The 72,089-nt window shown below is 36.5% G+C and overlaps 2 protein-coding genes and 1 long non-coding RNA gene across 3 annotated transcripts; 2 read left to right on the top strand and 1 right to left on the bottom strand.

Annotated features, from left to right (window-relative positions):
• Nucleotides 1-31,963: 31,963 nt before the first annotated feature.
• On the bottom strand, nucleotides 31,964-32,994 carry LOC126724431 (uncharacterized). The gene is made up of 3 exons (XR_007654982.1): nucleotides 32,842-32,994; nucleotides 32,448-32,511; nucleotides 31,964-32,184 (listed from the first exon to the last, which is right to left on the bottom strand). It is a non-coding gene; the product is annotated as an uncharacterized LOC126724431 (long non-coding RNA).
• Nucleotides 32,995-39,090: 6,096 nt separating this feature from the next.
• Nucleotides 39,091-45,372, top strand: LOC126721769 (uncharacterized). Its single transcript, XM_050424829.1, has 6 exons — nucleotides 39,091-39,165; nucleotides 42,073-42,133; nucleotides 42,744-43,242; nucleotides 43,354-43,937; nucleotides 43,986-44,500; nucleotides 44,587-45,372. The coding sequence occupies exons 1-6, from the start codon at nucleotides 39,091-39,093 to the stop codon at nucleotides 45,370-45,372; spliced, it is 2,520 nt and encodes an 839-aa protein (XP_050280786.1).
• A 110-nt stretch (nucleotides 45,373-45,482) lies between these two features.
• LOC126721770 (ATP-dependent DNA helicase RRM3-like) lies at nucleotides 45,483-46,568 on the top strand. The gene has a single exon (XM_050424830.1). The coding sequence runs from the start codon at nucleotides 45,483-45,485 to the stop codon at nucleotides 46,566-46,568; it is 1,086 nt and encodes a 361-aa protein (XP_050280787.1).
• Nucleotides 46,569-72,089: the final 25,521 nt, after the last annotated feature.

The following is a 72,089-nucleotide window of genomic DNA, read 5'->3' on the forward strand; positions in this document are numbered from 1 at the left end:
TTCGTCAGGGAAATTCCTTGATTTCATGGTCTCTCAGCGAGGGATTGAAACAAACCCAGAGAAGGTAAAAGCTATGCTTGATATGGCTTCACCAAGGATGGTGAAGGAGGTGCAAAGGCTAACAAGACGAATCGCAGCTTTGAATAAGTTCATCTCCAAGGCTACTAATAAGTGTCTCCCCTTTTTCAAAACTCTTAAGCAAGTCTTCCAATGGACAGACGAGTGTGAAGCAGCCTTCTAGATCATTAAGGAGTATTTGGCTAAACCACCACTCTTAAGTTCGTCTATAGAAGGGGAAGATTTGTTTTTGTATCTGGCTGTATCACAAATAGCCATTAGCTTAGCCTTGATTCGTGAAGAGTTCAAGGTTTTGCGACCTGTTTACTACATTATCCAAGCTTTTCATGGTGCCGAAATGAAATACCCACGAATAGAGAAGATGGCCTTCTCCTTGATTGTCGCTTCAAGAAAGCTCTGTCCATACTTCCAAGCTCATACTATCATGGTGATGACAGACCAGCCAATCTGGAAGGCCATGAGTAAACCCGATGTAGCAGGACACATGGTCCAATGGGCGATTGAGCTAAGTTAGTTTGATATTGAGTATAGACCAAGGACAACAATCAAAGCTCAGGCACTAGCAAACTTTATCACTGAATTCACTCTTCCAAATCTTGATCCAGAAGCAGAAAACTGGACAATGTGTGTAGACGGCTCATCTGTCACAGGTCTCGAAGGTCTCAGAGTGATTGTAACATCACTTGAGAGGGATGTCCTTAAAAATGGAGTTCAACTCCAATTTCCAATGATGAAAAATGAAGTAGAGTACGAAGCAATCCTCACCAGCCTGAGGATAGTAAAAGCTCTTGGAGTCAAGAATTTAAAGCTGATAACTGATTCCAAGCTGAATGTTAGGCAAATAACCAATGAGTATGAAGCAAAGGAGGAAAGAATGAAGAGGTATTTGAAGCTGACAAACCAATTGGTTGATTACTTTGATGATGTCAGGTTCGAGCAAATCTTGCAGGAGAACAATTCAGCTACTAAGGAGATAGCCAGGTTGGCATCATCTAAAGATGCCATAGAGAAGCCTGGGCTATATATGGAAGAACGGACGGTCTTGAGCATAGAGGGATTACAAGCCTTCCCAGTCTAGCAGTCATGCACCTATATGAATCCAATCCTTTCTTACATCAAAGACGGACAGCTTCTATCGGACCCATCTAAAGCAAAGAAGGTTAAAGTTAGAACCGCGAGATTCACAGTCATGAATGATGAACTCTATAAGAAGGCGTTTTCATTTCCCCACTTAAACTATCTGAATCCCAAGAAGCAATATATATGTTACGGGAAATCCATGAAGGTATATGTCGGAATCACTCAAGACCTTAATATCTGGTCAGGAAGGCAATCAAAGTAGGCTAATTTTGGCCGATCATGCAAAAAGACACAATTGAGCTCGTAAAAAAATGCGATAAGTGTCAGCGATTCGGAAATGTGCAGCATATTCTCGAAGAACTAATGATGAGCATTTCTTTCCCATGGCCATTCTCAACTTGGGGGATTGATATTGTTGGCCCCTTGGCACAAGGCAAAAAGTAGGTTAAGTTTTTACTTGTTGCTATCGACTATTTTACAAAATGGGTTGAAGCACAGCCTTTGGCAATAGTCACAAAAAAAAAAAAAAAAAAAAAAAAAAAAAAGATTCAAAACTTCATCTAGGATAACATTGCCTGTAGGTTTGGAATCCTAAAGGCAATCATATTTGACAGTGGACGACAATTTGATAGCCAAAAATTCAAAGAATTGTGTAGAGCTGGGAATAAAGAACCATTACTCGTCACCTGGCCATCCACGGGCGAATGGATAGATAGAGGTCACAAATCATACTTTGCTCAGACTCATCAAAGTAGGACTTGAAGGGGCAAAGGGTGCATGGCTAGAAGAGTTACCAGGTGTACTATGGGAGTATCGAACAATTACAACGACACCAATAGGGGAAACACCTTTCAAGCTAGCCTTCGGTATGAAAGCAGTAATTCCTATCAAAGTAGGGCTATTAAGCCTCAAATCAGCTTATTATGACGAGAGGTCAAACAATGAAGAGTTGAGATTAAGTTTGGATTGTTTATCTAAAGTTAGAGATGAGGCAGCTCAAAGAATGGCCCGATACCAACAGAAGATGGCAAAGTATCATGATTAGAGGGTGTGGCTTAGAAGGTTTAACCCTGACGATATGGTACTGCGAAAAGTTTCACAGGTCACTAGAGACCCGACCCAAGGGAAGTTAGGCCCAACTTGGGAAGGTCCGTATAAGGTCATCCGTTACTCGAGAAGAGGAAGCTACTACCTGAAAGACCTTGACAGCAACCCATTGCCTCGTCCCTGGAATGCGGAGCACCTCAAGAAGTACTATCAATAGTAAGTACTTAAATCAATAAACTCCATCCATAAGAGTACCTCGTCTGATGAAACATTAGATAAGCGAGATTTATTTAACAATTGCTTTTACTTTAGCATTTTCTTTCAGCATTTCAATTTGGTCCAGTTATTTCCCTTGTAATCCCTTCATAAATAAGGGTGAATGAAATAATAAGGCTTCCCAAGCTGTTTCTTCCTCAAAAGGCTTGACCTTCGATTCAGTTGTCTATAGCAGTACACTCCAAGGGTAAAGTTGTAGACGTGGTTAAATCATGAAAAATAGATACCAATGGTAAAAACTTCAAACGAAGATTTTAAATCGTAAGGGAACTATTAATGGTAAAAACTCTAATGATGAGTTTAAATCATGAGAAAATTATCAATGGTAAAAACTTCAATGACGAGTTTAAATCGTAAAGGAAAATTATTAACGGTAAAAACTCCAATGACGAGTTTAAATCGTAGAGAAGTGTTACCAATGGTAAAAACTCAAATGATGAGTTTAAATCATAAAAGAAAATTATTAGTGGTAAAAACTCCAATGACGAGTTTAAATCATAAAGAAGAGCTATTAACGGTAAAAAAACTCTAATGACTGGTTTAAATCGTAAAGAAGTGCTATTGATGGTAAAAACTCCTTCGATGAGTTTAAATCATAAGGCCATGGAAAAAACTATTAGTGGTAAAAGGTCGTTAAGGAACTTAACTGACGAACTATCAGAAGGTTTAATTGACGAATTCCCTCAATCCAAATTGCAAAGGAGGCCCTTCCAAAGGAAAGGTCAAAGCAATCAAAACTAGGTAGATAATAGGAGACAAAAACAAGAACTAAAGCTACATTCAAAATAATTGTTGTCTTTTGAACAGGATTAAAAAAGCCTCAAAACAAGGAGGCAACCAACATCCAAAATGTTCATTGTCTTCAAAGATGAAATATTAAAGCCTCAAAATAGGGAGGCAACCAATGTTTCCAAATAAAAAAGAAAAAAGAGAGATATCAAAAGTCTTTTTAGGGTGCAACAATGACCTCATCCTCATGGCCTTGGTCCATTCGCTCAACATTAGTAGCACCGTCCCCTCCAGAAGTAGTTTCTTCTTGCTTTTTGGCTTCATCGGCAAGGATCTCAGTATCAATAGCCTCAAAGTCAAGGTTGGAAAAGTCCACAGCTTGATTATGATGCTTCATCGTCCATCTACGAAAGAGCTCAAAGCTTTTGTAATACTGGATAAATTGAAGGTTAGAAAAGCGCACGAACTTCAGAAACTAATCAATCACTTTTTCACGCTCCTTGTTAGTCTTTAGAAGAGTAGCTTAAATTCTGTCATCCTTCTATATGACAAGCAATTTCTCAACCTTCAATGCCTCGTTGAGCTCCTTGACCTTCTCCTTGGCTTTTGTGGCTTGATCATAGCCTCAATTAAGTCCTTTCTCAGTCTCGAGCTTTCAACCTCGACAGATTCAACCTTCGAGTTGGCCACCATTACCTTCTCCTCGTTTCTTAGGTAGTCAATCGTCAAACGTAGTGATTCTCCAAGAACCTGAAAGGGGAGTACAAAATCAAACTCTACAAACAAGGTAAAAATTCAATGACGAAAAATCGATTGAGTACAATACTTGCACCAGTTTATGTATATGATGACTAACTAGTTCATAAGATGGAATGGAAGTCAACCCTTTAAGTTCCTCGTCGGTAATTACATTATGGGCCCACCCAAGAGCTGTAGCTAGGTCCTCCTAAACGCTCTTCCCAACTTTACTTTTCCCTTTAGAACGAGTAGTTGGAGGCATTACCGTCATCATTTCGAGGGAGGAAGTTGGAGAATGAGGGACTATGTGGACAAAGGGAGAGATGATCGTCTCACTTTTCTATTGGGTCAGTTTGCATTTCTTCGTGTCGACGGCCAGCTAAGACAAAGGTTCTTTCTTCATTCCCTTAACATGAGAATATTTATACTTGCTATATCTGGTGGCCATCTCTACAAGAATAGGATCAGAGGAAGATGTAAGCCTTAGAAAAAAGGGAGGGGGGGGAGGGGGGGGGGGGGGAAGGAGGTATACATACTTTTCTCTTCTCGAAGGAATTTTCTCAACACATATTCTAAAGGTTTAGGTCCAAGGCAGTGGTCGTATAGTCGACAAGGATCCATCAGATCATCAAAGTCATCAATCTCACAAGCAAATTCTAAGGCAGCTAGAACCCAAATTTGGTAGCAGCTCTCCAAGTCAGGACGCTAAGAGATTGCAAAATAGGCAGCAAAAGAACAATCACATATATGAAACAAAAGTTGTAAAAAAGAAAAAGATGGTGAAAGAAAACACAGGTTCAAAAGGATGCACCAAGGGATGGGATCTCCCATTTCCGTAGTAACCACGGGACTTCGCCCCAAAGGTCATCAGACATAGTTTCCCATCCAGAGCTAGAAGTGAAAAAGTATTGTGATTTCCAATCTCGAAAAGAAGAAGGAAGTCCAGAGACAATCCTAGATTTCCTATCCTAAGGCAAGAGCTCGTAATACCCGTAGTGTGTAGAGGATTTCAGACAGTATAAATGGAAGAATTCGTTCAGAGATATCATATACCCTTCACGGACAGACGCCTTAATTGACATACAACTTATAATCGTCCTCCAAGCTTTTGGGACAAGTTGTCCAAGAGTGATATAGAGGGAAGAAAGAAGCTACATTATAAATGGATGGACGGGGAAGCGAAGTCCACATGAAAAGGCATCTTCGTAGAAGCACACCTCGCCATGTGCAAAGGCATAAGCCTTCTCGTTTAGATGAGGTAAGTGAGCGACGGTGCCACGAGGGAATTGGAACCTCTTCCTTATCGATTTTAGTTGTTTTGTTTTTAAACAATAACACTCAGAAAGAGCACAAAAAGGGGTTGAAGAAGAAGACGGAGAAGGGTTTAAGGGTTGCAAAAGCTTCGACACAGTAGTGTCAACACCATGTTCCTCAAACTCATAGTTCGAAGACAGACCTATTTTGAGCTCGTTAGACCTAATTTCAGAATCCCCTTCCTCTATGATGGCCATCTCTAAATGGTATTTAATCAGAGAATGTTGAATTAAAGGAAAAAGGGTGACTAAGACAAGACTAAAAGTAGTGCAACAACGGGGTAAAAAAAAAATCTACTTGGGGGCATTTACCACCAGAATGTTCAAGGAAAACCCTTAGCCTAGTGAAGAAAAAGGAAACAGAAGAATTTTGTTGCCAAAGAAAAACAAAATCAACCATTAATGGAGATTCGGAGCGTAGAAATCTTACCAGGATAAGTGTGGGAGTTTATGAAAGCTTCAAACTTCAAACACAGAGGCTGCAAAGAAGAAAAAGGAGAAACGATTTCTCTAAAAGGAAGAAAGCAGAAATTAAGGCGTGGGAAATTCAGTGAAAAATCGACATGAGCAGCAAATGAAGAAGGGACATATGTCCATCACCTGATAGGGAAGTCGCATCGCATTTATGATGATTGAATGAGGATCTCGGAAGAGTGGCCCAATTTTTAGGTAGATAAAGCAATTTGAAAATCAACAAAAGAGTGACCCTATTTTTTAGGCAATATTTTATTGGGAGTTGTAGTTGTATTTTTCCCAGATTGTCATTTAGTTTTGTTTCTACTTAAACATAGGAGTGTAGGGGCATTTTTGAACCAAAAAAAATGAGGATCCCAAACAAGGGAAGCCCTTTAAATAGTAGTATATATATATAGACACACACACACACACAAAGAAGGGAAACAGTGTAATACTGAAGTAATTATATTCATGAAGGGGAAAGAAATCTTGTTCAAAGGCATGGACAAAGTTTGGAAGCAAAAACAACAACAATATTTTCTTTATTGTCTCAATCTTTACCCAAAAAAAAAAAAAAAAGATGCTGAAATTTTAGAATATTTGTGCATGCCATTTTCTACTTCCCTGTTCAATATCTATTAAGAAAATAAAATTTGATTAAGAACACTGGTACTAAAGATTAGGATCAAATCCAAGTTTTATAAATCTATAGTATCATTTTAAACCAAAACCAACATTTTAGATTAGATAGTTCATATCTTGGACAAGTTTGTTTTAGATTCTTCTAAAAGAAATGTTGTTTCAATTATCCTCAATAACAACGTCGGAGGAAAAGTTAATTTGGTTATAAAAATGAAATGAAAAACTAGAGATAAAAAAACAGAAAAAGTGATGGTCAGTAGGGCAACCCAATGGGCCATGTTGGAACCAATTGGTAGTGGCCCGTTATCCTTCCACTGCAAAGAGTGGGAGGTTGTCGTTGATCTATGAAACCAGCCTCACGCATTGCCCTCATCTTTAGGAACCACTAAACTCAAAGCCTTAGCTTAAGTCCACTGGCTCATCTCTCTGCTTAGAATGAGCGGGCCAGACTGAGAGCCTCATTGAATCTGACCAACTGGTATGGACCAAAGTCCCATCATATTTATGCCCCCACTTGGGTTACAAGCTCACATTACTGAGCTCGGCAATATGCAGGCCTTGTTTGGAATCTTATAAACATTTAAGTGATCATTCATTTTGTAAATGTGGGATTGATATCTAGCAATTGGTTAGCATATTTCAACAGCAACTTAGGGAGTTTTCATCTTTATGATATTGGAAATGTGTATTTATTTGTTTCTTACACTGGAATGCATTCAAAGGTTAAGGAATAGGTATAGTTTTGATATTACATAAATGGTCACTGAATAGGCCAACATTGTCTAAAATTTAACAAAAACATAACTGAAGAGGGCAAAATTGGGGACGACAAGTCTATTCAAATAAACCTGACGGCGCTGATGGTGGACGGATCCAGGACGCACGGGCATAAGGTGGATGGGTCAAGAAGCCACGTAACCTCCACATGGTTCGGGTAACCTCTAAGGAATCCTAAATGGAAATAACTTGCGTTCCACGATCAACCCTAATTGATAGAATCCTGATATGAATAGGATTCTATCGTAAAAGGGATCCCGTAATATACGCCCATTAATGATGATCTTCTCCATAAGAAAACACCTTCCTAAACAAGAAACGAAGGTCGGTTCTACACTACTATAAAAGCCCAATGGCTCTCGAAAAAAGGTACGCATAATTCACCCCAGCTCTGGCACTTTAGAGTTGTAGAAGGGTTTTCTGACTTAACCTTTGGAGGGTGTTTGGCCAGTACTACATCGGTACTCTCTTAGGGTTTTCTCTACTGTTGTTTTGCAGGCATCGTTTCGAGCACGTAGGTACCATGTGGTTTACTGACGATTTCCATCATCATCAGTTCACACCATCTGTGGGAATGAGAAATAAGCCACATTCATCGCTTCCCGGGCAAAAAGTTGCATGGTACTTACTCGTTCGATGACGACCACAACCAACAATCAAGGCGACGAACCGCGACCCACTGCCCTGGAAAGGCAAGTCCAAACCCTCACGACAGCAGTGGAACATCTTACCAAGCAGAATCATGACCTAGAGGAACAACTACGCTAGAAGAACACAGCGATGGATACCCAAGAGGAAGACCAAGAAGGCACCAGCACTGAGAGAAGGAGCCAAGAGGGGCCAGAAGGAAGCAACGCCCTGAGCAGGCCAGAGTGATAGGACACAAGTTGCCCATCCATCACAGATACGATCCCACCTTATATAGTCGCCAAGATGTAGATGATGAAGGAACAGATGGAATTTATGATGAATGCGCTTAGAGGACGGGTGTCTAGTGACCTTGATGATTTGGTCCATCGAACTGACTCACCATTCATAGCATCCGTTACTACATTCCCCCTCCGACCGAAGTTTCGTATGCCGCAGGTGGAAAATTATGACGGATCCAAGGACCCCTTAGATCACATGGAGTCTTTCAAGACCCTGATGCACCTTCAAGGGGTGCCAGATGAGATCATGTACCAAGCCTTTCCCACCATGCTGAAGGGATCCGCAAGGATCTGACTTAGCAGGCTGACACCCAACTCCATTAGTACCTTCAAGGAGTTAAGTGCCCAGTTCGCCTCACACTTCAGCAAGGGGCACAGGTATAAGAAGTCCACAACATGCCTGATGAACATTAAGCAACGGGAGGATGAGACGTTGAGGTCCTACATCACCCGCTTTAACAAAGAGGCTCTCTTGATCGATGAAGCAGACGACAAGATACTTGTGGTTGCCTTCACGAACGAACTACGGAAGGGTAAGTTCCTATTCTTCCTATACAAGAACGACCTAAAAACTATGTCGAATGTGCTGTACAGGGCAACCAAGTACATAAACGCAAAAGATGTGTTGCTGGCCCGAGAAGAAAAGCCAAGGAAGCGGGAAAGACAGGAGGACATATGGTAGGATAGGGGGCGGAAAATGGCTAGGACTGGAGAACAGTGGGAGGACAGGCATTCCAAGCCCCTCACAAGAAGATTCGCGAGTTTCACGCCGCTGACTGCCCCGATCGACCAAGTCCTAATGCAAATTAAGGACGAAAGGTCCCTGACCTTCCTTAGCAAGCTGAAGGGAGATCTAAATAAGAGGTCTAGAGACAAGTATTGCCACCTCCACCGTGATCACGGCCATAACACAGTTGACTGTTACGACTTAAAGCAACAAATTGAAGCCCTTATCAGACAAAGAAAGCTGCAGAGGTTCGTCAGCAAGGAGAGGACGGACCCGCCTCAAGAGTAGGCTCCCCGACGGGAGAATGAGCATCCCAAGCCGCCTATAGGAGACATAAGAATGATTGTAGGGGGGATGACGGTTATCAGGTCATCCAAAAAGGCCCGTAAGACTTACCTTAGGATGGTTTAGAACATCCAGCTGACGAATTCTGTACCTAAAATGGCATGGATAGACAACCCTGTCATCGGATTCTCGGAAGAAGATGTCTGGCGCCTTCACCACCCATATGATGATGCACTTATCATCAGCATACGAGTAGGGGATTACAACACACACCGGGTTTTGGTCGACAATGGCAACTCGGTAGACATCCTTTACTACCCAGCATTCCAACAGATGAGGATTGATAAAAAGCGACTAGTTCCGATGAACGCTCTGCTCGTTGGTTTTGGAGGAACGAGGGTGTTCCCTCTTGGCGCAGTCACATTATCCGTAACGGTGGGCAACTATCCCCAACAAATCACTAAGGACGTAACATTTTTTGTGGTCGACTGTGATAGGCCAAAAATGAATTGACCCCTTGTGATGAATTAATTGATTAATTAGTCAAGTTTATTAATTAATCAAATTAACATGTAAGATGCGTGGTAACACAAACAAATCACCAAATAACTAAATGCAGTGGAAATTAAATTTGACACAGGTGATTTGTTTACGAATGGAGAAAACCACCGAGGCAAAACCCTACCGAATGATTTAAGGTCACCACTCTCGAGAATCCACTATTATCAAAACAAGCGGTTACAAGTAAAGGAAACCTAGTACCTTATACCAATCTACAGTTGAACCCATACCCCAATATCCAATTGGACTTGTTCTATAGTGACAATCTCTCCTTTTGATGCACGGCTCCCAGTACTTGACTAACCAATCTGATGCACAGATCCCAGTACGCGGCTTACTCCTTTACATGAATCCAAGTACGTGACTAACTCCATAGCAACTCTTTGATTGTTGTAGTTGATTTGCAATAGCTTCACATAGAAACACCAATAAGATCTTCAATGTTGGTGTAAGAGACTTTGCTTGGTTACAGAACCCAAAGGCGTACAAGAAACGCAGCAAGAACTCTTTCTTCTGTAGAAGGGGGCTAGGGTTTCAAAAAGAAAACCTTATGAAGCTCTCTAGGGTTAGGGTTTTTCTTTTTCCACCTCCTTTAAATAGGAGCTTAATGGGCTCTCCTATTTCAAATAGGTTTACACAAACCTTGGGCTTTCCTAGTCCAATAAGGATTATACAAACCCATAAACCTTGGGTTTTCCTAGTCCTATAAGGATTATACAAAACCCATAAACAAATAGCCTTTTCGAATAAAAATGTTGATGGCTATAATCTAAATCCCATAAGGTCGATAGATCGAGACATCTGTCGAGCTTTAATGAATCTCAATAGATCGAGCTTCTGTCGGGGAGGTATCGAGACTTGCAGATTGCACTTTTCTTGAGCAGTTCTTGAGTAATCTTCATGTCTTCAATTTAACCACTTGTAAAGATCATCTTGAACTTACTTAGATTTATCCAAATACAAGTAAAATGCATTTTGTCAAAGGATATGCCAATTACATTGAAATATGTCCCTAACAATCTCCCCCTTTGGCAATCCGTGACAAAACCACAAGAGTACATTGAATGTCCTAGAATACATTCTACTTAAAATTACATAATAAATAAGCCTAGTCTAAAAGATCTGAACCTTGGAAGTTGCTGCAAGAAGAAGGTTCGGAACTTAACTTGGCTTTAACTTGTCTTTCCTGAAAGGCACTAAACAAAACACATCAAGGTACCATGTAGAAAATATTGACAAGTTAAATAAACAAGAAACAAGTGTATAAAGAGAGAAAAGAAACAGCACATGTGAGATAAAGAGTGAAACACATATATCATCATCAAATATAGAAACAACACATGATGTCTGTAAATGGTTACAAAACCAAAAGATACACAACACAAAAAATATATCAATATCAATGTGTATCAAACTAACTCTCCCCCTAAGTTAGTTACATCAAAAACTTTCTTCCTTTTAACATGAAGTTCTCCCTCTATGTCTATTACTCCCCTGAGGAATGACATTCAATTCTCAATTTTCTCCCCCTTTTTGACACGATTGTCAAAGGGCACAAAAAGCCAAAAGACAAGACCGGAGATAAACAGAAATCTGATATAAAGGGAACGAGGAGAACAAGGAACCATAGACCTACAAGAAAAAGAAAAACAAGATGCTATGGACACAAAGGAAAAAAAATGCAAAACAAAGAAAAATGAAATGCATGCAAGGGTATCTCGATCGATTCAGAGGGGTTGAACAAGGTGTCGAGCAAAAAGGCTTCGATAGATTTAGTTGTCGAGAAGGTGTCGAGGAACAATTCAACAGACACGATTAAAGAAGCTCGATTGATCCACCAGCTATCGAGAAGCTATCGAGAGGTCAGGAGCTTTCTCAATAGATCCACCTAGCTGTCGAGAGGTGTCGAGATTGCAATAAGAAACAGCTTAAGAGCTCGACAGATAAGCTAGCTGTCGAGGAGTTGTCGAGATTACTTAAAAATAGTTTTTCAAGAAGGGAAAAACACAGATATGAATGCAATAAAGCATGCAACTCAATCAATGCTCCAATCAACATTTAGACTCTCAAAATCATTCTCAACAAAAATTTTAAGCACATGGATCCCAAAAAAAACACACACACACACACACACATACACTAAACAAGTCTAACCAGTTTAGTGCGCATACATTAACACATGTAAACCTTGTGATGGCCAAATCACATTGTACCTGCACATGTATCAAGAGTAGCATAGAATATTGCGTGTTTTGTGTGAAAAACATCGTAAGATTGCATAAGTGTATATATGTTATAACGATTTGAGATATGAGAAAATCACTTTAACTCACACACAATTATAATTGTTTGATGGGGACTATCACTTTCGAGGTACATCCTATAACTCCCACATCTCCTAGTATACACGCTTGCAATCATATATAAAACATTTTGTTCTTTTTGCTTTTTATTTTTCTTTGCATATTTTTCTTTTAAGCAAATCATGCATGGGCATATAAGAGATAGAAAAGAAATACCCAATTATGTTAAGCAATTGACATTCCAATTTTGCTATGCCGAAGCACACAAATGTCATTCATGATTGGCAGGAAATAGTAATGAGATGGTTATTTATGTCTTTCTCTTAGGATTTTCTAGTCCTTCCCATCAAAAAGAGTGATATGAGTGTTAAGTACAAGAGATTACTTAATCTTACTCATCACAAACACGAGCCACAAAGCTCACTTGCTTAGTTGTGCATAGAGATGCTCATCTAAGCTACAAAAGATACAAAGTTTAGAAAACTTTGTTTCAGTAACCATCCAAAGTACACAAGTACCAATGTATATATACACACACTATTTTTGTATTTTTCAATTTTTCAATTTTTTTTTAATATGAAAAACAAAATAAACCAAAACTAAAAAGAAAACAAACAAAAAAAAAAAATTTAACAAGGCAATGCATAAAACTAGATGCAAATGCGTGAAAGCATGATTCCAAAAACAAATAAGAAAGCAAGAAAGAAAGTCCAACTTTAGATGGAAAGAATTAAAGCAAAGGACAAACAGAAAGACAATTAAGTCTTAGGCTCCCTTATCATCCACACAGCACGAGTCTTTGGTCGTGAAGATGAAAAAGCACATGTCCTAGTATGTCTACTAAAGGACATAGAAGAATTAAGATTCTCCTGAAATTGAGTCAAAAAACTCAAGGCTTTTAATAACTCTCCAAACAAAGGTATAGGTCCCTGAGAGGAAACTTGTGACCGTTTGGACACTTGCTTTTAAGGATGCAACTTAAAGCAATTAGGACGAGTGTGTCCAGAAACACCACAGTGGTGATAAACATGAGCAATTTTAGAGCTACTCGACTTCCTAGAAGGAGGTCTAACCTTAGAGGTTGACAGAGACCTCAACTTAGGACAATTTGGCCTAATATGACCAACAATATAACAATGATGACAAATGGGGAGAAATTCAGAATTTTTATTCAACCTAGGAGGAGTTTTAGACATGGTTTAGAAACTTCAACGTTAACATCAGATTGTTTACCATTGTCTATCCTAGCAATATTAGCCTTCAACTCTTCATTATTCCTTTTAAATTGAGGAATATAAAAATCTTTTTCTTTTGAGTTAGGCTCAACAAGAAGTTTGGCACTAGTTAATTTTTTAACTTCAGTTTTAAATTCAACTAGTTGCTCTTCCAAACTCTTAATTTTTTCCACCTAAGATGAAATTTGATTTTTAAAATTCTCATTCAAATTATTGGCTTCATCCAATTTTGTGATAAAATTATCTTTTTCAAGTTTGACCTTTTTAAATTTAGCTTTCAATTTTGTAGAACATTCAAGAGATTTCATACAAATATTATAAAGCTTACAATAGGCATCTTGAATATCATCAGCATCATTCAACATAAGATCATGCAAATCAAAACAATCAAGATTTCCCATGACAACAGGGGTCAATGGATCACACAGCAATGATTAAAACTTAATCAGAGTGTGCCTGCTCTGATACCACTTGATAGGCCAAAAACGAATTGACTCCTTATGATGAATTAATTGATTAATTAGCCAAGTTTATTAATTAATCAAATTAACATGCAAGATGCGTGGTAGCACAAACAAATCACCAAATAACTAAATGCAGCAGAAATTAAATTCGACACAAGTGATTTGTTTACGAATGGAGAAAACCACCGAGGCAAAACCCTACCGAATGATTTAAGGTCACCACTCTCGAGAATCCACTATTATCAAAACAAGCGGTTACAAGTAAAGGAAACCTAGTACTTTATACCAATCTACAGTTGAACCCATACCCCAATATCCAATTGGACTTGTTCTATAGTGACAATCTCTCCTTTTGATGCACGGCTCCCAGTACTTGACTAACCAATCTGATGCACAGATCCCAGTACGCGGCTTACTCCTTTACATGAATCCAAGTACGTGACTAACTCCATAGCAACTCTTTGATTGTTGTAGTTGATTTGCAATAGCTTCACATAGAAACACCAATGAGATCTTCAATGTTGGTGTAAGAGACTTTGCTTGGTTACAGAACCCAAAGGCGTACAAGAAACGCAGCAAGAACTCTTTCTTCTGTAGGAGGGGGCTAGGGTTTCAAAAAGAAAACCTTATGAAGCTCTCTAGGGTTAGGGTTTTTCTTTTTCCACCTCCTTTAAATAGGAGCTTAATGGGCTCTCCTATTTCAAATAGGTTTACACAAACCTTGGGCTTTCCTAGTCCAATAAGGATTATACAAACCCACAAACCTTGGGTTTTCCTAGTCCTATAAGGATTATACAAAACCCATAAACAAATAGCCTTTTCGAATAAAAATGTTGATGGCTATAATCTAAATCCCATAAGGTCGATAGATCGAGACATCTGTCGAGCTTTAATGAATCTCAATAGATCGAGCTTCTGTCGGGGAGGTATCGAGACTTGCAGATTGCACTTTTCTTGAGCAGTTCTTGAGTAATCTTCATGTCTTCAATTTAACCACTTGTAAAGATCATCTTGAACCTACTTAGATTTATCCAAATACAAGTAAAATGCATTTTGTCAAAGGATATGCCAATTACATTGAAATATGTCCCTAACAATCTCCCCCTTTGGCAATCCGTGACAAAACCACAAGAGTACATTGAATGTCCTAGAATACATTCTACTTAAAATTACATAATAAATAAGCCTAGTCTAAAAGATCTGAACCTTGGAAGTTGCTGCAAGAAGAAGGTTCGGAACTGAACTTGGCTTTAACTTGTCTTTCCTGAAAGGCACTAAACAAAACACATCAAGGTACCATGTAGAAAATATTGACAAGTTAAATAAACAAGAAACAAGTGTATAAAGAGAGAAAAGAAACAACACATGTGAGATAAAGAGTGAAACACATATATCATCATCAAATATAGAAACAACACATGATGTCTGTAAATGGTTACAAAACCAAAAGATACACAACACAAAAAATATATCAATATCAATGTGTATCAAACTAACTCTCCCCCTAAGTTAGTTACATCAAAAACTTTCTTCCTTTTAACATGAAGTTCTCCCTCTATGTCTATTACTCCCCTGAGGAATGACATTCAATTCTCAAATTTCTCCCCCTTTTTGACACGATTGTCAAAGGGCACAAAAAGCCAAAAGACAAGACCGGAGATAAACAGAAAACTGATATAAAGGGAACGAGGAGAACAAGGAACCATAGACCTACAAGAAAAAGAAAAACAAGATGCTATGGACACAAAGGAAAAAAAATGCAAAACAAAGAAAAATGAAATGCATGCAAGGGTATCTCGATCGATTGAGAGGTGTTGAACAAGGTGTCGAGCAAAAAGGCTTCGACAGATTTAGTTGTCGAGAAGGTGTCGAGGAACAATTCAACAGACACGATTAAAGAAGCTCGATCGATCCACCAGCTATCGAGAAGCTATCGAGAGGTCAGGAGCTTTCTCAATCGATCCACCTAGCTGTCGAGAGGTGTCGAGATTGCAATAAGAAACAGCTTAAGAGCTCGACAGATAAGCTAGCTGTCGAGGAGTTGTCGAGATTACTTTAAAATAGTTTTTCAAGAAGGGAAAAACACAGATATGAATGCAATAAAGCATGCAACTCAATCAATGCTCCAATCAACATTTAGACTCTCAAAATCATCTCTCAACAAAAATTTTAAGCACATGGATCCCAAAAAAAAAAAACACACACACACACACACATACACTAAACAAGTCTAACCAGTTTAGTGAGCATACATTAACACATGTAAACCTTGTGATGGCCAAATCACATTGTACCTGCACATGTGTCAAGAGTAGCATAGAATATTGCGTGTTTTGTGTGAAAAACATCGCAAGATTGCATAAGTGTATATATATTATGACGATTTGAGATATGAGAAAATCACTTTAACTCACACACAATTATAATTGTTTGATGGGGACTATCACTTTCGAGGTACATCCTATAACTCCCACATCTCCTAATATACACGCTTGCAATCATATATAAAACATTTTGTTCTTTTTGCTTTTTATTTTTCTTTGCATATTTTTCTTTTAAGCAAATCATGCATTGGCATATAAGAGATAGAAAAGAAATACCCAATTATGTTAAGCAATTGACATTCCAATTTTGCTATGCCGAAGCACACAAATGTCATTCATGATTGGCAGGAAATAGTAATGAGATGGTTATTTATGTCTTTCTCTTAGGATTTTCTAGTCCTTCCCATCAAAAAGAGTGATATGAGTGTTAAGTACAAGAGATTACTTAATCTTACTCATCACAAACACGAGCCACAAAGCTCACTTGCTTAGTTGTGCATAGAGATGCTCATCTAAGCTACAAAAGATACAAAGTTTAGAAAACTTTGTTTCAGTAGCCATCCAAAGTACACAAGTACCAATGTATATATACACACACTATTTTTTTATTTTTCAATTTTTCAATTTTTTTTTAATATGAAAAACAAAATAAACCAAAACTAAAAAGAAAACAAACAAAAAAAAAATTTAACAAGGCAATGCATAAAACTAGATGCAAATGCGTGAAAGCATGATTCCAAAAACAAATAAGAAAGCAAGAAAGAAAGTCCAACTTTAGATGGAAAGAATTAAAGTAAAGGACAAACAGAAAGACAATTAAGTCTTAGGCTCCCTTATCATCCACACAGCACGAGTCTTTGGTCGTGAAGATGAAAAAGCACATGTCCTAGTATGTCTACTAAAGGACATAGAAGAATTAAGATTCTCCTGAAATTGAGTCAAAAAACTCAAGGCTTTTAATAACTCTCCAAACAAAGGTATAGGTCCCTGAGAGGAAACTTGTGACCGTTTGGACACTTGCTTTTAAGGATGCAACTTAAATCAATTAGGACGAGTGTGTCCAGAAACACCACAGTGGTGATAAACATGAGCAATTTTAGAGCTACTCGACTTCCTAGAAGGAGGTCTAACCTTAGAGGTTGACAGAGACCTCAACTTAGGACAATTTGACCTAATATGACCAACAATATGACAATGATGACAAATGGGGAGAAATTCAGAATTTTTATTCAACCTAGGAGGAGTTTTAGACATGGTTTAGAAACTTCAACGTTAACATCAGATTGTTTACCTTTGTCTATCCTAGCAATATTAGCCTTCAACTCTTCATTATTCCTTTTAAATGGAGGAATATAAAAATCGTTTTCTTTTGAGTTAGGCTCAACAAGAAGTTTGGCACTAGTTAATTTTTTAACTTCAGTTTTAAATTCAACTAGTTGCTCTTCCAAACTCTTAATTTTTTCCACCTGAGATGAAATTTGATTTTTAAAATTCTCATTCAAATTATTGGCTTCATCCAATTTTGTGATAAAATTATCTTTTTCAAGTTTGACCTTTTTAAATTTAGCTTTTAATTTTGTAGAACATTCAAGAGATTTCATACAAATATTATAAAGCTTGCAATAGGCATCTTGAATATCATCAGCATCATTCAACATAAGATCATGCAAATCAAAACAATCAAGATTTTCCATGACAACAGGGGTCAATGGATCACACAGCTGTGATTAAAACTTAATCAGAGTATGCCTGCTCTGATACCACTTGATAGGCTAAAAACGAATTGACTCCTTATGATGAATTAATTGATTAATTAGCCAAGTTTATTAATTAATCAAATTAACATGCAGGATGCGTGGTAGCACAAACAAATCACCAAATAACTAAATGCAGCAGAAATTAAATTTGACACAAGTGATTTGTTTACGAATGAGGAAAACCACTGAGGTAAAACCCCACCAGATGATTTTAAAGTCACCACTCCCAAAAATCTACTATTATCAAAACAAGCAGTTACAAGTAAAGGGATCCTAGTACCTTATATCAACCTACAGTTGAGCCCTTACCCCAATACCTAATTGGACTTGCTCTGTAATGACAATCTCTCCTTTTGATGCACGGCTCCCAGTACGTGATTAACCAATCTGATGTGCGGATCCCAGTACGCGGCTTACTCCTTTGCACGAATCTAAGTACGTGACTAACTCCACAACAACCCTTTGATTGTTGTAGTTGATTTGCAACGACTTCACATAGAAACACCAATAAGATCTTCAATGTTGGTGCAAGAGACTTTGCTTGGTTACAGAACCCAAAGATGTACAAGAAATGCAGCAAGAACTCTTTCTTCTGTAGGAGGAGGCTAGGGTTTCAAAAAGAAAACCTTATGAAACTCTCTAGGGTTAGGGTTTTTCTTTTTCCACTTCCTTTAAATAGGAGCTTAATGGGCTCTCCTATTCCAAATAGGTTTACACAAACCTTAGGCTTTCCTAGTCCAATAGGATTATACAAACCCACAAACCTTGGGTTTTCCTAGTCCTATAAGGATTATACAAAACCCATAAACAAATAGCCTTTTAGAATAAAAACGTTGCTGGCTATAATCTAAATCCCATAAGCTCGATAGATCGAGACATCTGTCGAGCTTTAATGAATCTTGACAGATCGAGCTTCTGTTGAGGAGGTATCGAGACTTACAGATTGCACTTTTCTTGAGCAGTTCTTGAGTAATCTTCATGTCTTCAATTTAACCACTTGTAATGATCATCTTGAACCTACTTAGATTTACCCAAATACAAGTAAAGTGCGTTTGGTCAAAGGATATGCCAATTACATAGAAATATGTCCCTAATAGACTGCTTGTCCACTTACAATGCCATCCTAGGACGACCTACCCTCAATTCGTGGAAAGCTATAACCTCAACCTTCCACTTAATGATCAAGTTCCCTACATGGAGTCGGGGTGCTGCGTGGAAATCAGGTAGCTACGCGCGAATGCTACATAGCTATGATGGAGATGAATGACCACCTCCAGGGCATGAACATAGAAGAACATCAGATGGTGACAGAGCCCGTTGAAAGGCTTGAAGAGATATGTTTCGACGACTCTAGGAATGATCGAACAATGAGGATTGGCACCCTCGCCAGCCCAACGATCCGCCAAACACTAACAACTTTTCTCAAAGACAACTGGGATATGTTTGCTTAGAGGCATGAAGACATGCCGAGAATAGGCCCATCGGTCATGGTGCACAAACTAATCGTGTCACCCTCCTTTTCACCCATCCATCAAAAGAAACGGGTATTTGCCCTAGAATGAGACCAAGCTATAGCGAAAGAAGTTCACAAGCTACAAGAGGCAAATTTCATTAGGAAGGTTTACTACCTCGACTGGTTGGCAAATGTGGTGACGGTCAAGAAAGCCAGCGGGAAATGAAGGATGTGCGTAGACTTCACCAACTTAAATAAGGCATGCCTCAAAGATAGTTACCCCCTCCCGCGGGTTGACGTTCTGGTTGACTCTATGGCTCAACACCAGTTATTAAGCTTCATGGACGCTTTTTCGAGCTACAACTAGATCAGGATGGATGAAGCAGATCAGTAGAAGACTTCATTCATTACTATAGAGTGATGCCATTTGGCCTAAAAAATGTGGGCGCAACGTATCAAAGGCTCATGAACAAGATGTTTGCACAGCAGATTGGGAGAAATGTCTAGGTCTATGTCGACGACATGCTGGTGAAAAGCCCAAGAAAGGAAAATCACTTAGCGACCTCAGGGAAACATTCGACACCCTTTGTTCCTACAACATGAAGCTCAACCCAGGCAAATGTGCCTTCGAAGTGACGGCGAGAAAATTCCTAGGGTTCATGGTGTCTCATAGGGGTATCGAGGCCAACCCAAACAAAATCCGGGCCATAATAGAGATGACACCCCCAAGGAACATAAAAGAAGTACATAGCCTCAACGGTAAAGTAGCAGTGTTGAACAGATTCATGTCAAGGGAAACGAATAAATGCCTACCTTTCTTCCACACGCTAAAGAAATCTTTTGAATGGACAGCCGAGTGTCAGCAAGTATTCGAGGATCTGAAGACCTACCTCATGTCCCCCTTCCCCCCCCCCCCCTCCCCCCGGGCGCTGCTAAATCTTTCCTATCCCGAGGAAGAACTATTTCTCTACTTAGCAATATCCTCGACAGCCATCAGCGTAGCCTTAGTTAGGGAAGAAGACAGGGTACAGAAGCCCGTGTATTACACAAGTCGAGGGCTCAAAGGCGTAGAAGAAAGATACGCACCAATAGAGAAACTTGCCTTAGCTTTGGTTATAGCGGCCCACAAGTTAAAGCCATATTTCCAGGCCCACACTATCATCGTATTGACTGACAAGCCTCTACGACGAGCAATGAATAGTCCTGAAGCTGTCGAAAGAATGGCACTATAGGCAATAGAACTGAGTGAGTTTGACGTACAGTATCGCTCGCATATGGCCATTAAGGGACAGGCGGTCGCCGACTTCATTGCAGAATTCACTAACGAAGAAGGCCAGGGGGCAGAAGAGGTCCCACAATGGAACATCTACACTGACGAATCCTCCAATAAGCAAGCAGGTGGAGCTGGCGTAATATTCCATAGCCCGAAAGGAGATAAGATCAAATGCATGGTCTGTTTGGACTTCCCTACTACCAATAGTGAAGTAGAGTACGAAGCCTTGATAGTAGGGCTGAATCTAACCAGGGCCGTAGGTGCAAAAAATTTAGGCGTATACTGTGATTCCCAAGTAGTAACCAGTCAGGTTAATAGAGACTACGAATGCAAGAATGAACAGATGAAGAAGTATCTTGGGCACATGAAGGATCGAGTTAACAACCTCCTTGTAAAGTTTGTTCAAATTCGAAGGGAATAGAACGAGCACGCTGATCGACTTGCTAAGGCTGCTTTAGCGAAGCACATGGTCATCCCTGGTCAGGTATTATCCTTCGTCCAAATGTAATCATTAATAAACAATACAAGTGTGCAGGAGATAGGCTTCGAGAATAATTGGACAACACCAATAGCATCCTACCTAAAGGACGGTGTTCTACCAGGCGCTAAGGAGGCTGCAAGAAAGTTGAAGGTTCAAGTGGCACACTTCATTCTGATTAAAGACATTTTCTATAAGAGGGGCTTCTCCCAGCCATACCTAAGGTGCCTCGTCCCCGAAGAGGCAGATTACATCATGAGGGAAGTCCATGAAGGAGTTTATGGAAACCACTCTGGATCATGGTCGTTGGTTCATAAACTGATCTGGGCTAGGTATTATTGGCCAACTATGCAAAGGGATGCCCATGCATACGTCAAAGCATGCGACAAGTGTCAGAGATTTGGCAACCTCATAAGGCAACCAACCGAGGAGCTCACTCCAATAACAACCCCATGGCTGTTCGCTCAATGGGGATTGGATATCATGGGCCCGTTCCCAACAGCGGTCAGGCAGTTGAAGTTCCTAGTAGTCGGTTTAGATTACTTCACCAAGTGGGTAGAAGCAAAAACCCTGGCCATAATCACAGAGAAAAATGTACGAAGCTTTGTATGGAAAAACATCATTTGCAAATACGGTATACCAAGGGTATTGGACTCGAACAATGGGAAGCAATTCGACAACGATGCATTTAGAGACTTCTGCTCACAACTTGGGATCAAGAACCACTTCATGTACAAACACCTTAATTGACATACAACTTATAATCGTCCTCCAAGCGTTTGGGACAAGTTGTCCAGGAGCGATATTGAGGGAAGAAAGAAGCGACATTATAAATGGATGGATGGGGAAGAAAAGTCCACATGAAAAGGTAGCTTTGTAAAAGCACACCTCGCCGTGTGCAAAGGCACAAGCCTTCTCGTTTAGACGAGGTAAGTGAGCGACGGTGCCACGAGGGAAATGGAACCTCTTCCTTATCGATTTTAGTTGTTTTGTTTTTAAATAGTAAGACCCTGAAAGAGCACGAAAAGGGGTTGAAAAAGAAGACGAAGAAGGGTTTGAGAGTTGCAAAAGCTTCAACACAACGGTGTCAACACCTTGTTCCTCAAACTCATAGTTTGAAGACAGACCAATTTTGAGCTCATTAGACCTAATTTCAGAATCCCCCTCCTCTATGACGGCCATCTCTAAATTGTATTTAATCAAAGAATGTTGAATTAAAGCAAAAAGGGTGACTAAGACAAGCCCAAAAGCAGTGTAACAACAGGGTAAAAAAAAATTTACTTGGGGGCATTTCCCACCAGAATGTTCAAGGAAAACCCTTAGCCTAGCGAAGAAAAAGGAAACAAAAGGAGTTTGTTGCCTAAGAAAAACAAAATCAACCATTAATGGAGATTCGGAGCGTAGAAATCTTACCAGGATAAGTATGGGAGTTTATGAAAGCTTCAAACTTCAAACATAGAGGCTGCGAAGAAGAAAAGAGGAGAAACAGTTTCTCTAAAAGGAAGAAAGCAAAAATTAAGGCGTGGGAAATTCAATGAAAAATCGACATGAGCGGCAAATGAAGAAGGGACACATGTCCATCACCTGATGGGGAAGTTACATCGCATTTATGATGATTGAATGAGAATCTCGGAAGAGTGGCCCTATTTTTAGGTAGATAAAGCAATATGAAAATCAACAGAAGAGTGACCCTATTTTTTAGGCAATGTTTTACTGGGAGTTGTAGTTGTATTTTTTCTCGGATTGTCCTTTAGTTTTGTTTCTACTTAAACATAGGGGTGTAGAGGCATTTTTGAACCAAAAAAAATGAGGATCCCAAACAAGGGAAGCCCTTTAAATATTAGTATACATATATATAGACACACACACACACACACACACAAAGAGGGGAAATAGTGTAATATTGAAGTAATTATATTCACGAAGGGAAAAGAAATCTTGTTCAAAAGCATGGACAAAGTTTGGAAGCAAACACAACAACAATATTTTCTTTATTGTCTCAATCTTTACAAAAAATAAAAATAAATAAAGAAGGATGTTGAAATTTTAGAATATTTGTGCATGCCATTTTCTACTTCCCTGTTCAATATATATTAAGAAAATCGAATTTGATTAAGAACACTGATACTAAAGATAAGGATCAAATCCAAGTTTTATAAATCTATAGTATCATTTTAAACAAAAACTAACTTTTTAGATTAGATAGTTCATATCTTGGACAAGTTTGTTTTAGATTATTCTAAGAGAAATGTTGTTTCAATTGTCCTCAATAACAACGTCGGAGGAAAAGTTAATTTGGTTATAAAAATGAAATGAAAAACTAGAGATAAAAAAACAGAAAAAGTGAAAAGTTAATTTGGTTATAAAAATGAAATGAAAAACTAGAGATAAAAAAACAGAAAAAGTGATGGTCAGTTGGGCAACCCAATGGGCCATGTTGGAACCAATTGGCAGTGGCCTGTTATATTTCCACTGCAAAGAGTGGGAGGATGTCGCTGCTGTGTGAAAACAGTCTCACGCATTGCCCTCATTGAATCCGACCAACTAATTTGGACCAAAGTCCCATCACATTTATGCCCCCACTTGGGTTACAAGCTCACATTACTGAGCTCGGCAATATGCAGGCCTTGTTTGGAATCTTATAAACATTTAAGAGATCATTCATTTTGTCAATGTGGGATTGGTATCTTGCAATTGGTTAGCATATTTCAACAGCAACTTAGGGAATTTTCATCTTTATGTTATTGGAAAAGTGTATTTATTTGTTTCTTACACTGTAATGCATTCAAAGGTTAAGGAGCAGGTATAGTTTTGATATTACATAAATGGTCACTAAACAGGCCAACATTGTCTAAAATTTAACAAAAACACAACATTAAAAACAAGGAAACATTACATTCATCAAAGCTCCCCTCCCAGCTAAAGCATCAGCAAAATGATTTGTTTCCCTATAGCTGTGCCTAATTCTGACTTTAAGGAAAGCATTCATCAATTAGTGCAGTAAATTCACAGTTAGTTGTTAGTGCATCAAGTTCTATTTTTAAATTTTGAATATTCATCTCAGCACATAGCAATTTCCCATTTCTAAGGGCTCACAGCAAGACTCTCCACTTCCCTTGAAAAAAAAAAGGCTTTGGATCTTCATGTTGAAAGATTTTCCTGTTTCTTTGCAACCATAGCATCTAGATTCCAAATAGAAAAAGCTGTCCCGTTGAAAAAATTTATGGAGAACTATGCAGGGTAGCTTGCTCCCTGCAAAAATCTTGAGAAATTTTATTTGAGGTACCACTATCGAGAAGAGAAAGTTGTACCTTGTAAGTTGGAAAATGGTCACTCGTCTGAAAGCTGATGGGTTTTATGGGACTGTGATGTCTTATTTAGACAAATTCTTTAGGCCATGAAAATCTCTATAGGATTAGCCACTTATCTAAAACTCAAAACTATAATAAAATTTACATCATTCCTTGAAAACAAAGAGATGCATATTCTCCCTTCTTTTATTCCTCTTTTGTTCATAGCAGGGCTTCTTTGAACAGGCATCTTTATTTGACATGTAGAAGAATGAGGAGAAACAAAAAATAAACTCGATACTAAACCATTCTACAGATTGGACAACAATCTACTAGACAACTACGACTCCTAAAGCAATATTTTCCACCTTTTGATTATTATTAATTCCATTGCTACACAAAGGAAAATCTGTAAGCTGGAAACTTGTCTATAGTTACTCTGCTAGATGCGCAAATTTGGTACGCAAGCTGGCTAAACACTGTTGGTCACTTTCCAGCATGTTAAGCTTTGAGTTCCATTTCTATGGATGAAGGTGTTGTTCCCAAAACATAACCAAGCATGGCACTTTCATATGTTAAAGTTAAACCTCCGAAGCCAAATTGACTTCCTCATTACTAACCAGTACCATCTATTCCCTTTAGGCTGCGTTTGAATTGGGTGAAAACCAATTTCAGAAATCATTTTCCGTAAAATCCATGTGTTTGGCTGTCACGGAAAATACTATTTTTTGGAAAATGATTTCCAGTTGTCCACTAATTTCACCTTTGACCCGGAAATGAATTTCTCCCCTCATTTTCACTTCAAATTACTTCCGGAAAAAGAGAGAGAGAGAGAGCGAGAGAAGACCAAAACGAGATCAGAGAGAGAGGGACGATCGCGCCTCGCCGCGCCGATGAGCGGCGCGATCGTCATCGCACCGCTTGTCCGACGATCGCACCGCGCCAACGAGCAGCACGGTGCACGATCGCGATCGTCGATCGAGCGGCGCGATCGCGATCGTCGATCTCGCCGCTCGTCGGACGCTCGTCGGACGAGCGTTTTGCCGGATTTGATGCATTTTCTGGTAAAAGGTTTAAATGAACCAAACACCAAAATTAATTTTCCGTAAAATGAATTTTGTGACAGCCAAACACATGAAAACGTTTTCCTTTCCGGAAAATAGCATTTCCGGAAAATAGAATATTTTCCGAAAATGGTTTTACGCGAACCAAACACAGCCTCAACAAATTTTTCAAACTTCAATTTCTAATTATATTTTGTTCTTCTATTAGTGATCTTTTGAAGTAATGGAAATCATCCAAAGAAAATAAAAACCTTTGGTTTTATCACCCACAAAATAAAGTCTTCCTGGTAATCAGTCATTTAGTAGAGCACCAAAAGATACATATATGATCAACAGTCCAACTAAAACATGTTCTTATACTTCATATTATTTTATTTTATATATTCTTGCTAAAGAGTGAAAAAAGGTATTTCATAAATCCGATATACATCTGCCCTCTCATAGTTTGCGGGAGGATGCATATATCTGATGATAAGATAATTATTGTTAAAGTTTTGATATAATCTAATTAGACACTTTAAAGATATTATTCTTTTGTGAAGTGATTATATAACTACATAAATTATCATGGGCACTTGGTATGGTTTTCATATATATAGTTTAAGGTCTAGCATTTTGGTATCAATTTCAATGGGTAAAATCTCTTGTTTGATGAAAGAAATCTGAGGTTTGATTCCTGCATACACCAACCAATAGGTGTCATGATATGATGATAATGAACAATTATTATGGAACAGATAGCATAAATTGAAATACTATCTTATCTAAAAATAGAGATCTCAACCACTAAATATATGAGTTGGCCATCATAAACAAGGCAACTTAATTAGGATCTTACTTATGAATTCCAATCTAGGTAGCAAGAGAAAGAATGTTAGACAAATTTGTTTCTATTTTGTGATGAGTAAAAATTTATAAAGTAAATTTTTTGCAGAATGTGATGTGACCAACCCTATACACACATTTGCTTCTCTCTCTCTCTCTCTCTCTCTCTCTCTCTCTCTCTCTCTCTCTCTCTCTCTCTCTATTAGTATATACTAGCTTTTTAACCCGCACTATGTGCAGGAACCTTTTTATTTATATTTATTAAAAATAATTTTTTTTTAATAATATTTAAATACATTTTTACCATGTACTAAACACCCAACAAGTATCTCCATTTACAAATCTATTTACAAACACCATAGGCAGATACCAAAAACTAATTTAACCCAAATCTAATACAAAATACTCAAAACAAAATTTATTTTAAACCCAATACCATAATTAAAACCAAATCTAACTCAAATATCTAAATTTAAAACAATCCAACCAAGTGCATTTGAAGATGTTGATTCAGCATCAGCTAACTTTTTTTTCTTTTAAATTCCAATGTGCCTTTACATTGCTTTTTGTGTGGTTATGTGCTCAATGCTCATTTCATATCTCAATTGTTCTTTTTGTTCTTGCACCTTTCCAATCGACCAAATATCGTTTCCTCTTCATATTTTCCGCCTATCATGTCCCTTTTGTGAGGAATAAATATAGACCTTTGTAGATTCTGTTCAACCCCAGCATTTATATACTACAAAAGTAAATGTATCATAAATGCATATAAACCACAAAGTTTGATCATAATCTACAATAAACAGTACAGTTGTAACAGCAAGGCAGAATATGAAATTGCAAAAAGTGTACACGTATCTCCTTGCAATCAAAATCTATTGCAAGTTGGACTACAAATTTGGTTATTCAGAACAAAGTAAGTTTTCTTATACATTCACAAACTTATATGCCTCTAATTCAAGGAAAAAATTCAAGTAATTAAAACATAATTAAAAAAAATATAACAATAAAGAAATGTTAGATCCAAATGGAAGTTTCCATACCAAAAAATAAAAAAAACCTTAAGTAATACATGAATATTAACAGAAGTTCAAAGTCCTATAAAAGCTCAAATCTCTTAAAGCATTACACCAATATAAGAAATTTGAGTGGTTTATTCTATCTAGGCACAAAGTTAAAAGTAACCTCGAACTTTTTATAGCTTATCCAAACCTTCAAACGCTTTAATATGTCTATAAGTCTCTCATCAAGCTCTCTGATCCGTTCAACCTCACCCTTTGATATTTCAAAATTAATATTTGCCTATCATTAAACAAATAAATGCATTATTACCTACCAATTTTCTCAAAAGTAACATACTCAACATGCTTTAAAAAAAATGCTAAAGCTTTATTACAATCTAGTCAAATTGTAATATTAGTAACCAAAAAAATGGTCGTTGCATCTACAAAATTTTGATATATCAAGTGAAAAAATAAATCAAACAATAAGACAACCCCTATAGAGGGCACATAAATAAATGAAAGAAGGAATATATTATGTGCATTTTGGGTACTTATTTTTTATATATAGTGAAATTTGTAAGAGAGATGAGAGTAAGATAAAAGAATATGTGTTGATGAGAAAAGGAGGATCAGAAAACCAAAATATCAAACTGTGGTCTGTAATCAATCATAGAAACATATATTGGAGTATAAAATCTAATCTTATTAGAAGATAAGTTTAATTTACTTATGCAAATCTGCATGCAAAAACCAAGTCCAAGTTCAATACCACTGCCACTACCAAATCAGTAAAAGTCTCCAATGTAAGATCACATTCACAGACCCACAATTTTTTTACGAATATACTTTCAAAAACACCGAGCCACCTCTAAATCAAACCCAAATTCATTGAACTAACAATTCATTCTCAATGACAAATTAAAAAATTTGTAGAAAAAATACAAACTCTAATCTCAATGCACAAAGCCACCAAGAAATAAATCATAAACAAACCAAACCTATTTATCAGTTTCCCCTGACTTTCAAATACATAATCTTAAAGGCCATTGTAATTCAATTTAATAGAGAACAATATAGAAGGGTTCCAACTTGGGAGCCCTATAAGAATTAGAGTCTAAAAGTTCATTTTAAGATTAAGTTTCATATTCTTGCAAGAACAGAAAAAATGATTATGAGGAGATAGAAATAGGGATTTACCACCAAACTTTCTATGGATTTCAGGGCCAAACTGTCATGGATTTCAATAATAAATTTTTCTATTTTATCTACAAAGCAACTATATTGGAATTTCTGGAATTCTCATTTAACTTCATCCAGCAGATATGCTATGGTTGAAAAACATACACAAACACAGATATTAACGCAACACACACACAATGTTGCAACTCTATCACCCAAAACAAATCAAGAATTGAAGTGAAAAGAACCAAAATACTCATCTAATCTTCTTCTTCTCCAGGGTAATATAACCTTGGATTGTACAACATTTTTATTAAATTTCAATTTCAAGGAGATGGAGAGTCATTGTTGCATCAACAAAAACCTAAAGAAACAAATTTTTAGAATTAAGATACAGAAGAAAACAAATAAGGTAGAGACAGAAAGCATAATATCATAACCTAAAGATTACCTTTTAGATCATGTTCTCTCTTATTTCTTTGTTTTTGCCCTCTCCAAACCTAAATCATATATAACCCCAAATTTCAAAAAATCAAATCAAAACCTAATGTTACCCAAGAACCTAAATGAAAATCAATCCAACCAAATTTCTCAAAACTAATTCATATTTCATACCCATACCTAGATCTAAGAAAGAATGAAAAAGAGAAAAACTTACCAGTGGTAGTTCTCTCAATGTCTGTCTCCTTCTCATCTCTGTATCGCAAGGTTTATTTTTTCCTTCTGGATCGCAAGCATCGATGTTAAGAAAATTGAAAAGGAAGTGAAAAGAAAGTATCAGAATAGGAGAAACGGAAGGCGCCCTTACGATGATGGCAGAAGATCTGGGTGGCACCCTTCTCTCTATCTCTGCCTCTATTTCTCTGCCTCTCCATTTCTCTATCTCTCTTTTCACTTGATCTCTCTTTCTCCTTTCTCCGTGTAGTAATTTTTTTTTTTTTCTTAAGCGGTTAGTTTCCTTTTTATACTGCTCCAAATAGTGTTTTAACGTAATGAAACATTATAATTTATCGCATTTAAACGGTGTTTGTAGCGTTACCAAACAATGTAATTTATCGCTTTTTAACTTAAATGTGGCTGAATTTTAGATAGCCACTTTTCCTACATGGCAACACCTCCTTAATTGTATGAATCAACTTTCTCTCAGTTTCTGCTATTGCTATTATATATAGCTAGCCTATAGGCCATGCAATGCACGGGATTTTTTTTTCCTACTAAAATCAATTTCACACCATCCTCATGGTCATCGTCAAATCAACATGGTAATAGAAGATAAAAAATGGGATATTTGATGGTTTTTATCTTTGCTTCTTTTTTTTCCCCCTAAAAGGGAAAACATATATTGTATTGCAAATAAAATTAAACAATTACATCTAGGATAGGTTATTGTTGGACAAAAAATGGAGCTTTTTCCATCCTCTTGTGGTGGTTGCCAGTGCACTGTAGGCTGTAGCTCAATGTTTTGCACTATTCGACTTGAAAACAATTGAAATCAATAATTAATTCAATTTCTCAATGAATTTGTTTGACTACCAAATATATATTCAGCTATATATAATAAAACCTTGAACTAAAACTAAACAACATGAAATTACATTAAAAAAAAAGGTAGATTTCTGAATCCAAAATCTTCTCAACTACCTTATCACCTATGAATCATCTCACCTCTCCGTCCCAAATTATGATGCATTTAAAACTTCTCCTAGAGTCCTAATATTCATAATTAGGAATACTAAATAGAAAAACATATGCAAAATTCGGCCTAACACAACCATTTAGCCCACTTAATTAAGACATTCATCCAATTTTGAGAATCCCCAGAACAGGTTATTACCAAACACCAAACCCATGAATTTTCATGTTTTTTCTTCACTTCTCACCATACACGCATCATTCACAGCACACAGGCTTTAGAACATTCACCCTTTCACTTCAAAAAGCAATATTTATCCAACATCTATATTTTTAAGGTAAATAATAAGAAATCTTATATAATTTTTTATTCTATTTCATTAATTAATTTTCCAGAGTTGTAGCAAATCTATTTGTTTGGTGAATTATTACTATAACTAATTATAAATCAATCTTAAAAACAAAATCTTTATGGACTTTAAACAAATATCACAAAACATTTTCCTATCCCTCAACATATACCCTTAATTTCATTAGCCAATCAGCCATGAAAATAAAATTATGTAAACACAAAATCAACTAAAATATTAACAAAAATAATTAGTTTAAAAGGAAAACAAAAAATCAAATTCAAATGAAGCATTTACAATGTTTTCTTTATTTATCAAATATGACCACCCTCATTCTCTGACATTACAACATCATTGAAACATTATCTAGATTAAAACAAATCATATATAGACGTGTGTGTAGCAACAGTAAATAAATAAAATAAATAAATAAATAAAATATAAAAAAAAAAAAAAAAAAAACAAAACAAAAGTCATAGTTTGTTCCAAAGCAATTTTGGCATTATCCATAATTTTTCCCTTATAGGAGATGGGACAATCCAATTTGTGAAAGACACATCAAACATGTTTTTATGTTTTAAAAAATGCAGAGAGTACATTTGATCAAGTAATTTTGGAAACTGCATCAAAGTGAACACTACAAATGAGAAATAATATAGGCTCAGATGATGCATGTGATGTCTTAAAACTCGGAATTCAAATACCATGAATGAAAAATGAAATGGTTATAGTGTGGAATTATGGCCATTAGATAAACTCAAATAGACAGTTGGTTATCATGTAGTTTAATCCATTGATATCTCTTATGACTATGTTAACATCATAGCGCACCACTACTACTACCGTGAAACCTTGTCATTTCTAAGCCTAAGAGAATGCATCAATTCATTTTTCTAAAACACATTAAAACACAAATGTACAATCTGCAAACTTCCCCAATAATGGCAAATTTAAAGGCTGTCTCTAAGAGAATACATCAATCTCAAATCAATATTTTTTTTTCAAACACATTAAAAGTTAAAACACATACTTGTACAATCAGCAAAATTCCAGATTTAAGTTTAAGTGTTAACATGTTCAGGCTTAAATATTTGTCTAATTTCACCTATTTGAGGGCTAAATCTGATCCAATAAAAAAGTTGTTTACAAATTGTCAAAAATTTACACATAAGATCATTATAAATATGAAAAATATAAATATTAAGAACTAATATATTACGGTAATCACAATGTGCTCTTATATTTGGCTTAAGTTGCTCTTATATTGCTCATAACGTGCTCTTATAGAATAGTGCTTGAGACCCAACAATTAAACTGCAGCAGATTGAAGGTAAGACCAAAATTAGACTATATTAAATGAATTAAATTACCTGGGTTGCAAACTCTTATTGACTTTGCCATAACCAGCCATCAAGTTGGGTATTCTAATACCAAACGGAACAATTAATAAATAAGCAAATTTCAAGCATAGAGAAATTGGTTTTGAAACGTAATCATATTTATTAAACAAACTTAAATGTGGAGATAAAAAAGACTCAAAAAAATATCAAAGCCTGATCCAAATCAAAACCAATCCAAACAAAATATCTAAACCTAATCATATTTAACAAACAAACTTAAATGCAAAGATAAAAACTCACCAGTAGTGGTTCCAGCCTCTCTCTATCTTCCCCTACGTGAGACCTTTATTTTTTCATTCTCCTCCAAACGGTAGAAAAAAAATGGCAGAGTTTTTTTTTTTTTAACAAACAAATTTTCCCTCAGAAGGAGAAGAAGATTAAGAAATAAAATCCAAAGCACTACAACTGAAAGGGAAAACGAAAGAAATCAGTTTTACCGTTTTACCGGTAGTGGTTTCGCTGGCTGACTGGTGGCGGCAGGCTTCTGTTCTTTCTCTTCAAGCGTCGCAGGATTTCTTTTCGCAGAGGAAAAAGAGCATAACAGAAAAAGGGAAAAATTGAAGAGAAGAAACAATATATATAAGAAGGCAGATAGAGCGGTTACATACTGAACCGGTGTGGGTTTTTAAAAGTTAAAAGTAAATTTTTGGTGAACATGTGTGAAGATGAGAATGAAATCAAATTTAACCCAAACATCTAAATTGATATCAATCCAACCAAATATAAGTATATAGCCAAATCCATATATTTTAACAATGAAAAAAAAAAAAAAAATTACCGTGGGGTCACAGGAGTCTGACGGTTCTCCCTCTTACGAACTCTGTCTCTGTTCCTCTCTACCTCTGAATTTCAAGGGTTGGTCTTTTTTTTTTTAATAATGAAAAATATTAAACGGTGTTTTAAAGTTGTGAAACAGTATAGTTTATCTAATAACCCTTCCTCTTCTCTAATGACCCAGTTAGCAAGCCAAAAAATAAAAAAATTCAAAACAAAACAACATATGAAACTGAAATTCATGAAAGCAAAGGAACAAAACCTAGCAACTGAAAATTCCTAATAACAATTCAATTAGTATTTGATCTTCTAGGTTGTTTCCCTGATTTCAACGAAATCCCTAAATTGACAGCATACATAATTGAAGACAATAGGGTAAGATATTAGTTGGAAATTACCGAGAAAGAATGGTCTGATATCGAGAGTTCCTGGGAAAGGCTTTTTTCGTGCTTATGCTGAAGGCCGCTTCATCTTCCTTCCTCCTTTTTCTCTGTTTCTTTCTCCGTGTCCCAGGCCTCATCGCCTCTCTCTCTCTCTCTCTCTCTCTCTCTCTCTCTCTGTGTGCGTAGTATTTTAAACGGCTAATTTTTTTTTAATTTATAGGGAGGCTTATAAACGGTGATGCAGCACTGTCAAACGGTGTTAAACTTGTAAAACAAAATCGCAACCAATCCAAACAAAATATCAAAACCTAATATATATATATATATATATATATATATATATATTAGCCTCTGAGCACGCCACGCGCGTGCTCAGAGGCTCTTCTATTTTTTGAGTAAGGGTTAATTTAGAGCATTTATTATAATTTGGGATTACTACATTTTTCAATCACAAAAAAAACCTAGGGGTGTGATGAGTGTCATGTGTGGAGAAATCATTTTCCAATCACACCCCTAGATTTTTTTGCGATGAAAAATTATTGTGATTGGAAAATGATTTTTCCACACATGACACTCATCACACCCCTAGGTTTTTTTTGTAATTGGAAAATGTAGTAATCCCAAATTATAATAAATGCTCTAAATTAACCCTAACCCAAAAAATAGAAGAGCCTCTGAGCACGCGCGTGCTCAGAGGCTAGTTTTTTGCTAATAAATTTTGTAAGGTTATATGTAATGAATAAATAAGAAAAGAGGTAGTATTGGTATGATGGCAAGTCTTGGTCGCGGGTTTGAACCTTAGATACAAATCAGCCCCTCCTATAAATTGTTGGTAAAACTCCTTATAGCTTCTTTCATACTCATAAAAAATAAGAGTTTTATACGCTTATACACAATTTGCGTAAACAATATACTGATCAAAAGTCAGCTACTTACAATACATAATATTTACTTTAAAAAAAATACATCTCTCTTAGATCAAAAGCCAAGGCAATCAATTGTTCTCCCATCTTGCTAATATCCTCATGTTCTTTGCACATGTACATAACATCTGCAAGAAAAAAAAATGGTAAGACCTGGGCTCCACACAAAGCACAAAATGGTGTTGTAGAATAGAGGCCAAAGATGCAAATGTTCAATCCGAAATAAAACCAAATAAATTGTGCAAGCAAAGGAATGATCAAGTGGCACAACCATCCATTGAGTTCCATTGATTTTCTTATGAAATCAAAGAATTAATGGGATTTTGAGGAATGCTCTGCATATTGGGTTCCACAGTTTGCTAACAGCACCACACGTGGTCTTGCCTAGCTTGCAATTGAGATTAAATCCATTTAAATTTTTGTTCAAAAAAATTCTAAAATAAATTTATTACAACATAAATTAAAAAGAAACCCTACTCACCATATATTCTGTATGACAATGGTTGCAACCCGAGGCATTAAAAATTGGATAACAATGAATGGAACTCAAGAGAAGACACGTTGAGAGCAAAAACAGATACAATATTTTAAAGCATCAATTGAATGCAAGAAATAGAAAACTAAATAACATGATAAGTAAAATAAGAATATTTTCTTATATACTTATCCGGATAATCTTGGAAGTCAAGTAATGAAGTCTTTTGTTATTCCAGTGCAGTAATATTCCATTCGGTTTTATATATATATATATATATATATATATATATATATCCAGAAGAAGAAGAAGATGAAAAGGAAGGAGGATATAACATGAAACTTAAATAAAATAAAATAAAAAATGGATAAGCAAAAGAAGTTAAAGAGAAGTTAAAATTTTTAAATTTGATAGTAAAGCAGTTTCTTAGGAGTAAAACATGGGAGAGTGGAATTCAAACAATTTTTTAAGAGTAAAATGTGGGAGTGGAATTCAAACGTGTTAAGGTTTTTTTTTTTTTTTTTTTTTTTTTTTTTTTTTTTTTTTTTTTATACAATGTGGCTTTTTTTTGTTTTTAGTCACCACCAACATTTCAAAATTAAATTTAAAAAAAAAAAAGAAAAAAAAGAGAGAGTTAACGTGATACATATATATATATATATATATATATATATATATAAAAGTAGAACTCAAGTTTGCTACATACCTAAATAAAAAAATTTAACGCCAAAAACATATACATTCAGTCACCACCAACATTTCAAAATTACATTTAAAAAAGAAAAAGAAAAAAAAAGGATAGTTAACGTGATACATTAAAAAAAAAAAATGTAGAACTTAAGGTTGCTACATACCTAAATAAAAAAATTTAACGCCAAAAACATATACAATGATGGTAAAAAAAAAATATATATATATATATATATATATATATATATATATATATATATATATGAAGAAGGAAAAAAAAAAAAAAAGTGAAGTGAGGAAGGAGAAGGAAATAGTAATTGATCATCTATATGAAACTATTTTTATTTCAATTCAAATTTTTTAAATAAAATGTAAACAAAGGCTATTAAAGGAGGTAAGGGAAGCCATACTGTTTAATTGTTTACGAATGATTTTGAATGCTTCTTTTGTAGCATAAGGCAGCCCTGTCTTTGGATCACAATACCTACAACATGAAATGACAATTCATTAAGAAGTACAATGGTAGAGTATATGAAGGAACCATTTATTTCAAAATTACATTTAAAAAAAAGAAGAAAAAAAAAAGAGTTAACGTGATACATATAAGGAAAAAAAAAAAAAAAAGTAGAACTTAAAGAAAGTCAATCATAAACAAAAGAAAAGAAAATAAAGAGAAACTTGCAAAAAATAGAACTTGAAAATTTGTTGAAGCCTCTGACAGTAAATGTCTTTAATCTGAAGAAAAGGAAAGGAGGATGTAGAGCTAAACTAAATGTCTTCAATCTGAAGAAAAATGAGAGAGAGAAAGTGAGATAGAAACTGCAAAGCGTACGTGAGTTTGTGGTTTTAAAATGTAGGAGTTTTAATTTACACATCTATCCCCGGTAGTTGAAAACTTGTAAGTGGGTATGATGAGGGTATCTTAGGTATGAAAAATGTGGAATCCAAACAGGGGAAGCCCCTTAAATAGTAGTATAGATATATATATATATATATATATATATATATATATATATTATATCATCATATTATATATAATAAAAGTTGGGTTTAGACACCGTAGTTGCATCATGTGGCTTCATTAAATTACAGAAATTTTATTAAATTTTTAGATTTTTAAAAAACTAAAAAGAAATAGTATACTAACAGGACTCTAATTCATTCTTATCATTACGTAAAATTAGATTAACATTATTTTTTTATTTGTTAGGATATATTTCTCAAATTAAGGGATAACATTTTTCCTTTTGTTAAATTTGTCATTTTTCATTTTTGCAGGTTGTCTTTCATCAAACTTAAATAAAAGTTAGGCTTAGACGTTGTGGTTGAGCCACGTGGTTTCACCAAATTGCGGAAATTTTATTAAATTTTTAGATTTTTAAAGAACTAAAAATGAATAGTATACTACCAGGACTCTAATTTATTCTTATCATTAAATAAAATTAGATTACCATTATTTTTTTATTTGTTAGGATATATTTCTTAAATTAAGGGATAATATTTAACATACAAAAATTTAATTTAAATAATATTTATCATCTAATTAACATTATTTTTTTATTTGTTAAGATATATTTCTTAAATTAGGGGATAATATTTAACATACAAAAATTTAATTTAGATAATATTTATCATCTAAATTTTCAAAATTTTAATATTATTAAATTAATATTATTTTATCAGAATATCAAGCTACAAAACTTGATTATTAAGGGATAAGCACAATCCAAATTCTTCAAAAGGTGATTAATATAAATCTATCCCAAGAAACAGTATATATCTCCAATAATTTGATAATCTCTATTTATTCCAAAAAATAGCATATATTTCCATTAATTTGATAATTTCTACATGTATATATATATATATATATATATATATCAAAATCCCTTATAGCTATCAACCACGTTCTTTTTCTCTCAATCAACTCTTTTTTTCTTTTTCTTTTTCATTCTATTCATATGACCTTTTTTTAATTCTAATTTTTATGGGATAAAAACAAACACATTGATTAGATATCTTTAATTTCAATAAGATTTAAATGAATTATATTTCAAATGGAACTCTACCAATATATATAACCCTATATATCCTTTTTTGAGTGAAGCTTATTTCAATATGTGAATGCTTAAATCCCATGATAATGCAAGTATACATTCTTTCTTCTTTTATTATTATTATTTTCATTTTTTTTAATTTTCTTTAGTGTTATTATTGGTTTTTTGTCTTCATGTGATTTTAATTAATGAATTCAAAGCATTTGAAAACATTGTCAAGTTTCTAAAGGCTCCTTCTTTGTTTTTGTATTTTGTTTTTATTAAATTGATTAGGTTTTGTGTATTGGTTGCCTTTTGTTTAAACTAAATTTCTTAGCTTTGATCTAATTTATATGCTTAGGGTTAGAGTCTTACAATTAATGATTAAATATGGTTAGAATTAATAGATTAATTTTAACAATTTTCTTATTTGATTTTTATGTTACATCAAATTATCAAGATGTTCTACACGTGTATTCTTGAGTTATCAATTTTAATTTTAATTTATAACATTATCAAGATTATAGTAATTTTAGATTTATCAACTATTTAGTACATTTTTTTAAAATAATTATCAATTTAAAATTTAATTTGGAATTATTAATTTAATTTAGTTTTAGGAAGAAATCTTACCCTTTATTTTAGTGAGATAATTATTTACACTTGATAATTTTTTTTCTTTTATCTTTATTGAATCTATTAAAATATATAATTATTTATACATTTATTTATAAGCTTTTTCATAAAACCGTGCAACGCATGGGCCTATATAACTAGTATATATAAAACCGAAACTTTTGAAACTCCCACAATTTTCCAAGTCAGCACACATTAAAAAAAAAATAATAATAAAAAAAAAAAAAAAACCAAAACCAACCCGACTGCCTTCTCTTTTGACGCTTTCCCTTTCACGAGTACTCTGCCATTACCTTCCTCCCAACTCCTCTCGCCTATTCTTTGCCTTTTCCTTTCCATGGAAAGACCCAACAGACCGATCCTCTGCCTCTTCCTTTTCACGGCAAGACCCAACGACACCTTCTTCAGAGCACTTATCCACCGATTTGCGACAAACGATCCTCTGCCTCTCCCTTTCCACGGCAAGACCCAACAGCCCGATTCTCTGCCTCTTCCTTTCCACAGCAACACCCAACAGGCCGATTCTCTGCCATTTCCTTTCCACGGCAAGACCCAACAGACCGATCCTTTGCCTCTTCCTTTCCACGGCAAGACCCAACGACACCTTCTTCAGAGCATCGATCCACCGATTTGCCACAAATGATCCTCTGCCTCTCCCTTTCCACGGCAAGACCCAACAGCCCGATACCGATCCGACCCAATAGACCGATCCTTTGCCTCTTCCTTTCCACGGCAAGCCCATGGCCACAGATCCCACCATACCCATATCCACTTCGCTCAGTTTCTCGGTCAACAATGGAACCGACCCAGCCCATCGAGACTGCAATGCAACCGACCTAGCCCATCGAGACCGACCCAAAGGTATTATCTTATAAACCTATAATATATATATATATATATATATATATATATTTTTTTTTTTTTTTCTAAATCCGAACTCTATATAGATTAGGACTCTATAACTATATATATAAACCTTTCACGATGCTTTTTTTTTTTCACGGCTATTCAATTTCTAGGTTTATTGCTTTTGCCTTTCTCTTCATTCTTTTCCTCCATTCGAATCAGAGTTAAAGGTATGGTTTGTGGAAACTGAGCTACTATTTTAGTGTGGATTTCTTAACTTTTTTTTTTTTTAAATTTTAGTTATATGTTTATGTTTCTGTATGGAAACTGAGTTATTGGTCAATTCGAATTGTTTTTTTGTGGAAACTGAGCTACTATTTCAGTGTGGATTTCTTAACTTTTTTTTTTTTTTTTAATTTTAGTTATATGTTTATGTTTTTGTATGGAAACTGAGCTATTGGTCAATTTGAATTGTTTTTTTTTGTGGAAACTGAGCTACTATTTTAGTGTGGATTTCTTAACTTTTTTTTTGAATTTTAGTTATATGTTTTTGCATGGAAACTGAGCTATTGGTCAATTTGAATTGTTTTTGTGTTTTTTGAATTTTAGTTATATGTTTTTGTGTGTGGAAACTGAGCTATTGGTTTGAATTTGTTTAATGGAAATTGAGCGAGGTGGAGTTATCAGCTTGCTTCCTGATAATCTTAGCGAAATTGGTGTGGAGTACATTGAGGTTAGTTATTCATTACATTGTTCATACTGAATTATATGTCCTTTTTCTTTTTTTTTTCTTTTTTTTTTCTTTACATTGTGTTTAAATTTGCTTTTATGCTTGGAGTTTTAATATCATAGTGTTTTTTTTATCGATTTATGAGTGTGAGAAAGTTTAAATTACTATCTGGGTTTTCATTTTTGGGAAAGCCTATATTTGATCATGGGAATCAAATGTGTAGATTGTGGACCTGGAATTAGTCATTGGGTTGTGATCAATGGGGAGGTCACCTACTTCTGTGTTTTAGTTACTTTGGTCCTGCACATCTACTTCTCTATTTGGCAACCAAATTTGGTTCTATTTGTGGAGCTAAATTTCAGTTTCAATTTCTGTAGGTTCAGTACCCTTTCTCTAACGTGACAGTTTTGATTGAATCCGTAGCTTAGACCTTGAGTTTAACTCAAACTAGGCTTTATGAAATTTGTAATTTTAAATGGAAGACTAAGAATATAGTGACATACTCCCTCTGTGTTTATTTCTGAATTTTTTTTCCAAATGCTTGATCCAAATGCTCAATTTTGTGCCTGAATCTGTACAGGTTGAAAAAAAAAATCAAGTTCTTTTATAACATATGTGTATGTACACATGCATAATCTGTCTGATTGACCCAAGTTTTTCCAAACTTTTCTGTTTTGGTATGTATAAGTGTTATGGTATTCTTATTCTTATTCAAAATTTATGTTCATTGAGGATTCATAGCTGAACTCAAAATTTTGGGAGTAAGGCTTGCTTTTTGTTGTAGTTTTATTGTTCATTGCCTTCAAATGTTATAGTTACTGCCAAATTTGCATCCAATTGCATACAGAAATTTCCTTGGCATCTAATCTTGGAAGATCTTTTACTTACTAAATTTGTTGAAGACTAAATAGGGCAAGTGGCCCATATCTCATTAAGATTTCTTCTAGATAAAGTTTAAATAACACACAACCAAGTTAGCACTTAGCAAAATAGTTCTTTGAAAGTAGTGTAACTTCATCTACCTATGAATTATGTTGAGTTTGAAACCTAAGGATTAACATATTGCACTTTAACCACATGAGGTTTATTTTTATTTGCATTTGATACATAAATATATTGTATTCAGATTATAATAAAGTTGCTATTTTGTTTAATGGCATTCTTTTATTTAAACAATTTGGGCTGCAAAATTTTTAAGGTGGGTAAAGTGTAACCTTTCAAACCACAATTTGGCAAATCAAACTCATCACAAACCATATGTGATGTTGTTTAGTCATTTTATCTTCAATCATAATTGCAAATTGTTCATGAAATCCTTGATTTGAAAGGAATTGTCTTAGAGTGGTTTGTAAGTAGATTTTAATACGGTAGAAACATAAAGTCAAATTTCCATTTTAAATGTTGGGTATGATTAGGCGAACATCGAAGCTTACCCATCACATGATTAGGCGAACATCAATCATTCATTAGAACGTAAAAGGAAGTTAGAGGATTTGTAATATAAATGCACAAACCCAGAAGATAGTTGGAGAGGATTGCATAATCTGATGATGGTGGTGGCAACAATGTTCCTCATCAAGTAGTTTTTTCATCTTATTATTGGAATTTTTTATTGAAAGCATCATTTGTTTGTTTGTTTGTTTGTTTTTTTTTTTTTTTTTTTTTGTTGCTTTAGTTCCAAAATTTCAATTGATGGTTTCAATGTTTTATATACTTCTATGGTTTGAAGAATACTTCTTTAATGATTATAAAAAAAAAAAAGAAAAAAGAAAGATTAGTGGTGCACCATAAGGATTGGTATATGGTTGCTGTTTTAAATCAGTTTTTTTTTTTTTTTTTTGCACTGTACTATTTGTCTTCTATTAATGAGTTTTAATATGATGTATATATGGCTGCTGTTAATTATGGTCTTTCAATATGGTGCAATGGATTTTTTCTTCTCATCAAGTAGTTTTTTCATCTTATTATTGGAATTTTTTATTGAAAGCATCGTTTGTTTGTTTGTTTTTTTTTTTTTTGGCTTTAGTTTCAAAATTTCAATTGATGGTTTCAATGTTTTATATACTTCTATGGTTTGAAGAATACTTCTTTAATGATTATAAAAAAAAAGAAAAAAGAAAGATTAGTTGTGCACCATAAGGATTGGTATATGGTTGTTGTTTTAAATTAGTTTTTTTTTTTTTTTTTTTTTTTACACTGTACTATTTGTCTTCTATTAATGAGTTTTAATATGCTGTATATATGGTTGCTATTAATTATGGTCTTTCAATATGGTGCAATGGATTTTTTTCTTCTTTTCATTTTGCGTTTGTGATGAAGAAGTTGCTATATATGTCTACAGTGTAATGGGGTGGTAGAATACTGCTTATTGTATTAATTTGTGTATGTGTGTGGTGAGAGTTTTTTTGTTTTTGTTTGTTTGTTTTTTTTTTTTTTCTCTTTTCGTTTTGCGTTTGTGATGAAGAAGAACCAGACATTCATGATCCAATGTTCTATTTTCATTTTACTTTTAAATCTATAATAGTCTCAAGTCAAAGTTTCTTTATTGTCTATTTTTAACCTCTTAGACTTTGTCCTTTGTTATTCTTTTAAGCATAAAAATACACCGGTATAGCAATTGATCTTTTTTTGTGCAACTCTCAAAAAAAAAAAAAAAAAAAAACCAAGTAGTACCAAATACCAATCCTTATTTTTTTAATAAAAAAAATCAAACAGTATCATCGTGTGTGTGAAGAGTTTTGTTTTTTGGTTGGCTGTATATATGTGTACATAATAATGATGTTTGTTGGCTGTACATATGTTTTTGTTATTGGCTTCTTACAAGAGTTTGATAGAATTCCTAAATAGTGTTCATATGGTTGCTGTTTTAAATCTGCTTTTATCATTGTCTTCTATTGGTTTTGCAGGTAGGGATTTAGCATTTTGACATCTGGCTTATTTGGTAATACAACTACAAGACGAGGAAAGTCAGGTATTTACCAGTCTTTCCTTTATTCTGTACTGTTTATTGCATATTTACTGGTAATATGTTTGTAGAGAGAATTTGAAATTGAAATATGATCTTATTTTATACAAATTGTAATACAATTTGTATTTTATCAAATAATCATACCTTTATGTTTTTTTAATTCTGAAGTTAGTATGTGAATGCTATATTTTTCTTCAATTTTTCCCCTTTCTATAACATCTAACTGTTAATTTGTAATATATGTTTTTGCTATATAGTTATATTTATGAATAAAAATTTTGTGAATGCTTTGCTTTTAGTTTATTCCCCAAGCATGGAGTCTACTTTCTATGCAAGATTGAGACGAAGATTAATTTTATCTGAAAAGAGAAATAGAAGGGGTACGATATTGACATATTAAAAAAATATTTTTCTTTAAAAAACTCATAATTAGTATGTAACCTAGGCCAAACAAGAACAAGAGATGACAGGCCATTTGAAAGGAGTATTCGACGTAGACAATATAGCATTAATGATGAAAGCAGAAAACAACGTAAGTGTTACATTTTTTAGTTCTCCCAAAAAAGTTCTCAAATTAGGAATAAAAAGTGAATTTTTGTTTTTGTTGTCATAGGAAAATTTACAGAACCATTGGATTTAGGACCTCCAACAATAGTATGTGAACATTGTGGAGCTCAACTTTGGTATGAAGAGAGAACTGTAAAGTCAAAAACACCTACAAAACCGAAGTTTAGTTTATGCTGTTCTGAAGGAAAAGTTGAACTCCCTCTATTGAAAGAACCTCCACCCTTTCTTGGAAACTTACTCAATATTAATAGTGATCAGAGATCAATAAACTTTCAACTAGGGATAAGAATCTACAACTCTCTCTTTGCTTTCACTTCTTTGGGGGGTAATGTTGATAGATCAGTGAATAATGGTTCTGGTCCATATGTGTTTCGTGTAAATGGTCAAACTCATCATAGAATTGGATCACTTCTTCCTGTCCATGGCCAAAAACCTAAGTATGCACAGCTTTATATTTATGAAACTGATAATGAAGTTAAAAATAGAATTGATGTAGTTATACATGAAGATGATAGAAATTATGTGGATCCAGATATTGTTACTGGGTAGATGGAAATGTTAGACCAGTGCAACCAATTGGTTAAATGTTTTAGAATGGTCAGGGACAAATTTGATGAATAAGATATACATAATGTCAGAATTCATTTAATACGAAGTCGCAATTCTGGTGAAAGGCAATATGACTTACTTGTAACGTTTGAGATAGTTGCTCTTATTATTGGAGATTTTAATATTGAAAGTTCTGATAGAGATATTATTGTTGAGAATCGAAGTTTAGGATTGCAACGTATAAATGGAACTCATCCAAACTTTATGGCATTGCAATATCCATTACTTTTTCCGTATGGTGAGGATGGGTATATGCTTGGTATACCTTATAGGAATTTGAATGGGAGCAATTCTAGAAAAAGGGAATCAATAACAATGAGAGAATACTATGCTTATAGGCTTCAACAACACTTTCATGAGGGCAAGACATTGTTGCTTGGTAGGAGGCTTTTTCAACAATTTATAATGGATGCATACACTTCTATTGAAGAAGAAAGACTACAATGGGTTAGATTCAATAAAAAAAAATTGAGGTCAGAGCTGTACTATGGTTTGAAAGATGCCGTTCTTCGTGGAGATACAGATCCCATTACTGTAGGCAAACGAATAGTCCTACCATCCTCATTTACTGGAAGTCCAAGGTACATGGTTCAAAATTATCAAGATGCAATGGCGATATGTAGAAGGGCAGGTTACCCAGATTTATTTCTTACATTTACTTGAAATCCAAAATGGCCAGAAATCAATCATTCCTTAGAATTTATAGAAGGCCTGAAATATGAGGATCGGCCAGATATTGTAGCAAGGGTTTTTAAGATAAAATTAGATGAACTATTACATGATTTGAGGCATAAATCTCATTTTGGAAGAGTTATTGCTATTGTGTATACAATTGAATTCCAAAAAAGAGGACTCCCACATGCACATATTCTTCTATTCTTGGATCCAAAGGATAAGTGTCCAAGTCCAACAGACATTGATAGTATCATTATGGCTGAGATACCAAATCCAGATGAGGATCCTGTTGCTAATGAAGTTGTAAAACAATTTATGATGCATGGGCCATGTGGATCTGCAAATCTGAAATCACCATGCATGATGAATGGTAAATGTACAAAAAATTTTCCGAAAAGATTTTATGAAGAAACAACAATTGATGAAGAAGGCTTTCCAGTATATAGAAGGAGAAATGATAGAAAAACAATAGAGAAGAACAGAATTCTTTTGGATAACCGATATGTTGTACCTTATAATGTAGATCTTTTGGTGAAGTACCAATCCCATTTGAATGTAGAATGGTGTAATAGATCTCGATCGATCAAATATTTGTTTAAAACAAGGGATCAGATAGAGCAACAGTTGTTGTAGAAGAGAATTTGCCAAATATTGGGAGTGATGGACAAGAGACCGACATTGTTGTTGATGAGACAAAAGCATACTTGGATTGTAGATATATTTCAGCTTCTGAATCATGTTGGAGAATATTTGAATTTCCAATTAAGTTTCGATATCCACCTGTTGAAAGATTAAATTTTCATTTGGAAGACGAACATCCCATCATTTATCCGGAAGATACAAGCTTGGATAATGTTTTAAATATACCTGGTATTGAAGAAACAAAGTTTACAGAATGGATGAAAACAAATGAGGCTTTTGAAGATGCTCGAGAGTTGACTTATGCTGAATTTCCTACAAAATGGGTATGGCATAGTAATGTTAAGCAATGGCAAAGAAGGAAATCTAAATATTGTATTGGAAGAGTGTATTACGCACATCCTTCAAGTGGTGAAAGGTTTTATTTGAGAATGTTGCTTAACATTGTCAAAGGTCCAAGAAACTTTAAAGAATTAAGGACTATAAACGATGTTACTTATCCAACTTATAAGGAAGCCTATTATGCACTTGGACTTCTTAATGATGACAAAGAATGGCATGATTCCCTAATTGAAGCTTCAAGTTGGGCCAGTGGGCAACAATTGCGTCAACTATTTGTTACAATGCTATTGTTCTGTGAAGTAGTTGATCCATTAAGTCTTTGGGAATCCAACTCGAAACTGATTATAGAAGATATACTAAATAGGCAAAGGCGTATCCTCCAATTCCAAGAACTAATTTTATCAAAATGACCAATTGAGAAATTATGGATTGTATGAAATTGAACAAATCCTCCAACAATATGGAAGATCACTTAGACATTATCCACAAATGCCCCAACCAAATATGGATCTTATTCAGAATGGGAATAGACTTATTCAAGAAGAAGTCGTATGATGTATCAAGTTTGAAAAGAGAACATGAGACCCTAATTTCTGGCCTAAACAATGAACAGAGAATAATCTACAATTCTATAATGGAAGCTGTTGCTACTGAAAGAGGGGGAATGTTTTTTGTCTATGGACATGGTGGAACGGGTAAAACGTATCTTTATAGAACCATCATGTATGGTATAAGATCAAAAGGCAAAATTGCTCTTGCTATTGCGTCTTCAGGAATTGCTGCTTTGTTGCTTCCTGGTGGAAGGACTGCTCACTCGAGATTTCATATCCCAATTAATGTAAATGATGACTCTACCTGTGACATAAAGCAAAGAACACAAGCAGCAGAACTTCTCTCAAAAACAAGCATTATACTTTGGGATGAAGCACCGATGGCACATAGGAATTGTTTTGAAGCTGTTGACCGCACGTTACGAGATATACTACAAATTAAAGATCCTCAAAATGCTGAAAAACCTTTTGGTGGTAAAGTTGTAGTTCTAGGGGGTGATTTTCAACAAATACTTCCAATTGTGAGAAAGGGAAGACGAGAAGATATAGTCCAATCCTCAATTAGCAAGTCATATCTATGGAATGATTGTAATGTCTTTAAACTCCAAACAAATATGATGCTTCTACAGAACAGTATGAGTGGAATAGAAACATCATCTATAAAGGACTTTAGTGAGTGGATTCTTAAAATAGGTAATGGTGAATTAGGAGAAGGAGATGGGGATTACAACATTTCAATTCCAAGTGATTTGATTATCCAACCTTCAGAGAATCCAATGCAAAATATTATTGACAACACATATCCAGGTTTGGAAAATAAATACACAGATCCAAGTTACCTACTGGATAGGGCAATTCTTGCCCCTAAAAATGAAGTTGTAGAAGAACTAAATGACTATATTGTGTCATCCTTAAATGGAGAAGTTCATGAATATCTAAGTTCAGATTCTATATGCAAGGCTTCTTCAAATGTTCCTGACCAAGATCTCCTATATACTGTTGAATTTTTGAACACGTTGAGATTTCCAGGATTGCCAAACCATAAACTGACATAAAAAATAGGTTTGCCTGTAATGTTGCTTAGAAACTTGAATTAGAATGAAGGTCTTTGTAATGGAACAAGACTCATTATAACAAGATTGGCTACATGGGTGATAGAAGCAAAAATCATAACTAGCACTAATATAGGCAAACGTGTGTTCATTCCAAGAATAACATTATCTCCAAGTGATTCAAAATGGCCATTTGTTTTAAAGAGACAACAATTTCCAATTTCAATGTGCTTTACAATGACTATAAATAAAAGCCAAGGACAATCATTGAAACATGTTGGAGTGTATTTGCCAAAACCTGTTTTTAGTCATGGGTAATTGTACGTTGCAGTGTCTAGAGTTACAAGTAGAAATGGCCTAAAATTCCTCATCATTAACGATGAGACTGAAAAAAAGTCTGAAACAAAAAATATTGTGTATAAAGAAGTTTTTACCCATCTTTGACTCAAGAAACCAACTAATAAAGGTAACATAATTTTATATATATATATATATATATATATATTTTTTTTTTTTCTGTTTATCACCTCCAAATTGATTTAGGCACTTCGTATATGCTTATTATTTTGTTAAATTTCATGTCTATAACATAATTGAATACAAGCTAATTACTATTTTCTATCTTTAACAAGCTAATTACTTTTTGGTGTCTTTGTTATATTGCTTTGTTTTGTTTTATTCTGTGAAGTATATAAATGAAAGATAGAATTTTTATAAACTTTCAAATTTATTAATCTATACAGGTAAGGATCCAAGATGATGCAATATTCTCTCCTTAATCAGCTTTGTATAGACAAACACAGAAAATTGGAAAGTCAAGATCAGAATAACAAGGATGTGGAATGCAATCAACTCAAAAAAATAATGATATTATTAGTTTAGATATTATTTTAATCGATAAGCAGGTTTGTTTTTCTTCTATAGCTTTTAATATTGTTTGATCATTATATATACCATCAACTCTATCTATATAAAACTAATGCACTTTACTTGCAGAATAATTCAATACTACAATCATTCGAAATAATATTGCTAAAAAGTTCAAGCCTCTTCTGCAAGAAGGAAAATTTTATGAACTCTCTTATTTTCAAGTGGTTGATGGCAATGCATTGTATAGACTAGTAGACAATGACATCAAGATCATGTTCACATTGAAAACTTGCATTAAGGAAATAAAGGAGGTTGATGTTGATATACCGCGTCATAAATTCGAATTTGTTGACTACAATAAAATACATGAACGCGTTAATAAACATGTCTAGCTATCAGGTATCTCTATATATATTATGCATTATATTAAATTTATTAATAATTATGCATTATATTATTGTTATATATGAAAATAATTTTATCCACATCTTTGTAATGCCTAGATATCATTGCAAATGTGATTGTTGTTGGACCGATTGAGCATCCTTGCATCAAAGGATCAAATGTCTCGATGAGAAACATAAATGTCATGACTATAGAGTATGTCTTTTTTTTTTTTTTAAAAAAAAGAAATTATTTTCAATACATGCACTTTTTATTTATTTATTTATTTTTGATAAACCAATACATGCACTTATATTTTAAATGAACTTACACTGTAACATTGGAAACTTTGAATAGAAGAATTGAAATAAAGCTTACACTTTGGGGATCAGTTGCAAATGAAGTTGAGGAGAGCTTCTTTACTGAAAATCCAGGCCCTTTTATCATAATTGCTACATGTTTGACTGTCAAGACTTTTAAAGGCAAGTTCATTCCTCTTTTCTAATTCTCTTTATAACCATCTTCTGAACTACATAAGAAATCATCCAATTGTTTGAAATATAAAGTATTTTGGCTAAATTATTATGTAAGCATCCAATGAATCAAGATAATTATGTCTCTAAATTATTGAGCAGAGAAAAATCATTTCAATGTATAACAATTAAAAAGATATTCATCACTTACTGTTGGGGGATTCATTCCCTCCCTTTACATTTTTCTTTGTTGAGAGAGATTTTTTTTTTTTTAATCCGTTTCAACAGCATGGTTTTTGGGGTCCTTTGGTTTTCAAAATGTGACAAACATTTACTCAAGTGTCATTATCTTTAGCATCTATATCTACCATAGCAAAGTTGGATTATTTACCTCTGTATTGTACATGTCTACAAGATACTATACCCTCGAATCTAGACCTCTCACTGTTACAGTAATCATTTCATTGAAACTTCAATGTACTTTTTTTCCTAATGAATCCCGTACATTTCAAGAGAGTATAACTTATCATCAACAAGTGGAACAAGAGTTTATATTGATTTGGACATTCTTGAGACTGCTGAATTCAAAGATCAGTAAGTGCTTTGTTTTGGATTCACATTTTTAATATATTTACAGTCTCTACAATACTATGTCTAATATCTTTATGTAATATAATAGGCTGGTGGAAAATAACCAACCAATAGTACAAATGCCCAAGCAATTCAAACCACAAGTAACAATTGAAGAAGAGATGAACATCAACAGAAGAACCATAAGTGGAATCAAAAAAGTTATGTGGGACTCTGATAATGAGGTAAGAAAAAAAATACCTTCAACAATAACATTGTCCTTAACATTGCTTTATGTACTATAGACTTGCTTTTACAAAATTTAACTATAAAATTATAAATTTATTGATATTAAATTCAATTTCAAGGAAACGATCTTTACCTATCAAGGAAAGATTATAAACATTGACATAAATCATTCTGGTTGGTACTTTATCTCTTGCGAAGTATGTCGTAAAAAGGTAAAGTCAAAAGATGAATTTTTATGGTGTGACAATTGCAACAAAAAGGTATGCTTCCCAATCCAAGGTACACAAAATGAAAATGTTTACTTTTTATATTAAAATACACAACAAATAATATGATATTAACATTATATATGTCATTTCTTTTATCAGGTATAGAATTCAATTAAAGGTTAAAGATAGCTCAAGAATGGCCACATTCATTTTATTTGATTCAGAAGCAGAAAAATTACTCAACATATCAGCCAAAGACCTTTTGAATAAATCTTTAGAGGTGAGAAAGTCGAAGATAAAATTAGTATTTAATATTTACTAAACTTTACTTCAGTGTACAATTTGAAAAATGTTACTTTTGTTAGGAGCCCAATGAAGTCATCCTTCCTGTGCAAATAGAAAATCTGAAAGGAAAACAATTTGTTTTCCAAATACAACTAAATGACTATAATCTCAACTATGGATAGGAATTCTACACTGTAAGAAACTTTTTGACTCTTTTGAAGAAACTGACAAAGCAATTCAACTTGATAAAATGACAGAAGTAAGTATTCTTTAATTTAGCAAAATTACAAATATGATATTTAAGATGTATATGCTGTAATACATTCCTCAACTTGTTCTATTGCTAGGTTTACATCAGTGATACTTCAAATGAATGTAGCAACAACTTATCAATTGAAGAAGATGTTGATTGTACAAAATTTCAAAAACTTGATGTTCAAACCAATGTGCAACTCACACCAACATCTGTACTCAAGGAAAACAAAAGGGCATATTTAGGGACTACTACAAAGCAACAAAGGAAGAAGATACAAAAAAACACTTTAAAATTGTCTTTCAATCTCTAAGATTTTCTATGCACAATTTGGTTTTAATGAATTTGTGATTTTGGTACTAAAGACGTATTGGAACAAAGGAAATTTTTTTGCTTTTATTCACAATTTGGTTTTAAATTGAAACATACAGGAATTAAACTCTTATATTTAGTTATTTGCGGATACAACTTTAATTTAACGTTTTTTAAATATAATGAATGGATTGAATATTTAGTGGAAGACATGAAATAAATGAAATTGAAAAATAAGAATGTGCTACCAGAGAATCGATGCTGAATTCCAATAGCTAATGTCACATCATTTGGAAAAAATTGGTAGCTTTCTCGTGCATCGCACGGGTTAGCGACTAGTCATGATTAATAAACAAACTTAAATCAAAGATAAAAACTCACCGGTAGTGGTTTTGTCCTCTCTCTATCTTCCCCTACGTGAGACTTTTTTTTTTTTTTTTTCATTCTCCTCCAAACAGTAGAAAAAAAAAAGGTAGAACGACTGGCTTTGATTGTTTTTTAACGAATCGTAGGGTGTCTTTTGATAGTTGTTCTAAACGGTATATGACGGCGGTGGGATGCTGAAGGAGTGAGAGAACGGCGATGGGCTATGGTTAGGACTGAGAAAGGACCCGACCCACCCGAAAACCCGACCAGACCCGACCCGTACCGACAGGTATTGGACGGGTCTGAGAACATTCCGGTCGAGTTTCGGGTCATATTTTTGGGTTCAGATCGATGTCGGGTAGGTGTCGGGTCATATAAGTACACTAGTCTGAACCTGATTTTTTCTTTTGAAAAAAACCCTACTCTGTTGTTGTTCTCTCCGCCTCCCTCAGCTCTTCGCCTCCCTTAGGGCCTCAGTTATCTGCGTAAGTCATCCTTCTCGTTTTGTGTCTGGTTTTAGATTTTGGATAGTGTTGTTGTGTTTGTGTGTCTGTGATAGTGTTGTTGTGTTTGTGTGTGTGATAGTCTGAACCCGATTCAATAATGGGTTTATGTACTTATGGATGAGTTCAATCTGAGTGCCTTCAAGTTTCAATTTTTTTTCATATATTCTATCTGGGTTTGTGGCTAAAGCCTTCAATTTCATTTTTTTTTTTTTTTTGATTTCTGGGTTTACTCTCTCTTCACTCATTATACATGGTATTGGATTTCCTTGTAGTTTTTTGTTCTCTCTTTGAACAAGAACAAAAACCCAATTGGAGTTTTGTAGTTTCAAACCGCCAGATCTGTTCTACAGTGCTAGGTACGTGTAGTTCTTGTTTTCTCTATGCTTTTCATTCCAATGGGTGTTCTAGGTTTTGCTAAAGATAATATTTTTTTATCAAATTGGGTTTTTGGTTGTTGTTATGTGAGATTTGGGAGCTGGGTTTTGTGTAGGAGGTTGTTTGTGATGGTGGGTGTGGAACACCATTTGGATCTGAAAGAGATTTACTGAAAGAGAAAGGGAGAGTAATGGAAGGGAACTTTGTTATGGCTTTTCTTTCACTCTTCTTGATCTTCCTGCTTTCTCCATTATGCTTGATTTCAGCTAACATGGAAGGTTTGTTTTGATATTCATAAACTTGCTCTTATTCTTTTAGTGTTTTTCTTTTGCTTTGATCTTTGTTTCTTAATTTCTGGATATGGGTTTTTTTTTTTTTTTTTTTTTGGCAAAATAAGAAAAAAAAAAACTTTTTGTTTTTTGTGTTGGTAGTGGAAATGGGTATGTTTAAGTTAATTGAATTACTTATGTGATTATTGTATTTCTTAATAGTTTCCTTGTCTTTTGTTGATTGGTTACTGTTACTGTGTTTGTATTCAAAGTAATAATTTTGAGTAGATGGGTACTCAGCACAGCTTTTTTATGGTTATGGTCAAGAGTTTGAAAGAATTTCTAAAGACAATTCTTTCTTTTCTGGATGCCCTTATGAGATGCTTCAGATATGGTTCAAGCTCGGTGCTTAGATTAGTGTACATTAAAATAATGAGTGGATGATTTGTGAAAATAACGGCAGTTTTAGAAAATTTGAATAGCTTTTAGTTTACCCTTCTCAAGATGGCCATAAAACCAAGCTATTTGATACAAAAGTATCATTTTTTTTTTACCACTTTTCCATTCTTTATGATCAACGAGGGATCTGCTAGTTTAAAGGGGTCTGTGATACATTTTCTTTACATTCAATATTAATTGCCTTTCAATATCCTTGAATCTATTATTGAAGTGTCTTACTTTGAGCAACATTTAGCTTTCTTCTGATTTTTTTAGAGATTTATAGGTGTTTCTGGTGATTGGAGATGAGTATACTTTCTCACTGTATCTTTTCAAGTTCATGATCATTTATTATCAGCACGTAATGGTGTTCACTTACATCTTGAAACAAGTGATGCTTTGCACAGCCTAAGGACCAATTTACAAGATCCTAACAATGTCCTACAGAGTTGGGATCCTCCCCTCGTTAACCCCTGCACATGGTTTCATGTCCTACAAAGTTGGATTTTTTATGCAGTTTGAGGATGACAGTTTGGAGTTTGCAAAGACTGTGAAGCAGTGAAATGTAAAGATTATCTCAGTGAGTATTGTTTTTCTTGATCTGGTTGGTTGTTTTGATCTTAGTTATGTTGAATGGGATATGAATATATCGATGTCTGCGGCCATTTATTATTAGGATTTGATGTGAATGATATGGCAAATGTGCAAATTAGCAAGACTAAGCGACACCAAGATTGAACTGCAGCGTTGGATGTGTGGGAAAAACTAGAAGATAGTTTGGAGTTTATGCCAAAAGTTGGAACTTTGATAAAAATAAGTAAGGCATTGTAGTTGACATTGTTTATTTTAGGTGTGTGTGTATAATTGTTAATGTAAGACTTGGTCTTTGTTTTCATGAATTTTGGTGAACTTCAAGGTTTTTCATTCATAGTAGTTGATACAGAGGATGCATTTTGCAAGAACATTGAATGAAGTGTTGTGTGTTAAGTCACACTTCAATTTCCTTGATGGGTAATTGGAGATGGACCATGCAATTTTATTGATATGTAAATTTCCTTTTTTGTTGTTGCCAATTTGCTTAGGACAATACTAATCTTAAAACCCAGGAATGATTTTTTTTTTTTTTTTTGATGAATGAGCAAATTCATATAAAAGAAATGACCCACTTTAGGCAAGGATAGGAAAATCTAAACAGTCAAATAAAGTATCCAAGAGCTGAACTAGAGATGACCCAGTAGCAACCCTTACTTCCCATTTAACAAGCAATAGTGAAAAAAAAAAAAAAAAAAAAAAGGGTCCAACCCGAGACCCGGAAAACCGACCTGATTATAGACCTGATTTTTCGGGTCAGGTCGAGTTTCGGGTCATAGTAAACCCAACCCGACCCGACCCAATATCAATCCTAGCTATGGTTTAGGGGTTTTGAGAATTGAGAGAGGCAGAGAAAACGGCTTCAACGCGGAGGAAGCGACTAAGAAGAAGAAAAGGTTTATCGGGAGAGGGTAGGTTTTGGGTTTTATGTGTAAATCGGCCTTTCAAATGTTGTAATGATCGGGATTTTGGTTGGATTAAACCGTAAACGTTGCAGAATCGATGCAGAGTTCTTCGCCTTTCTCTGTTTCTTTCTTCATGTCCTAGGCCTCATCCTCTATTTCATTGCCTCTCTACTTCTTTCCCCGTTTCCTCCTTGCCTCTCTCTATCTTTCATCGCCTCTCAATTTCTATTTCCGTGTATGCTTTAATTGTAACCAGTTAATTTTTTTGTTATTTATAATAACAGGCTTTTAAATGGTGTGTAGCAATACCAAACAACATAATTTATCGCTTTTTAAAGTGAAACGTGTCTGAATTTTAGATAGGTAGTTATCCTTTTGTTAGCACCTCCTTAATTGTAGGAATCCACTTTCTCTCAGCTTCTGCTATTATATATACTAGCCTTTAACCCGTGCAATGCGCGGGGTATTCCTAACAAAGCAACTTCTATTATAGAGCCTTTTTTTTGGGGGTTGCTTTTCTTTTTTCTTTATTATTATTTTTTTTTTTATAAAAAAAAGTCAATACTTTCTATTCAACCCAATTCAAGTCTGATATGTTTTCTAGTTACATTTCATTTTATTAAAGTATCAAATTTTCATTATTTTTTTAATTATTTCTCTTTCTTCATATACAACAACCATCATCTACTTTCTTCCTTCATCCTCAAGATACATAAAGAAAAGAAAAGAAAAAAAAAACTAAATGTAAAATAAATAGTATTGGTGTGAATTTAAAGGTTTGCTATAAATTTACACGGTTATATATGGATTAATGTGGGTCATTTTTGTGCAAAACTATGTAAATTTTACACATTTTTCTATTATACACTCATTGATGTGAGTGCTCTAACAATGGAAAAAAAAAATACCCTTTCTTTATCTCATATATAAGCTTCTTATAACCTTCCTTTTCCTCTATCTACAACATCAGTAGCACCACCTTTGCAAATAGTTGGATGTCCTCGTTATTGGCTTCTTAGCTTTAGGAGTATCATAATTATAGAATGATTTCTATCCCAACATAGCTAGCTCCTAGTATTCCATCCAAACCTTTCATATCAACCTGGAATGAAGGGCTTCTGTTATTAGTTTTTGCATAAGAAGATGAACAAAACTTTAATATTGAAAAGAACAAATTGAATGAAATTATAGAGAGATATTTGAGAGAGAGAGAGACATGGAAGTTAAGTGTAGTACCATGTAACTGTATCTTTTTGGTTCTTTGATTTGGCAGGACCAAACTCCCAACTCTTTAAAATCACCATTTCTCATCAACAATAATTTTCTCAAAGAAAAAATGCAGTCATATTTGCAATGGACATATACATTTAGATTTATATAAATAAACCCACACTCATACTCAAATTAATAATCAACTCCCTGTTCTCCTCCAAACAAATCACACACAAATAGTGCTTCAAAGGAAATTAATGACCAAAGCCTTAATTATATTTTGCATCCAATTCAAAACCAAAGCCTTAATCATATGTTAGCAGCAAATTTGGAAATAAAATTTAAGACTTTAACAATAATATTTTGAAAGTTAAGATGGTGGCTTTAAGTTGTAAAACAAGGTGACACTGGTTTGACAGTTGTAAATTTCCTTAGATTTCTCTCTCTCTCTCTCTCTCTCTCAAGGAATTTTAATGATCTTGATTAAACCCTATAATCAACACAATAAGAAATAGAGAAAGCAGAAAGGTAAAGGAAACATTAACGAAAGACATTTCAGTTAAACATTAAAAGAAAACCACAAAATAAATTAGAAAACAAATAGAAAGCCAAAGGTTATATATGCCAAAGGAAAGCATCCAAAGGAGGAGCATAACCCCATCAATTAACTATGCAATCAAAGTAACAGTATTTGAATAGGAAAAGCAATTGTGGGAAAACAATGAACTGGGAATTGCATAAACTACTGGCAGAAACAATATTTGAAGAAGGGAAAAAATTATTTTATGGCCTTGGGTATATATTGTTGAAGAAAATTCAAATAAAATATATGTAAAGAAATATCTAGAAGAAGTCCTATAAACGAATAGAAAAAAGAGCAGAATAACTCATATAAGAAATGTGTAAAAGAATAACTCACAAGCAGTATCCAGCAACGTAGATATGGTTGGTAGCATAGTGTGCAGATTGTAAAATTAATCACATAACAGCCCTGAACCATTTCAATCCTAAAATCGAAAACAAAAACAAATAAACAAAAACGAATTTCTCTAACCCAAATACCTAAATCAATCAATCCATCCAAATATCCAAACATAAAGCATATTTAACACTCAATTAAAAAGAAAATTACCGGTGATGTTTCAAATAAAGTGGAAACTATACCTGGTAGTACTGTTTCTACTCAGACTTGGATTGCTTCCAAGGATATGCCTTTTCACCTGCAAACCCAGAAAAGAAAAGTTAAAGAAAAACCCTTTAATTTTTTATTACATAGATTTGGAATAGAAATCAATCAATGACAAATGAAATTTACAATTGAATCCAAGAGAGAGTTAAATAAGTAAACGCTAAGTGGGACGATTGGAAACTCTTCGCTAGGAATAATCATTCAAGAAGTGTAAAAGAAATTGAAAAGATCAAAAATACTCTACTCTCTATGCGATTGAAAAATTACCCAAAACAATTTTAACTTGAAAATCCAAAACCAAACCAAACCAAAGCAACACAAATACCCTAACCATAAACCAAATCCAATCCAATAAACTTAATCAAAATCAAATCTAGTCCAAATGCCTAAATCAAACCTATAGTACCAAACACCCAAACATAGATCATAGTTACCACATAATTTTAAAAAGAATAAAGAAAACCTTTACCAGTAACAATTCCAGCTTCATGACGATGGTGGCTGCCCTGAGATTTATCTCTCTTTCAATCTCTATTTTTCTTCTATGTTTAAATAGTGTAACATTCTTAACGAGTTCATTATCTCAACTGAAGGCTCTTTTATTCCTTTTCTTCTTTAAAAATATGGCAGCCATTGGTGAGAGAGATACAAAGACCTAAACTGAAACCAATCCAAACAAATATTAAAAAACTTGATCATATTTAATGCACAAACTGAAAAGACCTAAATCGAAACCACTCCAAATAAAATATCAAATTATGATCATATTTAATGAACAAACTGAAAAATGAAGAGAGAAACTTACAGGTAGCGATTTTGACAGGATGATGGTGGGAGGATTGTCATTATTGGGAAGTCTGCCTAATACTGACTCTGTTCTCTGAAATTTTTTTTTTGTTTAGTAATCACTAATCAGGCAGTAACAAACAAAAAGGAAATTCAATTAAAAATAAATGCAATAGAAGATGGTTAATTGACAATTGCAACTCTTTATCAATCCAACATGAGATCAAAACATGCATAAAAGCAAATAACAATAATACACAAAGAAACAATAATTATAGCAGTAATTACATGACAAATTCCAACTCTTTTTGCACACCTACTCATGATCTCTCTCGTTTCTCTGTCTTTGCCCTCTCCAGACCTAAATTATATTTGACGCCAAATATAAATCAACAAAAAAATAGAGACTATACATGTTGACGTAGAGGTTGGATTGAAGTAGTTGGATGACAGATTTCTGAAAACAATTTCGCCCTCCATGCCTTTCTCTTTAATGGATTGTCTTAGTTTGGGTCTTCAAATTGTTTTTTTTTTTTTGTCTTTTTTTTTTAATCTCTTATAACTGTGAAACTGTGTTAAGTAAACAATTAATACCAAACCGGTGTAGTGTCTACTAACCCTGTGAAACAGATCAAAAGGTGTTTTCCAAATCAAAACCCCAGAAAAAAAAAAAAAAAAAAAAACACTATGAACGCAGATTTTAGAAAACAGGGAAAGGCTTAGTGATATCAAAATAAGTGTGCATTTGTTTGCACTTTTAGGAGCTGAAAACGCGCATATTAGAAAAAACTGAAGAAAAATTGTGTTTGGCTCAGCCAAAAACGCAACTTTTTGATAAAGTTGCGTTTTGGGCTCAGGCAAAAATCGCGTCCAAAATGCACAAAATTTATGGACCTCTTGAGGTCCATAAATCAAAATGTGCATACTGTTACCGTTGGGCTGATGATGAATTACGAAAATACCCATAACAATTCTTCTCTCACGCCTGAAGCCTTACGCCCCTCATCTGATCTCTCTGCTCTCCCTTTGAACGAAGCTCCTCTCACGCCTCCCATCTCAAGCATAATCAAAATACAAACTCAAAAACATAATCTTAAAATTAATCAAACCACAACAATAAAAGCAAAAAAATTCTTGCTCTCATAAAACTGATATAATTTAAACAATAAATCTAAAATCAAAACAACAACAATAGTAGATCAAGAAAAGAAAAAAAAAATAGAACAACAATAAATGATCAAGAAAAAAAAAAGCCAATATGACCCTTGGTTGCATGCACTCCGCAGTGAGGAGGAGGAGCAGCGGTGGCGGTGTGGTGGAGCAAAGACAATTTCTCCTCTCTCCATGCGTGTCTGTGTTTGTGTGTGTTTGAACTTTGAAGATAATGACACCAAAAAGGCAAGCAAGATTATGGAATCAAGTATCACAGAGAGAGTTAGAGAATTTATGGAATCAAGTAGGAAAAGAAAAAAAAAATGAGAGAGCCGGAGAGCTTCTGGAATCAAGTGGAAGTAAAGGAAAAAAAAAAAGAAGAAGAAAGAATGAGGAGCTTCTAGAAAGTGGAAGTAAAGAAAGATTAAAAGAGTTCTGGACAGAACCAAGGCATTGTATGGTCCTCGGACTCGGGCATAGGGGGAAACCAACTACTTAAAAGATTATTGAACAGAACCAAGGCACTGTATGATCCTCGGACTCGGGCCTATGGGGAAACCAACTACTTAAAAGAAAGATTAAAAGAGTTTTGAACAGAACCAAGGCATTGTATGGTCCTCGGACTCGGGCTTATAGGGAAGCCAACTACTTAAAAGAGTTTCGGACAGAACCAAGGCACTGTATGATCTTCGGACTCGGGCCTATGGGGAAACCAACTACTTAAAAGAAATATTAAAAGAGTTTTGGACTGAACCAAGGCATTGTATGGTCCTCGGACTCGGGCATAGGTGGAAACCAACTACTTAAAAGAGTATTGAACAGAACCAAGGCACTGTATGATCCTCGGACTCGGGCCTACGGGGAAACCAACTACTTAAAAGAAAGATTAAAAGAGTTTTGAACAGAACCAAGGCATTGTATGGTCTTCGGACTCGGCCTATGGGGAAACCAACTACTTAAAAGAGTTTTGCATAGAACCAAGGAACTATATGATCCTCGGACTCGGGCCTATAGGGAAACCAACTACTTAAAAGAAAGATTACAAGATTTCTGGACAGAACCAAGGCATTGTCTGGTCCTCGGACTCGGGCATAGGGGGAAACCAACTACTTAAAAGAGTATTGAACAGAACCAAGGCACTGTATGATCCTCGGACTCGGGCCTATGGGGAAACCAACTACTTAAAAGAAAGATTAAAAGAGTTTTGAACAGAACCAAGGCATTGTATGGTCCTCGGACTCGGGCTTATAGGGAAGCCAACTACTTAAAAGAGTTTCGGACAGAACCAAGGCACTGTATGATCTTCGGACTCGGGCCTATGGGGAAACCAACTACTTAAAAGAAATATTAAAACAGTTTTGGACTGAACCAAGGCATTGTATGGTCCTCAGACTCGGGCCTATGGGGAAACCAACTACTTAAAAGGGTTTTGGACAGAACCAAGGCACAATATGGCCCTCGGACTCGGGTCTATGGGGAAAACAACTACTTAAAAGAAACATTAAAAGAGTTTTCGACAGAACCAAGGCACTGTATGGTCCTAGGACATAAGCCTATGGAGAAACCAACTACGTAAAAGGGTTTTGGACAGAACCAAGGCACTGTATGGTCATCGGACTCGGGCCATTGGGGAAACCAACTACTTAAAAGAAAGATTAAAAGAGTTCTGGACAGAACCAAGGCATTGTATGGTCTTCGGACTCGGGCATATGGGGAAACCAACTACTTAAAAAAGTTTTGGACAGAACCAAGACACTGTATGGTCCTCGGACTCAAGCCTATGGAGAAACCAACTACTTAAAAGGGTTTTGGACAGAACCAAGGCGCTGTATGGTCATCGGACTTGGGCCTATGGGGAAACCAACTACTTAAAAGAAAGATTAAAAAGACTTCTGGACAGAACCAAGGCATTGTATGGTCCTCGAACTCGGCCTATGGGGAAAGCAACTACTTAAAAGAGTTTTGGACAGAACCAATGCACTGTATGGTCCACGGACTCAAGCCTATGGGGAAACCAACTACTTAAAAGAGTTTTGGACAGAACCAAGGTACTGTATGGTCCTCGGACTTGGGCCTATGCGGAAACCAACTACTTAAAAGAAAGATTAAAAGAGTTTTGGATAGAACCAAGGCACTGTATATTCCTCGGACTCAAGCCTATGGGGAAACCAACTACTTAAAAGAAAGATTAAAAGAGTTTTGGACAGAACCAAGGCATTGTATGGTCCTCGGACTCGGGCATATGGGGAAACCAACTACTAAAAAGAGTTTTGCACAGAACCAAGGAACTGTATGGTCCTCGGACTCGGGCCTATGGGGAAACCAACTACTAAAAAGAAAGATTAAAAGAGTTCTGGACTGAACCAAGGCATTTTTTGGTCCTCGGACTCGGGCATATGGGGAAACCAACTACTTAAAAGAGTATTGAACAGAACCAAGGCACCGTATGATCCTCGGACTCGGGCCTATGGTGAAACCAACTACTGAAAAGAAAGATTAAAAGAGTTGTGGACAGAACCAAGGCATGGTATGGTCCTCGGACTCGGGCCAATAAGGAAGCCAAGTACTTAAAAGAGTTTCGGACAGAACCAATGCACTGTATGCTCCTCGGACTCGGGCCTATGGGGAAACCAACTACTTAAAAGAAATATTAAAAGAGTTTTGGATCGAACCAAGGCATTGTATGGTCCTCGAACTCGGGCCTATGGGGAAACCAACAACTTAAAAGGGTTTTGGACAGAACCAAGGCACTGTATGGTCCACGGACTCAAGCCTGTGGGGAAACCAACTACTTAAAAGAGTTTTGGACAGAACCAAGTACTGTATGGTCCTTGGAATCGGGCCTATGGTTAAACCAACTACTTAAAAGAAAGATTAAAAGAGTTCTGGACAGAACCAAGGCATTGTATGGTCCTTGGACTCGGCCTATGGGGAAACCAACTACTTTAAAGAGTTTTGGACAGAAGCAAGGCACTGTATGGTCCACGGACTCAAGCCTATGGGGAAACCAACTACGTAAAAGAGTTTTGGACAGAAGCAAGGCACTGTATGGTCCACGGACTCAAGCCTATGGGGAAACCAACTACTTAAAAGAGTTTTGGACAGAACCAAGCCACTGTATGGTCCTTGAACTCGGGCCTATGGGGAAACCAACTAATTAAAAGAAAGATTAAAAGAGTTCTGGGCAGAACCAAGGCATTGTATGGTCCGGACTCGAGCATATGGGGAAGTCAACTACATTTAAAAGGTTTTGGACAGAACCAAGACACTGTATGGTCCTTGGACTCAAGCCTATGGAGAAACCAACTACTTAAAAGGGTTTTGGACATAACCAAGGCACCGTATGGTCATCGGACTCGGGCCTATGGGGAAACCAACTATTTAAAAGAAAGATTAAAAGAGTTCTGGACAGAACCATGGCATTTTATGGTCCTCGGAATCGGCCTATGGGGAAACCAACAACTTAAAAGAGTTTTGGACAGAACCAAAGCACTGTATGGTCCACGGACTCAAGCCTATGTGGAAACCAACAACTTAAAAGAGTTTTGGACAGAACCAAGGCACTGTATGGTCCTTGGACTCGGGCCTAAGGGGAAACCAACTACTTAAAAGAAAGATTAAAAGAGTTCTGGACAGAACCAAGGCATTGCATGGTCCTTAGACTCGGCCTATGGGGAAACCAACAACTTTAAAGAGTTTTGGACAGAACCAAGGCATTGTATGGTCCTCGGACTCGGGCCTATTGGGAAACCAACTATTTAAAAAAGTTTTGGACAGAACCGAGGCAGTGTATGATCCTCGGACTCAGGCCTATGGGGAAACCAACTACTTAAAAGAAATATTAAAAGAGTTTTGGACCGAACCAAGGCATTGTTTGGTCCTCGGACTCGGGCCTAGGGGGAAATCAACTACTTAAAAGGGTTTTGGACAGAACCAAGGCACCGTATGGTCCTCGGACTCGGGCCTATGGGGAAAACAACTACTTAAAAGAAACATTAAAACAGTTTTGGACAGAACCAAGGCATGGTATGGTCCTCGGACTCGGGCCAATAGGGAAGCCAAGTACTTAAAAGAGTTTTGGACAGAACCAAGGCACTGTATGGTCCTTGGACTCGGGCCTATGGGGAAACCAACTACTTAAAAGAAAGATTAAAAGAGTTCTGGACAGAACCAAGGCATTGTATGGTCCTCAGACTCGGCCTATGGGGAAACCAACAACTTTAAAGAGTTTTGGACAGAACCAAGGCATAGGATGGTCCTCGGACTCGGGCCTATAGGGAAACCAACTATTTAAAAGAGTTTTGGACAGAACCGAGGCACTGTATGATCCTCGGACTCGGGCCTATGGGGAAACCAACTACTTAAAAGAAATATTAAAAGAGTTTTGGACCGAACCAAGGCAATGTATGCTCCTCGGACTCGAGCCTGTGGGGATACCAACTACTTAAAAGGGTTTTGGACAGAACCAAGGCACTGTATGGTCCTCGGACTCGGGCCTATGGGGAAAACAACTACTTAAAAGAAACATTAAAAGAGTTTTGGACAGAACAAAGGCACTGTATGGTCCTCGGTCTCCAGCCTATGGAGAAACCAACTACTTAAAAGGGTTTTGGACAGAACAAAGGCACTGTATGGTCATCGGACTCGGGCCTATGGGTAAACCAACTACTTAAAAGAAAGATTAAAGGAGTTCTGGACAGAACCATGGCATTGTATGGTCCTCGGACTCGGCCTATGGGGAAACCAACAATTTGAAAGAGTTTTGGACAGAACCAAAGCCCTGTATGGTCCACGGACTCAAGCCTATGGGGAAACCAACTACTTAAAAGAGTTTTGGACAGAACCAAGGCACTGTATGGTCCTTGGACTCGGGCCTATGGGGAAACCAACTACTTAAAAGAAAGATTAAAAGAGTTCTGGACAGAACCAAGGCATTGCATGGTCCTCAGACTCGGCCTATGGGGAAACCAACTACTTAAAAGAGTATTGAACAGAACCAAGGCACTGTATGATCCTCGGACTCGGGCCTATGGGGAAACCAACTACTTAAAAGAAAGATTAAAAGAGTTCTGGACAAAACCAAGGCATTGTATGGTCCTCGGACTCGGGCATATGGGGAAACCAACTACTTAAAAGAGTTTTGCACGGAACCAAGGAACTGTAATGTCCTCGGACTCGGACCGATGGGGAAACCAACTACTTAAAAGAAAGATTAAATGAGTTCTGGACAGAATCAAGGCATTTTATGGTCCTCGGACTCGGGCCAATAGGGAAGCCAAGCACTTAAAAGAGTTTCGGACGGAACCAATGCACTGTATGATCCTCGGACTCGGGCCTATGGAGAAAACAACTACTTAAAAGAAACATTAAAAGAGTTTTGGACAGAACCAAGGCACTGTATGGTCCCCGGACATAAGCCTATGGAGAAACCAACTACTTAAAAGGGTTTTGGACAGAACCAAGGCACTGTATGGACATCGGACTCGGGCCATTGGGGAAACCAACTACTTAAAAGAAGGATTAAAAGAGTTCTGGGCAGAACCAAGGCATTGTATGGTCTTCGGACTCGGGCATATGGGAAGTCAACTACGTAAGAAAGTTTTGGACAGAACCAAGACATTGTATGGTCCTCGGACTCAAGCCTTTGGAGAAACCAACTACTTAAAAGGGTTTTGGACAGAACAAAGGCACTGTATGGTCATCGGACTCGGGCCTATGGGGAAACCAAATATTTAAAAGAAAGATTAAAAGAGTTCTGGAGAGAACCATGGCATTGTATGGTTCTCGGACTCGGCCTATGGGGAAACCAACAACTTAAAAGAGTTTTGGACAGAACCAAAGCACTGTATGGTCCACGGACTCAAGCCTATGGAGAAACCAACTACTTAAAAGGGTTTTGGACAGAACAAAGGCACTGTATGGTCATCGGACTCGGGCCTATGGGGAAACCAACTATTTAAATGAAAGATTAAAAGAGTTCTAGACAGAACCATGGCATTGTATGGTCCTCGGACTCGGCCTATGGGGAAACCAACAACTTAAAAGAGTTTTGGACAGAACCAAAGCACTGTATGGTCCACGGACTCAAGCCTATGGGGAAACCAACTATTTAAAAGAGTTTTGGACAGAACCAAGGCACTGTATGGTCCTTGGACTCGGGCCTATGGGGAAACCAACTACGTAAAAGAAAGATTAAAAGAGTTCTGGACAGAACAAAGGCATTGTATGGTCCTCAGACTCGGCCTATGGGGAAACCAACAACTTAAAAGAGTTTTGGACAGAACCAAAGCACTGTATGGTCCACGGACTCAAGCCTATGGGGAAACCAACTATTTAAAAGAGTTTTGGACAGAACCAAGGCACTGCATGGTCCCCGGACTTGGGCCAATGGGGAAACCAACTACTTAAAAGAAACATGAAAAGAGTTTTGGATAGAACCAAGGCACTGTATGGTCCTCGGTCTCAAGCCTATGGAGAAACCAACTACTTAAAAGGGTTTTGGACAGAACCAAGGCACTGTATGGTCCTTGGACTCGGGCCTATGGGGAAACCAACTACTTAAAAGAAAGATTAAAAGAGTTCTGGACAGAACAAAGGCATTGTATGGTCCTCAGACTCGGCCTATGGGGAAACCAACTACTTTAAAGAGTTTTGGACAGAACCAAGGCATTGTATGGTCCTCGGACTCGGGCCTATAGGGAAACCAACTATTTAAAAGAGTTTTGGACAGAACCGAGGCACTGTATGATCCTCGGACTCGGGCCTATGGGGAAACCAACTACTTAAAAGAAATATTAAAAGTGTTTTGGACCGAACCAAGGAATTGTTTGGTCCTCGGACTCGGTCCTACGGGGAAATCAACTACTTAAAAGGGTTTTGGACAGAACCAAGGCACTGCATGGTCCCCGGACTTGGGCATATGGAGAAACCAACTACTTAAAAGAAACATTAAAAGAGTTTTGGATAGAACCAAGGCACTGTATGGTCCTCGGTCTCAAGCCTATGGAGAAACCAACTACTTAAAAGGGTTTTGGACAGAACCAAGGCACTGTATGGTCATCGGACTCGGGCCTATGGTTAAACCAACTACTTAAAAGAAAGATTAAAAGAGTTCTGGATAGAACCAAGGCATTGTATGGTCGTCAGACTCTGGCCTATGGGGAAATCAACTACTTAAAAAAGTTTTGGACAGAACCAAGATACTGTATGGTCCTCAGACTCAATTCTATGGAGAAACCAACTACTTAAAAGGGTTTTGGACAGAACCAAGGCACTGTATGATCATCGGACTCGGGCCTATGGGGAAACCAACTACTTAAAAGAAAGATTAAAAGAGTTCTGGACAGAACCAAGGCATTTTATGGTCCTCGGACTCGGGCATATCAGGAAACCAACTACTTAAAAAAGTATTGAACAGAACCAAGGCACTGTATGTTCCTCGGACTCGGGCCTATGGGGAAACCAACTACTTAAAAGAAAGATTAAAAGAGTTCTGGACAGAACCAAGGCATTTTATGGTCCTCGGACTCGGGCATATGGGGAAACCAACTACTTAAAAGAGTTTTGCACGGAACCAAGGAACTGTATGATCCTCGGACTCGGGCCTATGGGGAAACCAACTACTTAAAAGAAAGATTAAATGAGTTCTGGACAGAATCAAGGCATTTTATGGTCCTCGGACTCGGGCATATGGGGAAACCAACTACTTAAAAGAGTATTGAACAGAACCAAGGCACCGTATGATCCTCGGACTCGGGCCTATGGGGAAACCAACTACTTAAAAGAAAGATTAAAAGAGTTGTCGACAGAGCCAAGGCATGGTATGGTCCTCGGACTCGGGCCAATAGGGAAGCCAAGTACTTAAAAGAGTTTCGGACAGAACCAATGCACTGTATGATCCTTGGACTCGGGCCTATGGGGAAACCAACTACTTAAAAGAAATATTAAAAGAGTTTTGGGCCGAACCAAGGCATTGTATGGTCCTCGGACTCGGGCCTATGGGGAAACCAACTACTTAAAAGAAAGATTAAAAGAGTTTTGGACAGAACCAAGGCACTGTATGGTCATCGGGCTCGGGCCTACGGGGAAACAAACTACTTAAAAGAAAGATTAAAAGAGTTCTGGACAGAACCAAGGCATTTTATGGACCTCGGACTCGGGCATATGGGGAAACCAACTACTTAAAAGAGTATTGAACAGAACCAAGGCACTGTATGATCCTCGGACTCGGGCCTATGGGGAAACCAACTACTTAAAAGAAAGATTAAAAGAGTTGTGGACAGAACCAAGGCATGGTATGGTCCTAAGACTCGGGCCAATAAGGAAGCCAAGTACTTAAAAGAGTTCCGGACAGAACCAATGCACTGTATGATCCTCAGACTCTGGCCTATGGGGAAACCAACTACTTAAAAGAAATATTAAAAGAGTTTTGGGCCGAACCAAGGCATTGTATGGTCCTCGGACTCGGGCCTATGGGGAAACCAACTACTTGGAAGGGTTTTGGACAGAACCAAGTCACTGTATGGTCCTCGGACTCGGGCCTATGGGGAAAACAACTACTTAAAAGAAACATTAAAAGAGTTTTGGACAGAACGAAGGCACTGTATGGTCCCCGGACATAAGCCTATGGAGAAACCAACTACTTAAAAGGGTTTTGGACAGAACCAAGGCACTGTATGTACATCGGACTCGGGCCATTGGGGAAACCAACTACTTAAAAGAAAGATTTAAAGAGTTCTGGGTAGAACCAAGGCATTGTATGGTCTTCGGACTCGGGCATATGGGGAAGTCAACTACGTAAAAAAGTTTTGGACAGAACCAAGACACTGTATGGTCCTCGGACTCGGGCCTATGGGGAAACCAACTACTTAAAAGAAAGATTAAAAGAGTTCTGGACAGAACCAAGGGATTGCATGTTCCTCGGACTCGGGCATATGGGGAAACCAACTACTTAAAAGAGTTTTGCACGGAACCAAGGAACTGTATGGTCCTCGGACTCGGGCTTATGGGGAAACCAACTACTTAAAAGAAAGATTAAATGAGTTCTGGACAGAATCAAGGCATTTTATGGTCCTCGGACTTGCGCATATGGGGAAACGAACTACTTAAAAGAGTATTGAACAGAACCAAGGCACCGTATGATCCTCGGACTATGGCCTATGGGGAAACCAACTACTTAAAAGAAAGATTAAAAGAGTTGTGGACAGAACCAAGAAATGGTATGGTCCTCGGACTCGGGCCAATAGGGAAGCCAAGTACTTAATAGAGTTTCGGACAGAACCAATGCACTGTATGATCCTCGGACTCGGGCCTATGGGGAAACCAACTACTTAAAAGAAATATTAAAAGAGTTTTGGGCCGAACCAAGGCATTGTATGGTCCTCGGACTCGGGCCTATGGGGAAACCAACTACTTAAAAGGGATTTGGACAGAACCAAGGCACTGTATGGTCATTGGACTCGGGCCTATGGGGAAACAAACTACTTAAAAGAAAGATTAAAAGAGTTCTGGACAGAACAAAGGCATTTTATGGTCCTCGGACTCGGGCATAGGGGGAAACCAACTAATTAAAAGAGTATTGAACAGAACCAAGCCACTGTATGATCCTCGGACTCGGGCCTATGGGGAAACCAACTACTTAAAAGAAAGATTAAAAGAGTTTTGGACAGAACCAAGGCAATGTATTGTCCTTGGACTCAAGCCTTTGGGGAAACCAACTACTTAAAAGGGTTTTTCACAGAACCAAGGCACTGTATGGTCCTCGGACGCGGGCCCATGGGGAAACCAACTACTTAAAAGAAAGATTAAAAGAGTTCTGGACAGAACCAAGGCATTGTATGGTCCTCGGACTCGGGCATATGGGGAAACCAACTACTTAAAAGAGTTTTGCATAGAACCAAGGAACTGTATGATCCTCGGACTCGGGCCTATGGGGAAACCAACTACTTAAAAGAAAGATTAAAAGTGTTATGGACAGAACCAAGGCATTGTATGGTCCTCGGAATCCGGCATAGGGGGAAACCAACTAATTAAAAGGGTATTGAACAGAACCAAGGCACTGTATGATCCTCGGACTCGGGCCTATGGGGAAACCAACTACTTAAAAGAAAGATTAAAAGAGTTTTGGACAGAACCAAGTCATTGTATGGTCCTCGGATTCGGGCTTATAGGGAAGCCAACTACTTAAAAGAGTTTCGGACAGAACCAAGGCACTGTGTGATCCTCGGACTCGGGCCTATAGGGAAACCAACTACTTAAAAGAAATATTAAAAGAGTTTTGGACCGAAACAAGGCATTGTATGGTCCTCGAACTCGGGCCTATGGGGAAACCAACTACTTAAAAGGGTTTTGGGCAGAACCAAGGCACAATGTGGTCCTCGGACTCGGGCCTATGGGAAAAACAACTGCTTAAATGAAACATTAAAAGAGTTTTGGACAGAACCAAAGTACTGTATGGTCCTCGGACATAAGCCTATGGAGAAACCAACTACTTAAAAGGGTTTTGGACAGAACCAAGGCACTGTATGGTCATCGGACTCGGGCCATTGGGGAAACCAACTACTTAAAAGAAAGATTAAAAGAGTTCTGGACAGAACCAAGGCATTGTATGGTTTTCGGACTCGGGCATATGGGGAAACCAACTACTTAAAAAAGTTTTGGACAAAACCAAGACACTGTATGGTCCTCAGACTCAAACCTATGGAGAAACCAACTACTTAAAAGGGTTTTGGACAGAACCAAGGCGCTGTATGGTCATCGGACTCGGGCCTATGGGGAAACCAACTACTTAAAAGAAAGATTAAAGGAGTTCTAGACAGAACCAAGGCATTTTATGGTCCTCGGACTCGGCCTATGGGGAAACCAACTACTTAAAAGAGTTTTGGACAGAACCAAGGCAATGTATGGTCCACGGACTGAACGCTATGGGGAAACCAACTACTTAAAAGAGTTTTGGACAGAACCAAGGCACTGTATGGTCCCCGGACTCGGGCCTATGGGGAAACCAACTACTTAAAAGAAAGATTAAAAGAGTTTTGGACAGAACCAAGGCACTGTATGGTCCTTGGACTCAAGCCTATGGGGAAACCAGCTACTTAAAAGGGTTTTTCACAGAACTAAGGCACTGTATGGTCCTCGGAAACGAGCCTATGGGGAAACCAACTACTTAAGAGAAAGATTAAAAGAGTTTTGGACAGAACCAAGGCATTGTATGGTGCTCGGACTCGGCCTATGGGGAAACCAACTACTTAAAAGAGTTTTGGATAGAACCAAGGCACTGTATGGTCCTCGGACTCGGGCCCATGGGGAAACCAACTACATAAAAGAAAGATTAAAAGAGTTCTGGACAGAACCAAGGCATTGTGTGGTCCTCGGACTCGGGCATATGGGGAAACCAACTACTTAAAAGAGTTTTGCACAGAACCAAGGAACTGTATGATCCTCGGACTCGGGCCTATGGGGAAACCAACTACTTAAAAGGAGGATTAAAAGAGTTCTGGACAGAACCAAGGCATTTTATGGTCCTCGGACTCGGGCATATGGGGAAACGAACTACTTAAAAGAGTATTGAACAGAACCATGGCACTGTATGATCCTCGGACTCGGGCCTCTGGGGAAACCAACTACATAAAAGAAAGATTAAAATAGTTGTGGACAGAACCAAGGCATGGTATGATCCTCGGACTCGGGCCAATAGGAAAGCCAAGTACTTAAAAGAGTTTCGGACAGAACCAATGCACTGTATGATCCTCGGAATCGGGCCTATGGGGAAACCAACTACTTAAAAGAAATATTAAAAGAGTTTTGGGCCGAACCAAGGCATTGTATGGTCCTCGGACTCGGGCCTATGGGGAAACCAACTACTTAAAAGAAAGATTAAAAGAGTTTTGGACAGAACCAAGGTACTGTATGGTTATCGGGCTCGGGCCTACGGGGAAACAAACTACTTAAAAGAAAGATTAAAAGAGTTCTGGACAGAACCAAGGCATTTTATGGACCTCGGACTCGGGCATATGGGGAAACCAACTACTTAAAAGAGTATTGAACAGAACCAAGGCACTGTATGATCCTCGGACTCGGGCCTATGGGGAAACCAACTACTTAAAAGAAAGATTAAAAGAGTTGTGGACAGAACCAAGGCATGGTATGGTCCTAAGACTCGGGCCAATAAGGAAGCCAAGTACTTAAAAGAGTTCCGGACAGAACCAATGCACTGTATGATCCTCAGACTCTGGCCTATGGGGAAACCAACTACTTAAAAGAAATATTAAAAGAGTTTTGGGCCGAACCAAGGCATTGTATGGTCCTCGGACTCGGGCCTATGGGGAAACCAACTACTTGGAAGGGTTTTGGACAGAACCAAGTCACTGTATGGTCCTCGGACTCGGGCCTATGGGGAAAACAACTACTTAAAAGAAACATTAAAAGAGTTTTGGACAGAACGAAGGCACTGTATGGTCCCCGGACATAAGCCTATGGAGAAACCAACTACTTAAAAGGGTTTTGCACAGAACCAAGGCACTGTATGTACATCGGACTCGGGCCATTGGGGAAACCAACTACTTAAAAGAAAGATTTAAAGAGTTCTGGGTAGAACCAAGGCATTGTATGGTCTTCGGACTCGGGCATATGGGGAAGTCAACTACGTAAAAAAGTTTTGGACAGAACCAAGACACTGTATGGTCCTCGGACTCGGGCCTATGGGGAAACCAACTACTTAAAAGAAAGATTAAAAGAGTTCTGGACAGAACCAAGGGATTGTATGGTCCTCGGACTCGGGCATATGGGGAAACCAACTACTTAAAAGAGTTTTGCACGGAACCAAGGAACTGTATGGTCCTCGGACTCGGGCTTATGGGGAAACCAACTACTTAAAAGAAAGATTAAATGAGTTCTGGACAGAATCAAGGCATTTTATGGTCCTCGGACTTGCGCATATGGGGAAACGAACTACTTAAAAGAGTATTGAACAGAACCAAGGCACCGTATGATCCTCGGACTCGGGCCTATGGGGAAACCAACTACTTAAAAGAAAGATTAAAAGAGTTGTGGACAGAACCAAGGCATGGTATGGTCCTCGGACTCGGGCCAATAGGGAAGCCAAGTACTTAATAGAGTTTCGGACAGAACCAATGCACTGTATGATCCTCGGACTCGGGCCTATGGGGAAACCAACTACTTAAAAGAAATATTAAAAGAGTTTTGGGCCGAACCAAGGCATTGTATGGTCCTCGGACTCGGGCCTATGGGGAAACCAACTACTTAAAAGGGATTTGGACAGAACCAAGGCACTGTATGGTCATTGGACTCGGGCCTATGGGGAAACAAACTACTTAAAAGAAAGATTAAAAGAGTTCTGGACAGAACAAAGGCATTTTATGGTCCTCGGACTCGGGCATAGGGGGAAACCAACTAATTAAAAGAGTATTGAACAGAACCAAGCCACTGTATGATCCTCGGACTCGGGCCTATGGGGAAACCAACTACTTAAAAGAAAGATTAAAAGAGTTTTGGACAGAACCAAGGCAATGTATTGTCCTTGGACTCAAGCCTTTGGGGAAACCAACTACTTAAAAGGGTTTTTCACAGAACCAAGGCACTGTATGGTCCTCGGACGCGGGCCCATGGGGAAACCAACTACTTAAAAGAAAGATTAAAAGAGTTCTGGACAGAACCAAGGCATTGTATGGTCCTCGGACTCGGGCATATGGGGAAACCAACTACTTAAAAGAGTTTTGCATAGAACCAAGGAACTGTATGATCCTCGGACTCGGGCCTATGGGGAAACCAACTACTTAAAAGAAAGATTAAAAGTGTTATGGACAGAACCAAGGCGTTGTATGGTCCTTGGACTCCGGCATAGGGGGAAACCAACTAATTAAAAGGGTATTGAACAGAACCAAGGCACTGTATGATCCTCGGACTCGGGCCTATGGGGAAACCAACTACTTAAAAGAAAGATTAAAAGAGTTTTGGACAGAACCAAGTCATTGTATGGTCCTCGGATTCGGGCTTATAGGGAAGCCAACTACTTAAAAGAGTTTCGGACAGAACCAAGGCACTGTATGATCCTCGGACTCGGGCCTATAGGGAAACCAACTACTTAAAAGAAATATTAAAAGAGTTTTGGAC

Source organism: Quercus robur, chromosome 4 (genome assembly GCF_932294415.1).
Source record: "Quercus robur chromosome 4, dhQueRobu3.1, whole genome shotgun sequence".
NCBI lineage: Eukaryota > Viridiplantae > Streptophyta > Magnoliopsida > Fagales > Fagaceae > Quercus > Quercus robur.

Excerpts from the sequence above, each read along its gene's own strand:
- LOC126721769 (XM_050424829.1), top strand. The coding sequence starts at position 39,091 with ATGGAAATTGAGCGAGGTGGAGTTATCAGCTTGCTTCCTGATAATCTT. Across the intron at positions 43,243-43,353 it reads GATCCAGATATTGTTACTGG|TCGCAATTCTGGTGAAAGGC; the intron begins GTAGATGGAAAT and ends TTTAATACGAAG. Across the intron at positions 44,501-44,586 it reads GATATGTTGTACCTTATAAT|GGATCAGATAGAGCAACAGT; the intron begins GTAGATCTTTTG and ends GTTTAAAACAAG.
- LOC126721770 (XM_050424830.1), top strand. The coding sequence starts at position 45,483 with ATGGGAATAGACTTATTCAAGAAGAAGTCGTATGATGTATCAAGTTTG.